The sequence below is a fragment of the Musca autumnalis genome, unplaced genomic scaffold (genome assembly GCF_047663935.1).
Source record: "Musca autumnalis isolate F117 unplaced genomic scaffold, ASM4766393v1 scaffold_2, whole genome shotgun sequence".
In the NCBI taxonomy this organism is placed as follows: Eukaryota; Metazoa; Arthropoda; class Insecta; order Diptera; family Muscidae; genus Musca; species Musca autumnalis.
Window position 1 is genome coordinate 128,800,055 of NW_027411755.1, and position 61,366 is coordinate 128,861,420.

The 61,366-nt window shown below is 37.9% G+C and overlaps 3 protein-coding genes across 3 annotated transcripts; 1 reads left to right on the plus strand and 2 right to left on the minus strand.

The window, feature by feature from the left end:
• Window positions 1-4,762: 4,762 nt before the first annotated feature.
• On the plus strand, window positions 4,763-6,823 carry LOC141394585 (uncharacterized). Its single transcript, XM_073969214.1, has 2 exons — window positions 4,763-5,951; window positions 6,302-6,823. The coding sequence occupies exons 1-2, from the start codon at window positions 5,763-5,765 to the stop codon at window positions 6,503-6,505; spliced, it is 393 nt and encodes a 130-aa protein (XP_073825315.1). The 5' UTR covers window positions 4,763-5,762; the 3' UTR covers window positions 6,506-6,823.
• A 21,049-nt stretch (window positions 6,824-27,872) lies between these two features.
• Window positions 27,873-29,199, minus strand: LOC141393086 (uncharacterized). The gene is made up of 2 exons (XM_073966036.1): window positions 29,070-29,199; window positions 27,873-28,597 (listed from the first exon to the last, which is right to left on the minus strand). Exons 1-2 carry the CDS (start codon window positions 29,073-29,075, stop codon window positions 28,163-28,165), a joined length of 441 nt encoding a protein of 146 aa, XP_073822137.1. The 5' UTR covers window positions 29,076-29,199; the 3' UTR covers window positions 27,873-28,162.
• An 18,369-nt stretch (window positions 29,200-47,568) lies between these two features.
• LOC141393087 (uncharacterized) lies at window positions 47,569-48,550 on the minus strand. Its single transcript, XM_073966037.1, has 2 exons — window positions 48,436-48,550; window positions 47,569-48,353 (listed from the first exon to the last, which is right to left on the minus strand). The coding sequence occupies exons 1-2, from the start codon at window positions 48,439-48,441 to the stop codon at window positions 47,985-47,987; spliced, it is 375 nt and encodes a 124-aa protein (XP_073822138.1). The 5' UTR covers window positions 48,442-48,550; the 3' UTR covers window positions 47,569-47,984.
• Between the last annotated feature and the right edge of the window lie 12,816 nt (window positions 48,551-61,366).

Consider the following 61,366-nt stretch of genomic DNA (forward strand, 5'->3'; position numbering starts at 1 on the left):
CCTACGATCGTCTACTCCCATCGCTGCTAACTACCTTGGAGGGGAATGCTTTGAAGTGGTACCGAGTGAAGCGGGACGAGATCACAACCTGGATCGAATTCCGTACCGAAGCCGAGAAGTTCTTCCTATCCAAACGCCACCTAAGCATAATTGAGCACTCGTTTTACAATCGTCGGCAGCAGAACAAAGAAAGGGCCAAGGATTACATCTTAACCATGCTAACGACCGCACGACGTCATCCGCAGTTGAAAGTTATGAATCATCTCGATCGGATCTATGACGGCCTCAGACCGGAATACAGACATTACGTGCGCCGACGCGATTTCAAAACGCTGGATGAACTAATAAGCCTAACAGATGATTATGAGTTGATTAAGCGAGATGAGGCCCGTCTGGATAGAGTACACACGTCACACATGCTGAAGGTCGTAGATATCCCCTATTCCCGAGATACCCACTGCTGGCGCTGTAAACGTCCTGGGCATATACGACGGCAGTGTAGAGAACCGCCAATCTTGTTTTGCTCTCGGTGTGGTACAGACGACATTCTCTCAAGGGACTGTGGTTGTACTCGCCACGATTCAAGAGGTTCGGACTCCTTAACCCACAACCGAGTCAGTAGATATTTTATACCCGTGTCCATAGAAGGAATCAATGTAAATGCTCTGATTGATACCGGGGCTTCTATCAGTTACATCGATGAAACGATGCGAGAAAAGCTGCACTCGAAAGGGATATCACCCGGTAAAACGAGGAGAACAATCCAGATGGCCGATCAGAGGGTGACAAACTGCGAATCAGATCTTCGGTTGAATGTGCTATACATGGGAAGGATAACCAGTCTATCCGTTACAGTAGTCCCAACACTAGCCGAATCTCTAATATTGGGAATGGATTTCCTGGTCAAAAGGAATTGCCAATTGAGCTTAGATGGAGAGATAGTGCCACGAACTAGAACCGAGTCAGGAGTCTCATATGCACATGCGATAACCCCTCGTGATTTTATCACAGATGATCAGGAAGCTGAGCTGAATGCTATGATCTTACGGCATACGGAGAGATTCTCGCAGACAGGGGGTCTATGCACGGTAGCCAAGCACACGATTAATCTCAAACACCATAAGCCAATCAAACAGCGCTACATGCCCCGAAATCCTGCGATGATGGCGGTGATAAATGCGGAAATCGATAATTTACTGTCCCAAGATAAAATTGAACCTTCCCACAGCCCCTATAGTGCCCCCATTGTCCTGGCTCGAAAGAAGCAGGGGGGGTGGCGGATGTGTATTGACTATCGGCAATTAAATGAAGCTAGCGAGCCTGATGCATACCCTTTGCCCCAAATTAATGCCATATTGGATCAGCTAAGAGAAGCAAAGTTCATTTCGACATTGGATTTGAAAAATGGATACTGGCAGATCCCATTGGATGAAGCTTCGAGACCCTGTACAGCATTCACTGTACCCGGACGAGGGTTATTTCACTGGAAAGTTATGCCCTTCGGCCTACATTCGGCTCCGGCAACTTTTCAGCGGACGCTTGACCAGATAATCGGCCCCGATCTTCACCCCCTGGTATTCGTATATCTGGACGATATTATCGTTCTCGGACGGAGCTTCCCTGAGCATTTGAATATACTGGAGATCGTCTTTGAGAGGCTACAGAACGCCGGAATGCAAATTAACGTCGAAAAATGTGAGTTTGTCCGGAAATCAATAAAATATCTAGGCCATATAGTAACACCAGAAGGCATTCGCACCGATCCCGACAAAGTGGAGGCGGTACAAAAACTTCCTCCCCCAACTAATCTGAAGGAGCTACGACGCATTTTGGGAATGGCATCGTGGTATAGACGGTTTGTACCAAACTTCGCAAAGGTCACGAGTCCACTCAACCAGCTCCAGAAGAAATCGGCCAAATGGGAATGGGGCCCAACGCAAGCGGAAGCCTTTGACAATTTAAAGCGTATCCTGACCGAAGCCCCAGTGCTAGGCTGTCCCGACTTTTCTCGTCAATTTTTCCTACAAACTGACGCCAGCTTGGATGGGCTGGGAGTCGTGCTGTTTCAACGCCACTCGGAACACGAGTCGGTAATTGCGTATGCTAGTCGCTCCCTCACCGAACTCGAAAAAAAAATATTCTACAACCGAACAGGAATGCCTGGCCATCCTCTGGGGCATAAGGAAGATGAGACCGTATGTGGAGGGTTATAGGTTCACCGTTATAACCGATCATCATTCGCTAAAATGGCTCCACTCGCTACAAAATCCCTCTGGTCGTCTAGCTCGATGGGCATTAGAACTCCAGCAGTACGACTTCGAGATCGAGTATAGGAAGGGGAGTTTGAATGTGGTAGCCGATACTCTGTCCCGAGCCCCCCTACCGGACACCGAGGAATGTTTCGCACTCTCCACCATGCCTACGGATTGGTATGAACGAATGATGAAAAGGATAGCTATAGAGGGCCATAAACACCCAGACTTCCAAGTCATAGAAGGACATTTATACAAACACATACCACGCCAGAGCGCATTCGACCCTCGTTCCGAATGGAAACGGTGTGTACCAGCAAGGATACAAGCGGATGTACTCCATGACCATCACAACTCTCTGCATGCCGGCCACTTTGGCGTTTTCAAAACTTTGAAACGCATTCAAGAGAATTTCTACTGGCCTGGTATGTCTAGAGATGTACGGAACTACGTCCGAAGCTGCGAAACATGTGCACGGTACAAAGTCGAACAGAAAGCTCCGTGTGGGCTTATGCATACAATGCAATGTTCGGCACCTTGGCAACTCGTATGCGCGGATTTCATTGGCCCGCTCCCAAGATCCAAGAAGGGCAACACTTCGTTGTTGGTTATCATTGACAGATTCAGCCGATGGGTGGAATTGGTTGCAACAAGAAGAGCCACCGCTCAGGACGTCGTGAAGGCACTCAGAGAACGAATCATCTATAGGTTCGGTTGTCCCGAGGTGTTTTTAACGGATAATGGCGTGCAGTTCACCAGCCGCCTTTTACAATCGTTTCTCAAGGACGTCCACATTGAGCATCGCACGACTGCCTATTACGCGCCCCACGAGAACCCTACCGAACGAACTAACCGGGTTGTGAAAACGATTATTGCCCAGAATACTGGAACCGACCATCGCAATTGGGATCAATACTTACCCGAGATTGCTTTCGCAATCAATACCGCCGTTAGCGAGTCAAGTAAATACTCGCCAGCCGAGATAATATTCGGACACAATCTTACTGCCCCGAACGCCCTTCCCCTGCCCACCATCGAAAAGCCGTGGACTAATGCAACCTACAAGGAATTGTGGGGAAAGGTAGAAGAGAATAATAAGAAAGCCAGTCGCAAGCAACAACAGTACTACAACCTTCGGCGAAGGAAGTGGTCCCCGGCAATCGGTGATCAGGTATGGGTGAAAGAAAGGCAATTATCATCAGCGGCAGAAAAGTTCAATGCTAAATTAGCGCCCAGGTACTCAGGCCCACTTACTGTCTCATCCGTCATACATCCCAATATCGTAGAAGTAGTAGACGAGAGCGGGAGGGTAAGGAAAGTGAATGTACAAGATCTCAAACAACACAATGCACATGACTCAACACATGTTACAACGCAGTGATCAATCCACGATCACCACATTCCACTCAAAATAGCCCCACTTCTCTCAGAGTAACCAAACCAATGAAACCAATAACACAACACACACCATACTTATTCTACCGCACCAATAATCGTCTCAGTCACTCAAGCGTACACTGGAAATGGAGAGAAAGAATAACCGCAACCCACTCTCGCTATGTCCACCATCAGTGTGGGGAGAAGTTAACCGGATCACTCAAAGAGAGATGTCGGTTGAGAGAAGAGTACATTTTAAAAGAGTAAGAATCCATAGATCAATGGTGGGCAAATTGCGAGAGACTCATGTATTTTTTACACTTTTGTGTATGAGGCCGAGCATTTCTGCCCAACAGTGCCATAGATTATGATGGATACGAGAGTAATATGTGTGGTGACAAAACAATTACACCACGCAAGATCAGGTGATGTAGAATTTGCAGGCATACGATTCGTTTGTGTGTGACAAAAACAACGAATAAATTATGTTGTACTCTCAAGGGAAAAAAACAACACATGTTTTCTTATTTCAACACGGCCTCCTGTGTACCCTTGACCCTCCCCCATATATCATCACATTTACACTTGTTTCCCCGAATCTCTCATTGTGTTGTCACGATGAATAAAGCACTCAAATAGTTTAAAACATTCACCAACTTCTAAAAGGGGTATTGCATGAAGGTTTTAAAAACCCTTAATCATTTTCAATCCAACAGCCAAGAAAATAATATGGAAAGAAAAGCCACAAATCCACGTCGCGTGATCGCACCACCTCAAGCTCCTACGCCTTTTGTACCACCGATGGAAGCAAGACCGAGGATCGTCTCCAATGAATTGTTGGCTCCGAGAAAAGTACGGTTTCAGCCGTCGGGACCTCCACCACTGGCCCCCATACGACGTGTGCATGAAGTTATAGAGCCTCCGGCCAATACATCGCCCTCTACACCAGCAGTCGTTTCCAGGGGAATGCCTGTGCTAGACGATCTACCATCAAACACTGGCAATCTAACATTGATCACGATACAGAATCGATCGCCGGCCGACACTAACAGTATACAACAAACACGTACTCCGGCAACCTGTTCCACTTCAACGGCATTACCTCCTGCCACATCAAATGTCGAGGAGAAAGGGGCATCGCCAAACAAATCCCCGTTTCCGGCACCCATATCGACTAGTTCACAAACAGCAGTCGGCCAAGTGCCCTCCATAAACAGCCCACCTACGATGTCCACGATAGCTGGCGAACCACCTACGACAATTGTGAACCAGGAGCTAGAGTCAGTGACGAATCAACGATCGGTACAGCGGACAGTTAGACGACAGCGATATTCGGGCCAGGAACTTGTTCAATGGATGAGAACGTTAAGGATCACCAGACCTCTGGGATATCGTCGCCAGACAGTACTACATTATCCCTACCGACCGAAAGTGAAGGTGACCTTTCTTATTTCAGGGTGTGCAAGATTGCAGTGTTGCGGTGTCTCCGTCGTAGTTCCATTGGCGACTCAACACGACCAACCCCAATCGCAGCAGTACAACTCATCTTAGACTATTTTCTTATGTTTACGGGATGTTTCAAGCTGTAGGACAGCAAACAATACTGGAATAATTTGAATTATACATACTCATTATGAAGCTGTAGAGCAGCATTTATACATAACTGATTTAAGGTTTAAGATTTTATAATTTATTTAGTTTTTATACATAATAAAGCTGTAGGGCAGCAACAACCAGTTGTACGTACTTTTATTGCTATTTTTTGTAATCCAATATTTATGAAGAAATAAAGAGTTCGTGTTGACATGAGCTTGCCACTTGGTGAGTAAAATACACCTATTATAATAGGTGGTGCGGGCCTTCGGCCAAAACTCGGTCAACGACGAAAAGACGGCCAGAGAATATGGACTCACAGGATAGTAGCTAATCGCCCTTTACAATTAACGAGGGATTTTCTTGATTTTTCCTTTTTCCCTAAGTGAGGAGGGAGATGTAACGTGACCGTTTCATACCATTCTTACATCTCCGCCGACCCACATTAATATGCATTACACCTTAAGGTATTTATTATAACGACAGTATAAACTTATAAAGTTACTCTACACATAATATTGCCTTATCGTCGTATATCATATGTTGAATTCAATGCTGTCAACGACAACACCGTTTTATAATAATTCTCATTCACTTCGTGTAACTACCCGAATATATATTCTGGGTTTATTCACCGAGGTTGTCGATCACCAGCCGACAAAGTACGACAAGACGTGTGGCTCGTCCGCAGTCTCGTTACTCGTTAGCTACGATTCGAACACGCTCCTAGTAAGCTCCAAGTCTCTTAGCAAGCTCCAGTCTCTAAGCAAGCTCCAAGTCTCTTAGCAAGCTCCAGTCTCTTAGCAAGCTCCAAGCTCTTAGCAAGCTCCATGCTCTTAGTAAGCTCCACGTCTCTTAGCAAGCTCCAGACTCTTAGCAAGCTCCAAGCTCTTAGTAAAGCTCCAAGCTCTTAGCAAGCTCCAAGTCTCTTAGCAAGCTCCAGACTCTTAGCAAGCTCAACGCTCTTAGCAAGCTCAACGCTCATAGCCAGCTCGACGCTCATAGCCAGCTCAACGCTCATAGCCAGCTCAATGCTCATAGCCAGCTCCTAAATATTTACCGACCTCTTTCCCCCACAGCAACCCGAATGCTATCGAGTCGAGTCATACACCCGACGACCGCCGAGCCGACAACCACCCGAAAGCATTACCGAACCACAACCGACAACTGCCGAGCTGACAGCCGCCCGATTGCCCAGAGCCGAGTCGTGTAGAGCCGAGCCCACCATTGCCGAGCCGAACGGTACCGATTGCCCCGAGCCGACAGCAACCCGAGTCTTGTAGAGCCGAGTCCGCCACTGCCGAGCCGAAAGTTACCGATTGCCCAGAGCCGACAGCAACCCGAGTCTTGTAGAGCCGAGCCACATCCGACAACTGCCGAGCCGAAAGCCACCCGATTGCCCCGAGCCGACAGCAACCCGAGTCTTGTAGAGCCGAGCCGAACGATTACCGAGCCACTTCCAATAATAATAACAAATCTTGCATCCACCCTCCACACACATATATTATTCGTTCATCAAACACCAAGAGTTCACAATAAAGATTAAACTTGTACACACTCGTGTTTTACTTAAGGTTTGTGGGACCTTAGGCCGACCCTGGCAGCGACTGAGCCTACCTCAGCCCTAGATAAAACTACTCGTTATAATTTACATAATTTAACTGTTCTTCACTTGAAAATGCGTTGACTGGTGAAGCATCAAAAATTCTTAATAACATCCAAACGACATGATTCTAGAATTTTCATCAAATCCAATATATAAACTGATAATTATTACAATTTTGGTGTAGGGTATACTTACTCATGTTAACTTCATTGTGTAGGATGAACAACACTCCAAGTGTATAGTTATTGATTGTGTTTCTTGGCTTCTATCATGACGCAAAATCTGGGGATTTTTTGCGGATATGTTTTGCAAGTGCCATATGAATCGCTCGACCCTATCAACAATCTGCAAAAAAATGTCAAACTGAATTTTAAATAGCCGGATTTGCAACTTATAATGAATGGTGTTTTAATTAATCATTCTTTTGAAAAACCACACACGTTGCGATTTTTGGATTTCGTTGATTTTTTCTTGGAATGTCATTTTATGATATGTATTTTATTCATTGCAGGTGTTAATAAACACATAAATATCAATAATTCATAATATATAATGAATGAGTACAGCGACAATAATATAGTGTATAAGAAGTGATTTTTAACACTTATCCTTATCACACAATTCGTACATTAAATTTTCAACCACATATCACAACAGAATTTGATTCGGATTTGAAACTAAACTCAAACTTCTCTTATGATTTGTTCTAAGTTTTACTTAAGAGTTTAACAAGATTTTCTTCGAATCTTCGGTACGGAATCACGGTGACCGGACATATGAATTTAACTCGCAAAATGATTTTCTTGTTTTTGTTGCTTACGAGGGCGGTTCGGAAACTTCTTAGCCTATCAATGAAAGACAATAGTTAGTTTTTCAAAAATATTTTTATTTTTCAATATAATCTCCTGAAACTTCAATACACTTAGTCCAACACTTTTCTAGCAATTCTATCCCTTGATTAAAATAGTTTTCCTCAAGGTCTTCAAAATAGTGGTTTACAACTGTAATTGCATCTTCATTTGAGGTAAAACGCTTGCCAGCAAGGAATTTTTTAGATTTGGGAACAAGTAAAAGTCACTGGGAGCTAAATCAGGAGAATAATGTGGGTGGTCAAGCAACTCGCACTTTAATTTGTTGATTTTAGCCATTGTTAAAACATTCTTGTGCGCTGGTGCGTTGTCTTGATGAAAAATTATTTTTTTTGTGTTGTAAGCCAGGACGTTTTTCTCGAATTTGTACATTTAATTGATCCAAATTATTGCAAATACTCTGAATTTATTGTTTTACCCTTTGGCAGATAGTCAATCGATAAAATACCTTTGAAGTCCCAAAAACCCGTTGCCATAACCTTACCAGCGGATTGAATTGTTTTTGCCTTCTTTGGGGCACTTCCTCCAGCTTCAGTCCATTGTTTGGATTGTTCTTTTGCCTCTGGAATATAGTGGTGGATCCATGTCTCATCAACAGTTGTGAAACGACGCTTACAATCCAAACAAGCTTGAGAAATGTTCATTCTTATGCGTTTTTGATCGACTGTTGACAAAAGCGGCACCCATCTTGCAGAAAGCTTTTTCATCTGTAGTTCTTCATGCAAAATTAAATGGACTCGATCATTTGAGATGCCCATGATATTAGCAATTTCACGCACTTTTATTCGTCGATCATTTAATACCATATCATGAACTTTGGCTACAATTTCTGTTGTTGTTGCTGTTTTTGGACGTCCACTACGTGGTTCATCTTCAATGCTTGTACGACCACGTTTAAATTCAGCAACCCAATTTTTTACTGTTGCATATGAAGGAGCACTTTCACCTAACACATTCACCACATCATTATGAATTTCTTGTCCCGATAAACCTTTTTTATGTAAATATTTAATGACAGCACGCATTTCTAATTTTTCCATTGTAAACAATTGCGGATGCGTCTTTTTTGAACACCTGTTTCTATTTGAAGGAGTTGCCAGATCGAAACAAAATTTAACATGTGTTCATAACAGAGATGGAAGTTTCCAAAACACTTAACTTTTTCTGTTTATACCGCGCTTTTTGTGCTAGGCTAAGAAGTTTCCGAACTGCCCTCGTAGTTACGAAATTTACAAACATTTTCTAATGATCTGGCAAAAAAACTATTATAAATTTCAGAAAATAAGTTAGAACTTAAGAAGTATTATACATTTGAGAAGGCTTAAGAGCCAACATGACATTGTTTAAAAACGAAATTATGTCCGATAGTGTGCTCAGGATATGGAAAGAACCTGTTTTAAATCCGTTGGTATCTAATAGCAGCGAAGACGACGAAGATTCCACAGATCCAATCCCAGAAGATGGTATTGAATGTATATCGCCCAGCCAAGATGAGGTAAAGCCAGCAATAAACCGGATGAAGAATAATAAGGCCGCAGGAGCCGATGGCTTACCAGCCGAGCTGTTCAAAACCGGAGGCGACACGATGATAAGATGGGAGGAAGAACGAGTACCCGACGATTGGAACCTGAGTACTCTGAGCCCCGTCCACAAGAAAGGGGATAAGACTGTATGCTATAACTATAGGGGCATAAGTCTACTCCCGATTGCCTACAAAATCGTGTCAGGGATATTGTGCGAACGACTAAAGCCTATGGTCAACGAGATAATTGGGCCATACCAATGCAGCTTTAGACCTGGGAAGTCCACCATTAACCAGATATCTACCCTGCTGAAAGCCTTGGAGAAGACCCAAGAGATGCAAATCGACACGTACCACCTTTTTGTCGATTATAAAGCAGCCTTCGACAGCCCCCTACGTTCAAAATTATTCCAAGCCATGTCTGAATTTGGTATCCCCGCAAAGCTCATTCGGCTTTGTAAAATGACTTTAACTGACACGAGAACCTCAGTTAAAATAGGAAAGAACCTCTCCGAAGAGTTTTGTAGCAAAAGAGGTTTCAGGCAAGGAGACAGCCTTTCGTATGATCTTTTCAATATCCTGCTGGAAAAGGTTATACGAGAGGCAAACGTCAAAAGAAGTGGCACAATCTGCATCAATAGCCACATGTTACTTGCTTATGCTGATGACATAGACATCATGGGACGATCAGTAAAAGAAGTAACTGATACCTTTACGAAGGTCGAAGGAGAATCTGCTGAAGTGGGTCTGGCGGTAAACGGCGGGAAGACCAAGTTTATGGTGTCGACGCGCGTCCATTGAGCACGGACCAACTGTTGAAGTGGGTTCCTATAAATTTAAGTTAGTAAAAGGTTTCGTCTACCTTAGCACCGCCGTAAACATAACAAACGACATCAGTTGTGAAATAAAAAGAATAATTGTATTGGCCAACATATCCTACTTTGGCTTAAGTAAGTATTTTAAAAACAAAGCCTCATCTCGTCAAACAAAAATAACGCTTTACAAAACACTGATACTACCCGTGCTGACATATGTTTCCGAAGCCTGGGTACTTGCGCAAGCAGACAAGGCAGTGCTTGGTGTGTTTGAGAAAAAATTCTTCGAAATATCTACGGACCAATCTGCCTCGACGGTGAATATCGACGTTGCATGAACCACGAGCTTTATCTGCTATACAACGACATCAGTGTAGATAAACTTATCTAGATGCAACTATTGCGTTGGCTAGACCACATTATAAGAATGAGTAGAGATGGTATTTACCGGGTATTTATTTGGGTTTTTACTATATTGAATTGCCAATACAACATCTTACACCCAATTTCTGGGTTTATGATGTGAAATCTTTTTAAAATGGATAATTTAGCAATACTTTAAACAAGTGGGTAAATACATACTTGGGTAAATACCCGAGTATTTACCCAAATATAGGGTAAAAACTCTTTATCTGCCGAACCACTTGACGTAGGCTGACAAAATTTGGCTCAAAACTTTCTTATATCAATAGTATTGAAAATGGAGTCCATGGGTCCATGTTTTGGTATAGCCCCCATATAGCCGTACCTCCCGATTTAACGTATTTTTCACCTATTAGCCACATTATACAACCAAATTGGCTGTAATTTGGCGCAGTGAGTCCTCAATGAGTATAATATATCCCTGCAAAAATTTGTCAACGTAGGTCCACGTTTTCTTGTAGCCCCCATATAAGGGTACCCCGATTTCGAGTATTTACCCAAAAGTGGGTAAAACTCGTTAACTGTCGAACCTCTTGACGTCGGCTGACAAAATTTGGCTCAAATCTTACTTATTTCAAGAGAACATCTGATATTGAAAATAGAGTCTCTGGGTCCATGTTTTGATTTAAGGAATTTTTCACCAATTAGCCACATTTTACAACCAAATTGGCTGCAATTTGGCGCAGTCCTCAATGAGTATAATATATCCTTACAAAATTTGTCAGCGTAGGTCCACGTTTTCTTGTAGCCCCCATATAAGGGTGCCCCGATTTCGAGTATTTACCCAAAAGTGGGTAAAACTCTTTAACTGTCGAACCACTTGACGTAGGCTGACGAAATTTTGCTCAAAACAAGTTGATGAAGAGATGAAAAGGCGCGGTATTCCATAAAGCGAAGCAACAAAGAGAGAAAAAATGGAGATATTTTCTTAGTTCTGCCTATGGAACAAATGTTCTGTAATGGGCCAGCTAAGTAAGTTAGTAAGTTCGGAGAAGTTTTACCAGACTACGTGGTGGACGAGGACATTTCCTACATTTTCTATACGAGGGCAGTTCGGAAACTTCTTAGTCTAGCACAAAAAGCGCGGTATAAACAGAAAAAAAATAAGTGTTTTGGAAACTTCCATCTCTGTTATGAACACATGTTAAATTTTGTTTCGATCTGGCAACTCCTTCATATGGAAACAGGTGTTCAAAAAGACGCATACGCAATTTTTTTACAATGGAAAAATTAGAAATGCGTGCTGTCATTAAATATTTACATAAAAAAGGTTTATCGGGACAAGAAATTCATAATGATATGGTGAATGTGTTAGGTGAAATTGATCCATCATATGCAACAGTAAAAAATTGGGTTGCTGAATTTAAACGTGGTCGTACAAGCATTGAAGATGAACCACGTAGTGGACGTCCAAAAACAGCAACAACAACAGAAATTGTAGCCAAAGTTCATGATATGGTATTAAATGATCGACGAATAAAAGTGCGTGAAATTGCTAATATCATGGGCATCTCAAATGATCAAGTCCATTTAATTATGCATGAAGAACTACAGATGGAAAAGCTTTCTGCAAGATGGGTGCCGCATTTGTTAACAGTCGATCAAAAACGCATAAGAATGAACATTTCTCAAGCTTGTTTGGATCGTTTTAAGGGAAATAAAATGGATTTTAAGCGTCGTTTCATAACTGTTGATGAGACATGGATCCACCACTATACTCCAGAGACAAAAGAACAATCCAAACAATGGACTGAAGCTGGAGGAAATGCCCCAAAGAAGGCAAAAACAATTCAATCGGGTGATAAGGTTATGGCAACGGTTTTTTTGGGGACTTCAAAGGTATTTTATTGATTGACTATCTGCAAAAGGGTAAAACAATAAATTCAGAGTACTATTGCAACCTTTTGGATCAATTAAATGTACAAATTCGAGAAAAACGTCCTGGCTTACAACACAAAAAAATTATTTTTCATCAAGACAACGCACCAGCGCACAATAGTGTTTTAACAATGGCTAAAATCAACGAATTAAAGTACGAGTTGCATGACCACCCTGATTTAGCTCCCAGTGACTTTTACTTGTTCCCAAATCTAAAAAAATTCCTTGCTGGCAAGCGTACATATTAATTATTTAAATTTCTCAATGTAGACATATAAATACAATTTTTTCCTTGGTAACTCATTGAAATAATCATTTGCGACCCTATATATATATAAAGTATATAATCTTGATCAAGGTAAAATTCTGAGTCGATCAATGCATGTCAGTCCGTCCGTCTGTTGTAATCACGCTATGGGCTATATCGGTCCACGTTGTCGGGCTATATCGGCCAACGTATTGGTATAGCCCCCATATAACGGTACCGCCCGATTTGATGTGTTATGACGTTTTTAGGCATATATTCAGACTGAATTAGCTATAATTTGGTATTTAGGGTTCCTAGTGGGCACTAAACATATCTACCAAAAATTATGGACATAGATCCATGTTTTAGTATAGCCCCCATATAACGGTTATAGGTATTTTTACGTTTTGGCATTTGGGGGTCCTACTGACCAACAAATTTATGTTGTAAAAATTAAGGACATAGGTCCATGTTTTCATATAGCCCCCATACAGTGGTAAAACCGCATTTTAGGGATAGCCCCATATCTCTACCGATTTCAGGTTTTTTATAAACTTTTTATCTACATTTACGGCAAGATTGGACGTCATTTGGTATTTGTTGTTCCCAGTGGTTAAAAATGTCTCCATCAACAATTGAAGACATAGGTCTGCGTTGTGGTATAGCTCCGATAAAATTGTACCCTCCGATTTTAGCTATTTTCCAGTTTTTCCTGTAGTCAAAAAACGTCTCCAACTTAAAGTATGGGCATTATTATTTTCGTAACAGAATATTTCATGGTGTAGGGAATAAGAAGTTAGATCCGGCCGAACTTAACGCTTTTTCACATGTTGTTTTACTCTCCACAATACTATGGAGGGTATAATTAAATTTGTCATTCCGCTTGTTACACATCGAAATATTCGATGGAGACCCAATAAAGTATATATATTCTGATCACCATAAAATTCTAAGTCGAAATAGCCGTGTTCGTTTATTGAAATCAAGATACGGCTCGCAATTTTTAAAATAGAGCTTTATAATTTGGTATAGAAATTTCAATTACTCGTAGGATGTTTAGTATTGAAAATGGGCATATTCCATCAGGAACATAAGCTATTTACATAGAACCTCCATCTCTGTCTATCAGATGCGATATATCTTAATTCATTAAAAGTTTTTCCGGTTTCTGTAAAAATTGTACGTCTCCACGTTTTCCTCGGCCTTCCGCGGCCTCTGTATCCTTGGGGATTCCATTCGAAATTTGCGTGTGATATTTCGTTGTATGGTCTTCTCAGAGTATGCCCCAGCCAGCAGTATTTTCTTCTTTATACCCTCAGCCTTTAGGCTAAGGAGGGTATATACACTTTGATACAATGAAAATGTGCCTCATCGAAATAATGGTTTTAGACCCCAAGTATGTTTGGACGAAATGTGTTTCAGACAATTTGGAGTCGATCTAGCCATGTCCGTCCGTCAGTCCGTCTGCCTGTCTGTCCTGCTGGCTGGAGCGCACGATAACTCTCGAACGGATGAACCGATTCGGTTCAAATTTTGGCTTTAGTAATATTTTGCCCAAACTTAGTTTAAGTTCGAAGATGAGATACATCGGTCCACTCCTTCCGGTACCTCCCCCACAAAAGTTCGAAAATGTTCGGAAAGTTTGTGCGCACGATAACTCTTGAAGGGAGTTATAGCGTAAACTTTCTACCAGAGTAATATGGGGTTCCAATATGGTCTCAATAGGTCCACTCCTTCGGGTACCTCCCACACAAAATTTCGGAAAAGTTCAGTTTAGGGCCATCTCTCGAATCGCTTTGATTTTTGTTCTAGCAACTTGTATTCACTGCCCTCCATACGACGGTACAAGTTTCATCAGGGGGCAAGTCCATACTTCCTGGGAAAATAGCATGAAAGTTGCAAAAAACCCCTATGACACCGTGTGAGGTGGTTGGAGCGCAAGATAACTCTCGAACGGATCTGCCGATTCGGTCCAAAATATGGCCTTAGTAATATTTTGACCAAACATAGTTTAAGTTTGAAGATAAGCCATATCTGTCCACTCCTTCAGGTACCTCCCCCCAAAAGTTCAAAAATGTTCGGAAAAATTGTTCGTACGGTAACTCTTGAAGGGAGTGGCCGAATTGGTCTATACTTTACACATCCTAATATATCTACCAGATATAGATCAGGTTCAAATATGGACTATATTTGTCCACTCCATCCGGTACCACCCACACAAAATTTCGGATAAGTTCACTTTAAGACCTAATACTGAATCACTTTGATTTTTGTTGAAGCAACTTGCATTCGCTGCCTCAATTACGACGGTAAAAGTTTTTTATGGGCAAGTCCATACTTCTTGAGCAAACAGCCCGAAGAGTGTAAAAATCCCCTATGGCACCATATGTTGTGGCTGGAGATCCACTTCCATAACGATCAATGTCGATCCATTCCTTTTAGTATGTCCTCCGCAAAACGTTTGATCTTTAATCATAATCACCATATTTGTAGGTTCAAACGCCCAAAATTTTAAAAACCCCCTAAATACACACGTATTTTGGGAACAAATTGTTTCAATATACACAGGCTGAGGGTATATCTCTGTTACTGATACTTTTTTACTTGTTTGATCTGCAGATTGATATCTTCTTGTTCCGCTATTTCTAATAGGTTTTTATTCGATATGGTTCTAGGCCACCATATTCTGAGGATGTTTCGCAGGCATCTATTTGTGAAGGTTTGCGTTTTATTTCTTCGTTTACAGTCCACGTTTCTGACCCGTAAAGTAATACGGATTTGATGCAGGCATTGTATATGTGTATCTTTGTTTTTGGTGATATAGCACTGGATTTCCATATATTCTTTAGGTTGAAATAAGCTACTCTCGCCTTAGCTACGCGAGATGATACGTCGTTTATTGCGCCTCCGTCGCTAGTTATGATGCTTCCAACGTAGCTAAACTCGCTGATATTTTGGATTGGGAGGTTGTTGAGATGGAATGCGGTTTGATTGGCATTCCCTTTTATGACCATAGATTTGGTCTTGTCTGCGTTGATTCGGAGTCCGCATTCTGCAGCCCGCTTAGAAAGTTCATTGATTTTATGTTGCATGTTTTCTTTTGTCGTGGCTAGTAACACAATATCGTCTGCGTATTCTAGATCCTCGAGCTGTTGGTTAATTCTCCACTGGATGCCTTTGTTTTGATTGTTGGTGTATGCTAGTATTTCGTCCAAGGTACAGATGAAAAGTAGTGGTGAAAGCAAACATTCTTGTTTTACCCCGCTGTGGGTTATAAAGGGATCGCTAGTTTTACCGAGGTGAGACACTCTCATTGTTGCGTCCGTGTATTGTGCTTTAATAAGATTAATTATTTTTGTTGGCACACCTTTTCTTTCTAGAGCTCTCCATATTACGACTCGGTTAATTGCGTCAAAGGCCTTTTCGAAATCGACAAATGTAAGGTACAAAGTTGAATTGAATTCATTGCATTGTTCGATTATTAATCTTAAGCTGTTGATCTGGTCTACGCAGGATCGGTTTAGTCGGAATCCAGCTTGTTCTTTTCGAAGGCACTGGTCAAGTGGTTCAAGGATTCGGTTTAGGATAATTTTCTTGAATATTTTGCATGCAGCAGGGGTTAATGCAATACCCCTCCAGGTACTGTAGTTTTTTAAATCGCCTTTTTTTGGTATTTTTACAATGATGCTTTCTTTCCAATCTGTCGGTATATTCTCTGTAGTCCATATATGTGTAAGCAGAGGTAAAATTATTTTAGCTACCGTCGAAGGATTAGTTTTATAAAATTCAGCTGGTAAATCATCTATGCCTGCGGCTTTTCCGTTTTTCAGTTGAGTAATTGCAGTCGAAACTTCTATCAGTGCAGGGGGATTTATGTTTACGGTGCCCACAGGGATTGGAGTAGTGTAATTTGAGCTTTGGTATGAATGAGATGACTGTTCTGATTGACACGTGTGATTTAAAACTTCTTCAAAATGTTCTTTCCACCTATTAAGTTGCTCTTCGTCGCTCGTTAGAATATTTCCGTGTTTATCTTTGATGGGAATTCTCGTATTTGTCTTCTTTCCTGAAAGTTTTCTTATTACATCGAAAACAGTTTTGAGGTCACGGCGTCGCTAGCCATTGTATTGATGAAGCTTCGTTTGTCATGTCTTGCTCTTCTTTTTACATCTTTGATTAGCTGAGAGATCGTTGCTTGGAGTTCAGCTTTTCGTACAGGGTTATGTTCTTGCATCGTATCTTCCCTTCTCCAAAATTCAGGAGATAGCCATTCCTTGTTTTCCTTTTGTGCAATGCCAACGATGGTTTTGCTGTCTCTTTGAACGAGTTTTTAATTTTGTTCCATTCTTCGTCCACGTCTGAATTTCTGGGGAGAGGTATTGGTGGGGGGTTATATTTAGTGTTAATGCTGTTAATGAAACGCTCTTTAACCCCATCCGATTTTAATTTGAGTCGGTTATAGAAGTGGCGTTTAGGCTTAACTAAATCATCGTTTCTTCTATATTTTTTAAGTGTGAGTTTGAGCTCGGCGATCAAAAGATAATGATCGGATGCGATGTCTGCGCTCCGTAGCACTCTCACGTCTTGCATCAATTTAAATCGCTTCTTGTTGATACAGAAATGATCTATCAGGCTTTGGGTGGAGAATCTTGGATCACGTGACTGCCAAGTAATTTTATTGTGAATTTTATGGGGGAAGTATGATCCTCCGACTACAAGATCGTAATTTGAGCACGTTTCCAGGAAAAGTGCTCCGTTTTCGTTTTTCTCTCCAGGGCTTTGCTTTCCCATGACTTTTTCGAACCCGGTGTTATCGCATCCAATGCGTGCGTTCATGTCGCCCATTAATATAAGGATGTCGTTTTTGTCGACACTAGTCAAGGTGCGATTTAATTCGTCGTAGAACTTTTCTTTAGTTTCTAACTCAGTTACCTCAGTTGGCGCGTAACATTGTACTATTGTGATTTTACCTATGCTGCTTTTATGTTGTGCTCTTATAATTCGTTCGGAGATTGCTGACCAGGAGATTAGGGAGTTTCGGAATTTCCTGTTTATAAATATTCCAACTCCGTGGATATGCGGACTTCCTTCATTCCGACCTGAGTATAAAAATGCGGTCGCCTTTAGAGTTTGTGAAATCACCGCTGCCGTTCCATCTCATTTCGCTTATGCCTATTATTGCGATGTTGAGTCGGGTGCATTCTGCTGATAGCTGGGCTAGTTTTCCGGTTTGATACAACGAGTTAACGTTCCATGTAGCAAATCTTATCCGTGGGCATGCGAGTGTCATCATCAGGGTATCGGTTTGTTTCGTTTTTCTGGTTTTCGTTTGATTGTTTGTAATCTGTAGAATTCAGCTGCACTAGGTGATTGGCCTAGTAATTTCATTTGAGAGGTGTGGCCTCCAAACTTGCCAACGTCTCCTTAATTTTGTGGTGTCGACCATTTCCTGCTGAGAACCGGTAGTTTAAAGGTTATTCCGCCTATGTTCGGTCGCCATTTCCCCATCTGTGGCAACGGGAGCCGCCGCGTGAAGCCTGGGGTTGACATTTGCTTTGGAGAGGCTGTGTTTGACGCATCACAAAGCCTTGGCCCCCAAAAACGGTATAGAACGGTACCTCCCGATTTTCGGTATTTTTAAGGTTTCAGCCTCATTATCCCAACGTAATGGCTAAAATTTGGTCTTAGACTTCACTTCGTTGGGGATATAAAGCTTTCCACCTGAAATTTGTTGGTGTAGGTCGACGTCTTAATATTTTGATGGTTGTGGCCTCGAAATGGCTGATTTTAACTATAATTGTAACCAAACTAGCTGCTTTGGTATAGCGCTCACATATTAGCTACATTTTTCTACTGAACTACCTGTAATTGGTCACTTAAGGTTCCCAGTGGTCTAAAATTGTCCACCCAGTTTTCGGTATTTTTAGGGTACATTTGAGACATGGATCCACCACTATACTCCAGAGACAAAAGAACAATCCAAACAATGGACTGAAGCTGGAGGAAGTGCCCCAAAGAAGGCAAAAACAATTCAATCGGGTGATAAGGTTATGGCAACGGTTTTTTTGGGGACTTCAAAGGTATTTTATTGATTGACTATCTGCAAAAGGGTAAAACAATAAATTCAGAGTACTATTGCAACCTTTTGGATCAATTAAATGTACAAATTCGAGAAAAACGTCCTGGCTTACAACACAAAAAAATTATTTTTCATCAAGACAACGCACCAGCGCACAATAGTGTTTTAACAATGGCTAAAATCAACGAATTAAAGTACGAGTTGCATGACCACCCTGATTTAGCTCCCAGTGACTTTTACTTGTTCCCAAATCTAAAAAAATTCCTTGCTGGCAAGCGTACATATTAATTATTTAAATTTCTCAATGTAGACATATAAATACAATTTTTTCCTTGGTAACTCATTGAAATAATCATTTGCGACCCTATATATATATAAAGTATATAATCTTGATCAAGGTAAAATTCTGAGTCGATCAATGCATGTCAGTCCGTCCGTCTGTTGTAATCACGCTATGGGCTATATCGGTCCACGTTGTCGGGCTATATCGGCCAACGTATTGGTATAGCCCCCATATAACGGTACCGCCCGATTTGATGTGTTATGACGTTTTTAGGCATATATTCAGACTGAATTAGCTATAATTTGGTATTTAGGGTTCCTAGTGGGCACTAAACATATCTACCAAAAATTAATTGTCCACCCAGTTTTCGGTATTTTTAGGGTACATTTGAGGTTCCCTGCAGATTTTTGGTGACGATCCGATCAAAATTGCGACCTGTAGCGTGATTACAATGTTTAGATGGACCGACGAATGGATGGAGGGACGGACACACATAGCCAGATCGACTCAGCTCGTCGAGACATTAATTTTGGTGTATATAAGTATGAGTCTACAACCATTATATGCGTTACAAACTTTGTGGCCAAAACCAACATATAATACCCTCCCTACATAGTAGTGTAGGGCAGAGACGTAGTTAGAAATGCATCTCGACAGCAATTCGGGGGGACCCAGGGCACAAAATTGTATGTTTCGTGAGTAAAATATACAAAAAATGTCTAAAAAACATACTTCGATAACCTGTTAATCTTTCCCAAACATACTGCAATCCATAGGAAGGGACTTTGAAAACTTAATATAATGCTTTTCTCGCTGTCCTTGGATATTCCTAATGACGAGTGTGTATCATCGTCATTAGGAGAGATGGATTCTGTTAGTGCAGCTATTTAATTTTTTTGTTTACTCGACAGTGTCTGCTTGCAAGCCATTTGTCCACGTGTCCCAGCCATCATGATCCATCCATTTCACACATACGGATGAACTTCAAGCTGTACAGTCCAACGATATAGTCTAACTGTGGTATCATATTTTCATTGCTTGGGTTCAGGAAAAGGTTTCAGGACTAATTGATGGGCGTTACTCTCTATTCTATACTTTCAACGCGGAGATGGTAAAAGCTTGTATTGTAGCTAAGAAAAGTCTAAATCTTATTCAACTCTACAGTTACAGTGACGACGATATGACAGTAGCCTCGAGAAGAGCCTTAATGCCAGGCTCGGTCTACATGTCCTATGAAGTACCAGACCTGCCAAGCCAATTGTAGCACAAAGTAGTGGACGAAACATCGAGCAGTTGCAGTTTGATAATGGGCTGTGATGCAAATGCGCATCACTTCCACTGGGGAAGCAATGACGCCATTGTGAGAGGCGAATCCATGTTCGATTTTATTTTGGCTAATAATCTGCGAGTTTACAATAGGGGAAACACGGCTACCTTCTAGAATAGAGCAAGAGAGGAGGTAATAGACCACACACTTACAAATATAAAGCATACGTCTATATAGGACTGGAGGGTACAGGCTCGGATCACAGGGCGGCACACTTTCGAGTTTCTTATAGGTGTAAAAAGAAACCGTGTCATAGGAACCCCAGAAGCATCATTTACGAATAATTCAACTCTTTAGCTTTTGCAGGATTGTGTGAAATTCCAGAGATCTCACGAATTGGTCACTGATACAGGTAGGATAACTCAACCAGTTTGATGGAATATCTGGATGTGGCCAACCTCAAGAAAACCAGCAGGGAGCATACAACAAGGCTAGCAGGCCAAATTTAGTGCAGACTGGGACCTATACAAGGATAATTTCAATAGGTATAAGAGTGAGGTCAGCTCATCTAAGACACATTCATGGATAAACTAAAGTGAAGCAATAGATGGAGTTAATGCAGCGGCAAGATTTCGTAAGGTGATCTCAAAGGATTCAAAACCTATTGCGAGCGTCAAACGTAATGATGGTACATAGAAAACCTCCGCCCTGTAGATGGGATACTCAAGAAATTTAAAAGACTAGGGACTAGACTAGTGGCAAATTGTTGTCAACGCTGTCTGAACTGATGCACTGGTAAAACTCTGACGGTGGGCTCACCATAATGACCTTGGTGTGAATCCTGCAAAGATGAAGTTGGTACTATTCACCAGGAAAAGGAATATCGCTGGTTTTGTGCGACCAATATTTAATGGAATGATGGAATTGAATCTCTTTACAGAGGCGAAACACCCGGGAGTGGCCCTTGAACATCGGCTAAGATAGAAGAGGTGTGAAACTGACTATATTTCGCCAATCCTGGACTTTGACATTGCGGACGTAATAATCCTTGATAGGAGTGAGTGGGAGCTGGGCAGACCACTTTCCGATAGTCTATCCATTTTCACCGATGGGACGAAGATTGAAGATGGCGTGGGATCTGTTGTGTATTCTGAAGAACATCAGACGGTCGTTCACTTAACGAAAACTGCAGCGTTTTCAAGGCAGAAGTCTTTGAAGTGCTGACAGCTCTAGAACTACTAGTAAGAATGACAGGCTTTGCAGATAGGTTAGTCACGGTTTACACGAACAGCCAGGCTGCTCTAAATGCGTTAGGATCCTCCACTTTTACATCTAAGACTGTTCAAAGTTGCAGGTCTATCTTAAAAACTTGTAATATAGACGTTAATTGAGGGAAATAGGACAATTTATGAACTGGCAACACGAGGCATCCAGTCCTCTGTTCTTTAAATGGAGGACTATGTCAAGCCACCACTTAGCTTCTTCTTCAACAAACTTACTAAGCTCTACACAGAGAAAAAGAAGACGTATCTGATTGTAAAATAACGAATTTAATTTGGGCGGCAATCTCAGGGCGTAGAACTGCGTCCCCTCTCACACTAAGAGGTCACTACGGGATCAGATCAATGACCAGCAAGTGGTGGGACAACAACATTGAGTATTACAGGCTATGTACAGTGGATGCGCCCAACGACAAAAATCAAAAAATGAATGTCACCATTCTAAAACAAGATGCAAACCGCTTCTAAAGATATCACATTTTTCGAAACATAATTTACTTTTGCCGTTTTTTGCGGTTCTTACAAACATGACTAATTTTGAAGAAAAAAAATTATACATCTTTGTGTTTATTTCAGCTTGAGTCCATATTTTGTTGTAATTCAATTGTTTGAATAACAACAAAATATTTTAAAGTGGATATGAAATTGATTAGTTGCGGGCGAAGGGTAGGGAATACTATAGTTTCAGTTGTCACCAAACAACTTCATCAGTTCCCTTTTTCGCCGACTCTGTATCGATAAACAGGTCAATAAAGCCATCTAGCAAATTAAATAAAATGAGAAATTTGCTGTATGGCCCTAAAGCTGTTTACCCTACAATTTGAGTCGAACTAAATAATTTCATATCCACCACTGTTTATACTATACTATACTCAGCCTTTAGGCTAAAGAGGGTATTTACACTTTGATACGGCCAAAAATGTGCCTCATCGAAATAATGGTTTTAGACCCCAAGTATGTTTGTACGATATCCGTTTCAGACAATTTTGAGTAGATCTAGCAATGTCCGTCCGTCTGTCTGTCTGTCCGTCTGTCTGTCTGTCTGGCTGGCTGGTGCGCACGATAACTCTCGAACGGATCAATCGATTCGGTTCAAATTTTGGGTATCGAAATATTTTGTCCAGATTCGATTTAAGTTCGAAGATGGGCCATATAGGTCGACTCCTTCAGGTACCTCCCCCACAAATGTTCAAAAATTGTCGCAAAACTTGTGCGCACGATAACTCTTGTAGGGAATAACCGATTTGGTCCATACTTTGCATATCGTGTAATTTCTACCAAACTTAGATGAGGTTTCAATATGGACTCAATCGGTCCACTCCTTCGGGTACCTCCCACACAAAATTTCGGAAAAGTTCAGTTTAGGACCTGGTCTCGAATCGCTTTGATTTTTGTTTACGCGAGTTGTATTCGCTGTCCTCTATACGACGCTGTAAGTTATATTAGGGGCATGTCCATACTTCCTGAGAAAATAGCCTGAAAGTTACAAAAAACCCTATGACACCGTGTGCAGTGGTTGGAGCGCAAGATAACTCTCGAACGGATCTGACGATTCGGTCCAAAATTTGGCTTCCGTAATATTTTGTCCAAACTTAGTTCAAGTTCAAATATGGATTATATCGGTCCACTCCTTCCGGTACCTCCCCCACAAAAGTTCAAAAATGTTCGGAAAATTTGTGAGCACGGTAACTATCGAAGAAAGTAACCGATTTGATCCATACTTTTCACATCGTGAAATTTCTACTAGACCTAGATGAGGTTCTAATATGGACTCAATCGATCCACTCCTTCGGGTACCTCCCACACAAAATTTCGGATAAGTTCAGATTAGGACGAGCTCTCGAATCGCTTTGATTTTTATTGCAACAACTTGTATTCATCGCCCCCCATACGACGGTACAAGTTTCATCAGGGGCAAGTCCATACTTTCTGAGAAAATAGCCTGAAAGATGCAAAAAGCCCCTATGACACCGTGTGTAGTGGATGGAGCGCAATATAACTCTCGAACGGATCTGCCGATTCTGTTCAAATTTGGCCTTCGAAATATTTTGTCCAAACATAGTTTAAGTTAGAAGATAAACCATGTCGGTCCACTCCTTCAGGTACCTCCCTCACAAAAATTCAAAAATCTTCGGAAAAAATATGCGCACGATAACTCTTGAAGGGAGTGACAGATGTAATCCATACTCTGAACATCCCAATATATCTACCAGATATAGATCAGGTTCGAATTTGGACTATATTTGTGCTCTCCTTTGGGTACCACCCACACAAAATTTCGGATAAGTTCACTTTAAGGCCTGCTCTCGAATCACTTTGATTTTTGTTGAAGCGATTTGCATTCGCTACCTCCATTACGACGGTAAAAGTTGTTTCAGGAGCAGGTCCATATTTCTTGGGAAAACATCCCGAAAGGTGTAAAAAGCCCTATGTCACCATATGTGGCTCTCGAACTGTTCTACCGATTTGGTGCAACATTTGGTCTTCGTCATATTTTATCCAAACTTAGTTTCATGGGCAATACCGGTCCCCAACTTCCGGTACTTCTCCCCTATATTTAAAAAATGTCACTAAAATGTTAGGACGATATCACTTGAATGGTTCAACTAATTTGGTCCAAACTTTGGATCTCCTAATATTTTGTCAAAATTTATTTTAACTTCTAAAATGGCCCATATCGGTCCTCCCTAAGGGTACTTCCCCCACAAAAGTTCAACATTTGTGTTAATTCCTAATCCACATTTTTGTCGGCAAGTTCAAATGTTGAAAAAGGGCCACAAAATTCTGAAGATACGCTAAATACATTCTATATGTCCGTAGATGAAAGTTTCAATTCACATTGGCAGAGGGTATACATCTGTCGGCAAACCCGACTGACACTTTTTCACTTGTTTTATGTCGTCTTTGCTTCGCAAAGAATACGAACATAGGAGTGTTGCTTCAATAAGCGGGGGTAAAACAACAAGAAAGTTGTTTTCGCATTACGCATTGGTCAACAAGGCCGTGCTGATGCCTATTATTGTTGTTGGCGTTTTTTTATTGTTGGACTGCAGAATTTTACATCTTTGTGTTTATTTCAGCTTGAGTCCATATTTTGTTGTAATTCAATTGTTTGAATAACAACAAAATATTTTAAAGTGGATATGAAATTGATTAGTTGCGGGCGAAGGGTAGGGAATACTATAGTTTCAGTTGTCACCAAACAACTTCATCAGTTCCCTTTTTCGCCGACTCTGTATCGATAAACAGGTCAATAAAGCCATCTAGCAAATTAAATAAAATGAGAAATTTGCTGTATGGCCCTAAAGCTGTTTACCCTACAATTTGAGTCGAACTAAATAATTTCATATCCACCACTGTTTTTATGTCGTCTTTGCTTCGCAAAGAATACGAACATAGGAGTGTTGCTTCAATAAGCGGGGGTAAAAACAACAAGAAAGTTGTTTTTGCATTACGCATTGGTCAACAAGGCAGTGCTGATGCCTATTATTGTTGTTGGCGTTTTTTTATTGTTGGACTGCAGAATTTTACATCTTTGTGTTTATTTCAGCTTGAGTCCATATTTTGTTGTAATTCAATTGTTTGAATAACATCAAAATATTTTAAAGTGGATATGAAATTGATTAGTTGCGGGCGAAGGGTAGGGAATACTATAGTTTCAGTTGTCACCAAACAACTTCATCAGTTCCCTTTTTCGCCGACTCTGTATCGATAAACAGGTCAATAAAGCCATCTAGCAAATTAAATAAAATGAGAAATTTATTACAATTTGCAAGGGTTACAAAATATTTTCATACCCTCCACCATAATATGGAGGGTATAATTAAATTTGTCATTCCGTTTGTAACACATCGAAATATTCATCGGAGACCCCATAAAGCATGTATATTCTTGATCAGGGTAAAATTCTAAGTCGATATAACCACGTCCGTCTGTTGAAATCAAGATACAACTCGCAATTTTTAAGATAGAGCTTTGTAATTTGGCATTGAAGTTTCTATTACTCCTAACATGTTTGGTATTGCAAATGGGCTATATCGGTCTACGTTTTGATATAGCTCCCATAACGCGGTACCAACCGAGTTTCGGTATTTTGAAGGTTTTAGCTTCATTATCACACCGAATTGGCTGAAATTTGGTAGTTAGTCTTCGTTGGGGGTATAAAACATTCTCCCGAGAATTTTGTCGGTATAGGTACACACCTTCATATAGCCCCCATAGGACGGTACTTCCCGATTTTTGTTTTTTGAAGTTTGTGGCATCATTATTCTACCGAAATTTTTGGTATATGTTATTAATTTGGGGTATAAAACTTTTCATATGAAATTTGTCGGTATAGGTCCACGCTTTCATATAGCCCCCATAGAACTATACCTCTCGATTCTCGGTATTTTGAAGGCTGTGGCATCAATATTTCTCCGGAATGGCTAAAATTTGGTATTTAGTCTTCGTTGGGAACATAAAACTTTCTCCATGAAATTTGTCTGTATAGGTCCATGTCTTCACATAGCCCCCATAGAACGGTACCTGCGGATTTCCGGTATTTTGAAGTTTGTGGCATAAATATTCCACCGAACTTGTTGAAATTTCGTATTTCGTCTTCGTTAGGGGTATTCAACTTGCCCCTCTAAATTTGTCGGTATAGGTCCTAGCCTACATATAGCCCCATAGATCCCAGCTTTCGATATTTTGAAGGTTGTGGCCTTAATATTCCAACGAAATTGCTGAAATTTGGTATTTAGTCTTCGTTGTGGGTGCAAATCTTTCCACTTGAAATTTTTAGGTATTGCCCTTAAACAAAACTTCAAAATACCGAGAATAAGCCACCGAAATGGTTTAAATTTGGTATTTGTAAAAATTGAGGTAAAAACCTTTCCGACTAAAAAAGCTTTCATCGGTTTCGATATATCCCACGTAGAACGGTACCTTCCGATTTTCGTAATTCTGAGGTTTATGACGTCAATATCCCACCAAAATGGCTGAAATTTGTTATTTAGTCTTCCATAGAGTTATAAAATATTCCAGAAGAGAATTATCGGTATAGGTCCACGTCTTGCAATATCCCCCAAAGAAGCATACCTGTTGATTTTCGGTATTTTGAAGGTTTTACTCACATTATCTTACCGAAATCTTCTTGAGCCTAAAAAACTTTTGTCGGTATAGGTCTTTTCAAATTGCATTTGAAAGAGGAAAAAAGTTAGATGATAGCGAAGCCGTCCCACAATCGATGTGTCTGAGGAGCCTTCTTAAACCAAAGGCGAAACATGTCATGTCACACAGTGGTGGTTGTGTGGGTTCGTTTCGTCGGCTTTCCTTTTTCAAAAAGCATCTTGGTCAGTAAGCTCGTCTCTAACGAGAAATTAATTAAAAAAATGCTTATAATTTCAGCAATTAACGATATTATTAGGTAAGTTTGCGACCAATAAAAAGTAGTCGTAAATCTCTACCGATAGCAGCAGTGTTGTCAACTTTTATTTACATTTTTCATTCATAATTTTGCGTTTTAATGTTACCGATTTTTGTCGGTAAATCAAAAAATGAGTTAGAGAATCGCACTACTGGTACCGGATTACAGCAAATTGTATTGAACAATGTGTAGATAACAGTAAAATACCTAAATTCAGGACGATTCGTTACATGGGAACCACGAGAAAACTTGGACACAGGACTATAATATTTTGTTAGAGCGTTTTTAGGCCACTAGGACCCATTGGAAAAAAATTTCAGTTCGATATATTATCTAGAAGTATTTTTGTCACATCTTCCCATGTAAGTGCCACCACTGTGCTATGTTAGGACATGGAAAAGACTGAAACAATCCATCACCTTCTCTGCCGGTGCTCTAAACTATTAGTCAAAATACCTAGGCTGTTTGGTGTACGTGAGATGGTATCTCTCTCTTGTTATTCCTCCATTGACCCTAAAGCTCTTTTAACCTATTGCGCGAGTCTTAAGTGGCTATGGGGCGGGTCATCCTAGACTAAACAAATACAACTAACTACCTTCTCTTCCCACCACTCTGTTATATCTACTCTCATTCTAACTATTTCCGATCTTTCTGCTTTCTTTTCCCTTCCTACCCTCCATTCTATCTTTTTTGTCAGGATGATCCCAATGGAAAACTGGTTTCCTAGTGAAGTGGCTGTTAACAATCAACGGCAGCTGCGCATCGTATAAACTAATCTAGTCAGGTCATCATATCGTGGTTTAACTTTCCATGTATATCTAGCAATAGGTAAACTGCACCTTATCTTTTAAGTATTCTTGCATTCCAGCTGCACACCATTGTCATTAAAACGTTTGCATATATATCCAACATTATTCATTGGAATGTGGTGCAAAAGTTTAAACTATCCCATAATTCCCACTTGAAAATATATGTTTTTCGGTAGATATTTTTTATTTTATTTTTTGACTTTTCACAATTTGCAGTAAAGGATAAATGGGTATAATTAGCATATCGGGTGATTTTCCCAAACCGCCAGTGATGTACTTCGAAGCGATTATGGTAATATGCTTTGGAAATTGTGTGTGTGCTAATTTATTTTGGTTATTTGCTGTTGGAAGGATAGTTCGTTGGACTTCTTATAAGTATAGCAAGATGAAAATGTTGCATTAGTTTTGTTTTCTCAACTTTAAATTTTGGAGGGGCCTAGTATCGTCTTCAAAATTTAATGAGTTCCAGGAGCAGGAGCTACATTCACAGAAGTAGCAGAATTAATGTGACCAGCTAAAGGAGCGGTGTGAACAGCACCACGAGTCTTGGCAACATAAACACCATGTCCATGAGCACCATGTCCCAAACCAGGTCCTTGACTCAATGAAATTCCGGGATAGCCACCCCAGCCATAGCCATGGCCTCCCCAGGCACCAACATCGACGGCAGCGTGGCCACCCCATGGTCCAGCCCAGGCACCATGATGACCATCCCAAGCACCATGATCAGCCCAAGCACCATGACCGGCCCAAGGTCCACCCCAAGCGCCGTGACCAGCCCATCCACCGGCCCATGGTCCACCCCAGGCGGAAGCATCATGGGTACCGGCCAACAACAATGATGATTGGGCACCAACTGCAAGGGCCAACACGACTAAAGCACAAACCAACTGAAATTAAAAAAAAATAAATAAATAAATAAATATTATGTTTAAGTGAATTGTTGTTGGACTTTTAAAATATATTTTTTAACACTAATATCTGCCTTATTTTCGTCCAAAACAAACTCGAAAACTTGATTTTTTAAAATTTTGCCATGGAGTTATATATGTCAACGCGCATATCTCAGCCAATTTTGTTCCGATTGACTTGACATTTTTATCACTTTTGCAAATGTTGCAAGCTCTCGTAGTTCCTTAATGGGATTTATTTTTTTTTAGTTCAATTATGGCATTATTATTTACGTTTCTACCACAATTTATAGCAGAATGTCCAGTCACATTTATGCAGTTATATTTTGGTTTGATATTATGAATAATTCTTTAGATTTTTTCAATAACTTTGCACAATGAGTTATTCAATTTTTATATTTTTCTCAATAATATCCATGTCCTTTGTCTATAACTTTGTGTTTTAATATACCTTCATGTTTCTTTTTTAAAAAGGATTGCACAAATCGAAGTATTAACTGAATGATATTTCTATTGTTTCTGATTTGTCTAAGAAAATACTACCAACTTTTATACTAAAAAAAATTGCTGCTAATTGTGGCATTAGATTCTACACTGGATGTTAGTTTTAAATGCCACGCCAAAAACCGAAACGAAGAACAAAAGCAAACAATTTAATAATAATAACAATGTTGCAAATCAACAAACAGTCCAATTTGTAAAAGTGAGCGTAGCTATCAAATTAACTCATAACCAGAGCACAAAGAAAAGCACAAACTTATTTGCAATGTTAACACCAGCGCCTCAATTATCATTTTTTTGCAAGTGTAACTTTCTGCCACCGTAAAGGAGGGGTGCCACAAATTAGAAGCTCGCCTAAACGAATAACAGTCATCGAGAGTAGCATTGAAATAACTTGTAATAGACCGTATGTGTGCATGTACATATGTATGGCATGGCAGCTTGACCACTTGTGATCTTCGACCTTGCATTCTTGGAAAATTGTTGCAATGTAAAAAACAGTAATAACACAAGAACTTCAGATTATCCATTGACCTTAGAAATATTTTATACTCAAGGAAATTGACCGTGTGCTGCACGTTATTTTAGTTGAATAGATCGAATAATGTAGATATCAGTGTCAACCCACCCTGAAAGAAAATAAGCTTTTCCTTTAAAAGCAAAACAAATTAAATTTCAATATATGGTTAAAACCAAAAATGTTTTACAATCGATGAATCCGATTTTCACCCACTCTCAATTCGCGAACTGTTAACATATGACTGGAATTCTTTAAAATGAAGTTTTTAAGGAGGGATCCCACAATGTCGACCATTAAAATTAATTTACGTGGCAGCTGTGTTAGCATCAATGCAGAAAAATGGTTAAAAATGGATTGAAGCCAACATGTTTTTTTATGTTCCCTTCCGATTTCTGGCTTAACCTTACATTTTATAGACCTATGCCCAAAAAAAGACTCAAAGAATTCTCCATGGGCAACATAATACTAGTGTATGATTTTTCGATATATCCACTCCATCCACTTAAAATTGATGCTGACATTTTGAAGCCGGAATTTCGGGGTTTTTTGAATTTTTTAATAATCCGGAGTCCAAAGGCCATAATTTGATGAGTAAATTGTCTTAAAAACCATATTTTTTCGGTGTAATATTTACAAGTGTCGTTCAATTTCCTTTGAGCCCCGCGTGTATTTAGGTTTTTTTTATGCGACGGATCTAATGAGCCCTTCCGCGTTCAAATCCATCCACCAAAAAGCTGGATATAGATACCTTGAAAATAGAAAAATTGCAAAATTATATTTTCACAAATCCGCGTACTAAACCGCGATTTTCTATGAAAAGTTTTACATACAGTTTGTCAAGTAATTGCTTTCAAACTGAGAAAACGAACACTTTTCATGCATAATTAGTAAAAAACAAGTAAGAAAAGTCTATAGTCGGACGGAGCCGACCATGGGATACCCTATACCACTATCCCTGGACAATCGCTCTCCACGGATCTTCTTTTCAATGATTGTGAAAATTTAATTATCAAATATCAGAGATGTAATGTATAATAATTATGACCAAAACCAAAAAGTTATCTAGCATGACAAAGACATTTTTGTAGCAGGAAAGGAAAATTTAGTTCACACAAACTAAAATGTAATGAAACCCACTTATGTAGTACTACTACTTCCGTTGTTTAACAGCTACGGTATTGAAATTTTTACCAATTTCACACAAAAGTTTCAGTCCATTTAACCCGCTAAGTATTATCTAATCTTCACGTTGGTTTGTACGCTTCTTCTTCATCATAAACTCAAATTTTGTTTAAAATTTTGCGAGTTATTATTTTGACCTCCAGAGTCGCTACAAAATTGGTTAAAATTTTGTTTTTGGTCCATTTCATCCCCTGAACATTTCACGATCATCACCAAAAACTAATCATTTCTATTCTGGCCCGAACCCAACCTCCTTAAAAAATTCGTTACAATGGTCCATAATTGCGGCCTTAAGCTTGTTTACAATTTTTAATGGACGGACACACATCGCTAAATCGCTTTATCTCGTCGAGATATGAATTTTGGCATACCAAATAAGGGGTTTAGGACGAATATTTCGTGGTGTTACATAAACTTTTGGAGAGCCAATATGTAGCATGGGATAAAAATGTGGTTCTCTACACAGAACCCATTATATATTAGGCAGTAGGCCCGTTATCTAGCAAATACTTTATTGCAATTTACATCAGAGGAAAGGTCAGTAGTTTTTTCCCATATGTAGGCTACTTTGCGAAATATATATGTCCTCAAGGAATTAAAATATCGACCAAAAATAAAATTTTTTTATTTTTCATACAAAAGTAATTGTCCATTTCACCCGCTAAAGAATATCAGATCATCATTCAAAATTGGAGGCATCTTTTTCGACCTATACTCTTACCCGGTGCAAAATTTCGTGCCTATTGATGTATAATTGCGACTTCTAGCGAGTTTATTATTACACTACTGACTGAAAGGTCAAGCGTTCCACTTTCAAGTATATCTCACTTGTTCGGAATGTCACTTCCAGGAATTAAGAGATAAGCTGTATATTAAAAATTTTCACAATTTTCAAACAAAAGTTTTGGTCCATTTAACCCTCTAAATATTATCCGATCGCCATCTCAAATTGCAAGCTTCTCCTTTGTCATATACTCTTACCTTATTTAAAATTACGCGTTGATCGGACTATTATTGAGACCTACAGAGCCGCTAGAAAATTGGATAAATATTATGTTTTTGGTCCATTTCACCCGCTAAATATTTCACGATCATCACCAATAAGAATAAGGATCTATTCTGATCTGAACCCGACCTCCATACAAATTTCGTGACGATCGGTCCATAATTGCGGCCTAGAGCGTGTTTACAATTTATAATGGAGAGACGGACGGACGGACGGACACACATCTCAAAATCGCTTTATCTCGTCGAGATATGAAGATTGGTATACCACATTGGGGGTCTAAGACGAATATTTCGCGGTATTACATGAATTTTTACCAAAACAAACTTATAATACCCTTTTCCACATTGTGGTATAGGGTATAATGACAAATAGTTGTGATAAAAATGTCAGGTATTTTTTGCATTTACGAAATCTACTCGATTTCAAGTGTCAATTCCATTGCTCAAACGTCAAATGAAATCCAATCGATTTCAGATGAGTTTTCATTTGACTTATACGCAACGGAATTGACAGTTGAAATCAAGCGAATTTCGTAAATGTAAACATAGTATAAGACCAAATTGAATGGATAAATAAAAATTTATCCAACTTAGTTCAACAATTATAACCAAAAGAACAATCAACATGTGGTGCCAAGAAAATGTTTTCAAAATGTAATTAAGGTTCCAAAATACCCCATATTTTCGGTAAATGCTTAAAAATCATGACATTTTATGAATTTTATTCTTAACAAGTATCAACAATATTAGGCATAGAATATCCCTACTAAGAGGGTTACCATATGGACGAAGGGGGTACCTGATCATATTACATGTAAACAATGTCCTTTGGGTCTCAAACCAGGAATATATGAAAACTACGACGTTTTATGAGTTTTTTTTTTACCAGGATAGGCTGCTATCAATAACAATAAATTTTACCTACAGCGGTACTCGATCAGGAGGGGTGCTAGATCTACTAAAAGGGTACTAGACCATACTAACAGTAAACGAGACCACCTAGGTCCATAAGAGGGGCCTAAAAGTGGTGTATTTAACTGAAATTGGATTAAGGGATAAGGGAAATTCCTTAAACAAACCAAAATATGACCAAAAAGTACAAAAATCGCTTAGAAATGCATACACACAGAAAAAAAGGCCTCTCTAACATATGTCCCAAACATATTTTGCAGCAAACATATATTTGTTTGCAAGCAGTCCCAAACATAACAACCCCTTTCATAAAGCAAAAAAAATACTGGATTTTCTGAGAGATTAAAAAAAACAATTTTGGCGAGTTTTTGTTTTTGTTGACTAACAACCACCACACACCACCAAACAAAGCAGAGTCAAATTTTGCTGCTTTTTATTTATTAATGCTTTTATTTTGTATTGTAATTTACCGTGTCTTCGTTTTTTCTTATGGTTTTTCACTGTGGTAACTACAGTGTAGTTTATCCTCTTGTGGGCATAGCAGAACAATATGAATCATATGTTCATACATGTTGAGTCAGCACTAGGTTGAGATATTAGATGTTGCCTTTTTATTGAAGAAATTACAAATTTGTAGTTGCGAAGTATTTGACTAGGGTAAGTGCACCAGTAGTCGGCACTTTAAGGATTCTCGTATCTTCAGCCGTGTGTCATTCCGAGTCTAAATATCCAATCAAATTAAATATAAGTTGTTATGATTCGTTATTTTGTGTAGTTTTAGATTATATAAACAATTTTTTTGATTATTTCTGTTCAACATGCAAAAAATACAATTTTAGTGAAATACTGCTTTTTCACCAGTAGTCGGCACCATTCCCCAATAGTCGGCATGATATGATCCAGTAGTCGGCATGTTATATTTAAATAAAGAAAAAATGCATACTTTACAGTTTTTCTTAAATATTTGAAAGAACTATAGCTTAAGCTTTAGTTATTTATACATTTCTAGTTTATTTGTATACATTTCTATTGATTTTACTTCAAAAAATAAGGGAATTTAAACATATTGTTTAAATAAATTAGTTCGTACCAGTAGTCGGCATCTATTACCCAGTTGTCGGCACCCCACAACGTACGTACTTCAAATCATGGCTGATATTGCTTAAAATCGCTAAAGTTCCTTTCAAATTGAAACTATTTTTTTATTAATTAGCCTTTAAAGTATTTCTTTAGTATTTTTTATAATTTTTTGCTAAAAGTAATCGATAAAAATCAATGTTTATAACCCCATGCCGACTTCAGGCAAATTTTATATTTTTTGTCCCTAAAGTCGGCATCAGCAAAAATTGCACAATTATAAATATTTTTAAAAATTTCTTTTTCTGAAGTGTTCTTTTAACTGTTCTCTACCTATATAACAAAAATGTTGTGGAAAATTTCTTCATTTTAAAATAATTACAGAGCTTATAAGGTTAACATCTCCACAATTTTTTTCTTAAGAAACATGCATTTTCGGTTGTGGTGAAAAACACTCACTGACAAAAACTTAAATTTCGATATAATAATTGGTCCTAGCTCAATGAAATTTTATATAAAGTTAGCTGACAATATTGTTGAAGAATTTTTAAGATTATTTTCCTATTTTGTTTTCTTAATTTTTAGTTATTTGAGTTCAAATTCAAAAGGTGCCGACTACTGGTACATGCCGACATTAGGTGCACTTACCCTATATGAACTTTGTTTTTTCGACACCAAACGCACTGTAGTTGTTTGGTTTGTCAGTTAACTAACAACAATTGTTGCGACAGCGGTAGTTGTTGTGTGTGTGGTGTGTTGATAAAGTCTCAATGTGCTGGTGAGACGATGCTGGGGGTTGTGTTGTGGTTTGTTGATACATTGTCAATGTGTTGGTGAGACGATGAGACCGATGAAAATTTAGGGAAAAACAGCCCAGCAAACCAATCGTAGCGACATCGTAACGAAATCGGAACAACAGCCACCATATAACCGTACATCCCGATTTAAGGTATTTTTTACCTTTCAGTCACATTTTACAATCATATTGGCTGTAATTTGGCACAGGGAGTTCTCAATGTGTAGAAAATATCCTTGCTAAAATTTTTCAACATAGGTCTATGTTTTCTTGTAGCCCCCATATATGGGTACCCCGATTTAGAGTATTTACCCAAATGTCGGGTAAAAACTCTTTAACTGCCAAACCACTTGACGTAGGCTGACAAAATTTGGCTCAAATCTTTCTTATGTCAACTGAACTTCTGGTACTGAAAATTGGGTCTCCGGGTCCATGTTTTGATATACCTTCGATTTCAGGTGTTATATGGAGGCTATATCAAAACATGGTCGTTTCCTCATTTTGAGAATAATTAGTTGACAAACTCTATATGGAATCCATTATGCGCGATTATAATATCAGCGAAAAAACATGTCATAAATTACAGACATACGCGTGTAAAATGGGTCTTTTACCAGAAATAGAATGTGGAGGCCGATCCGCGGTTCTTGAAGAATCTATTTGAAATAGGTTTATATTGACGTATTTTTGATAGGTGCTACTGAAATCTCATGCGCATCAAAATCGTATGCACATTGCTCGACTTTTACCCACTTTAAGGTTTTTGGCATTGTATAATGCAACTGACGGCACACTTTGACCGCTGAGTGAAACATCGAAATATGCATAGATATTGAAAGAAATTGATTCGCTGTACCCAAAATCGGATACGCATCAACCGAATGACCGGCTTTTTATACCCTCCACCATAGGATGGGGGTATATTAAGTTTGTCACTACGTTTGTAACTACTCGAAATAATCATTGTAGACCCCACAAAGTATATATATTCTTGATCAGCGTGCAATTCTACATCGATATAGCCATGTCCGTCCGTCTGTCCGTCTGTGGAAATCACTCTAGCGTCCGAACGGATTGACGTAGGTCGATGAAATTTTGGGAAAATATGTTATATTTACGTAGGACTTTTGGTATTGAAAGCGGGCTATGTAGGTCTACGCTTTCGTATAGCCCCCATACAAAATGACGCGTGACGCGTCGTCGTTTTAAGGAATTTTTAAGATATTTAGCCCATTTTACCACCGAATTGGTTGTAATTTGGTATTTTGTGTCTTCAGAGGCCAGAAAACATTCCTACCAAAGTTGGGTTATATAGGTCCACGTTTTGATATAGCCCCCACATAAGGCCCCTTAAAAGTACGTGTCATTTTAATATATTTTGAATGTATTAGACCCATTTGACCAAAGAATCGGTTGTAACTTTGTATTTTGTGTTTCCAGAGGCTAAGAAACATTTCTACCATAAAATGTTTATATAGGTCCACGTGTTGATATAGCCCCCATAATACAATATCTCCCGATTTTCGATATTTTGAACGTTTTAGCCTCATTATCACACCGAGATGGCTGAAATTTGGTATTTAGTCTTCGTTGGGGGTATAAAACATTCCCCCAGAAATTTTTAGGTATAGGTCCACGCCATCATATAGCCCCCACAGAACGGTACCTTCCGAATTTCGGTATTTTGAAGGTTGTGGCCACATTAATCCACCGAAATGGCTGAAATTTGTGGTGGAGGGTATAAAAAGTTCGGCCCGACCGAACTTAACGCTTTTCTTACTTGTTAATTTTCATATTTTTTGAATGATTGTAATTTCAATATTATTCTTAACTACCTATCCTTATGACTTATGACAGTAAGCAACTAAGCTTTCGTGATTGTAAACCATATTTCTTGATAACGATTTAGCAGAGTAAATTAATTTTTGTATGGGATTTTAGCGAAATTGTAGGAGAACTCCCAAATTTTTTTTCGCATTTTTCTAATCAAACCAAAAAATATATTTGGAACAATATTCCAACAATATTTTTATACCCTACACCACTATGTGGTAAGGGGTATTATGTGTTAGTGCATTTGTATGTAACATACAAAAGGAAGCGAGATAGACCCATAGTTCCTTCTAGGGATATACATAGAATCACTTTCTGAGTCGATTTATGCATGTCCGTCCGTCTGTCCGTTCGCAACATACAGGTCGCATTTGTTGACCGATTTCGCTGAAAATTGGGGAATACCATTTTTTTAGCCGTCGGAAGATCAAGTTCGAAGATGGGCTATATCGGTCCAAGTTTTGGTATAGCCCCCATATAACGGTACATCCCGATTTAAGGTATTTTAAGGATCTTAGCCGCATTTGTTGCCCAAACCAGCTGAAATTTTACATTTGTGGTTCCCAATGGCCGCGAAATTGCTCCACTAAAAATTGTCAAGATAGGTCCACTGTTCGGTATAGTCCCCATATAACGATACCTCCCGATTTAAGGTATTTTATGGATCTTAGCCACATTTTTTGCCCAAACTAGCTGAAATTTTACATTTGAGGTTCTCAGTGGCCGCGAAATTGCTCCACTAAAAATTGTCAAGATAGGTCCACGGTTCGGTATAGTCCCCATATAACGATACCTCCCGATTTAAGGAATTTTAGGGATCTTCCCAGTGGCCACGAAATTTCGCCACTTAAAATTGTTAAGATAGGTCCATGTTTTTTTGTAGCCCCCATATAACGGTACCTCCCGATTTTAGGTATTTTAACGATTTTCCCCAAATATGGCTCCAATTTGCCATTTGGAGTTTAATGAGTTCAAAAAATTTACTTTAATGTTTGTTTTGGGTTATTAAAAAACTTCTCCACCAAGAATTATGGACATACATATGTCCACGTTTTGATATTTACATATTTCGACTGGTGTAGGGTATTACATAGTCGGCCCCGCCCGACTTTGGTCTTTTCCTACTGGTTTTTTCTTTTGTTGTTGCTATAATATGCAATTTATATAACCAATCTCTAGAAATTTGATTTCATATTTTTACTTTACTTTATAATTTACTTTCAAGATGTTTGTACGGAATCTGGGGCAGTATAATTTGGATTTACTTGAAGATTTTTTTATTAATTGACGATTTTTCGCGAAAATAAAAAAATAGTAACTATTTAAAAATCTGCGAATTAATATGGAATACCGTTGGCGATTTATGCATAGGTTTTCTTGCAAGAACAAATGAGACAGTTTTAAATATTTTTTCTTTGTATGAGAATAAAAACCGCTACAACTTTTGCTCGCATCGGTCAATTTTGTGAACGCGAACGTATTTGAAACCAAAATTTTTCCCTTAACCTCTTTAACAAAAATCGTAGATGTGCAGCAAAAAAAAATATTGTTTTCTAATGGAATTGCAAAAATATTTGGTTTTTACTATATACGAACGAGCTGTAAAAATTGGACGGACTTTAATCAAAGAACAAATTGCAACCAGAGTATTCAGATTCACTATTGTTGTGTGTGGGATTTTGTATACTCTGGAATGGTATATAAAGCAAACTGTTGTTGAGAAGAAAATTTAGAAATTCCTGTGAGGGAGATAATAATAAATAAAATAAATCAATTTTTCGGCATTAAAAATATAATTTTCACAGTAAAATTTAATGCAAGAAGGTCCTTCTTGAAATTTAATGATCACTTTTAACTTTAAGTCAACCGGAACCCTATAAATAGATTTGGCAAACCATCGATGGAAATATCGATATAATCGATACTTATTTTTTACACCAATATCGATAAATATTTTTTAAAAATTATTTTAGTATGGAACTCGATCTAGGGACGCTTAATTTCATGAAATTTGTTCAATGAAGTCACTCTAGTGTGGACCGGGAATTAACATATGCGATTGATTACATAAGATTTTTGTGTAAACGAATAAAGCTTTTTACAAGCTTAAAGAGAATGGCGTGTATGGGATCGGTAAAGATGTGACCAACACTTTCAGGTGGCTATGGGGCTTAGTGCGAGCTGGGTCGCCACCACCAACATCAGCCCAAACACCAAGCAGGTTGATGAAGAATTTACCTTGGAATTTAACCGTAAACATTTGTGTATGCATTTGATTGAGGTGTAGAACAATTTGGTGGCGTTGAACGCAATAACGGGCAGATTTAATAGGCAAATCACCACGGAAACCTTGGTAACCTAGATGACAACGACAAAGACGAGAACGGTGGTCAAAATTTGGGCAAGTTTTGACGGTAGAAGGCTTCACACAAAGCACGAACCTTATCGTTACGTGTGCCCATCAAGTAGAACAATGCAACAACGTCACCTTCGTATTCAGTACCACGCCAAGTTGTAACGGTGGTGGGTGAGAAGGCCTTCTGTACAATGGTTTCGCAAATTCTGGTTGCAATGGTACCGGCCAACAATTGCATAATAAACCCAGATGGATATCCAATTCCATAAGGATATCACGATTTGAGACCAAAATCACATGAATCCAGTATCAGCCGAGTCGGAACTCATTATACCGAACAGAGGGATTTGACAGCATACCAAGAAGATGAAGAGCGTTATGGCGGTCCATAGCACTTTATCTCTGAGTTGGATCTTGCGTTCGGGTTTGGCCATTTCTGGATGTATACTGCAGAAGGGATTTATGACTTGGAGGAATTTAATACCGACGATTAATTTTTGTTTTATATTAAAACAAGTAAGAAAGTATCGTTCAGCTGAGCCGACAGAGATATACCCTCAGCCACGTACCCGAAGAAAAAAAGTTAACACAATACTTCTGTAGGTTTTTAGCTGTTGGGAAAATTTTCCAGGATGGAAAGGGCCGCAAAAACTACATGTTGCAACAAAATTCAGAATGATCCAAGACGAGTGCATTTTTTCCAAACTTTGGGTAGGGTGTACCCATAGGAGTGATCCGATGTAGTACATATTCGGACCTTATACAAATCTGTAGGAAATATTTTTTTTCTTTATTAGTCTATGGATATTTTCCTTACAGACTTTATAATTAAATATAATAATTGTTCCACAAACATCTCATAAGGGACAAGGGAGACTTCTCTCATATCAATGAGTGCACCCCGATTCATATTAGCTCAATGATATGGGACCTACAGTTTATCGCCGAGTCCGAACGGCGTGTCTAAGACACTACTTTTGTAGAGAAGTTTTACATGGCTGAAATACTCAGGAAATGTCGCCAACATTACTGAGGGGTATTTTGCCACCGTTGAAAAGTGTTTTGATGTTGCCTGGCCGGGGAATCGAACCCACGACCTTATGTGTGCAAGGCGGGTCTGCATACCATTGCACCACGGTGGCACCCATATAATTAAATATGTTGTACTTAATTTTCTGAATTTAAATATATTACAATTTTACTTTTCAATTTACAAAGATTGAGCTAAATCGATTTCTCTCTTAAAGGGTTATTTTACACATTAGCCAGTTTAGGTGGTGCCGGTAGGATTTTCTGGACCTTTTTGGGTCATTATCTCAGGAAGTATGGACTTTCCCACGAAAAAAAATTACAACGTCGTAACAGGGGCCGCAAGTGCAACCTGCTGCGTCACAAATTAATAAGATCAGAGAGGAGTTGTTAAACTATACTTTTTCCAAATTTTGTGTGGGAGGTACTGAAATGAGTGGACCGATATAGTCCATATTAGATCTCGATCAATGCCTGAAAGTAATATTACCAATAGCAAAGTTTGGCTCAATTCGGTTATTCCCTCCTAGAGTTATCATGCCCACAATCTTAGCGAAAAATGTTGAACCTTTGTGGGGGAGGTACCGGAAGGAGTGAACCGATATGGTCTATCTTCGAATTTAAACTAAGTTTGGACAAAATATTGAAAGACACAAAATTTTAACCAAATATGTTGATCCGTTCGAGAGTTATCGTCCACTCCAACTACGACAAATGGTATTATATGGGCTATTGGCAGTTTTCGTGCTGATTTCTGAGGATATATGGACTTGCTCCTGAAAAAAATTATATCGTCGTAATGGGGGTAGTGAATACAAGTGGCTGCAACAAAAATCAAAGCGATTCGAGAGCAGGCCTTAAACTGCACTTAAGCAAAATTTTGTGTGGGAGGTACCCGAAAGAGTGAACCAATAGGGTCCATATTGGAACCTCATCTATGTCTGGTAGAAATGTCACGATGTGCAAAGTATGGACTAATTCGGTTACTCCCTTCAAGAGTTATCGTGCGGACAATTTTTCCGAACATTTTTGAACTTTTGTGGGGGAGGTACCTGAAGGAGTGGACCGACATGGCCCATCTTCGAACTTAAATCAAATCTGGACAAAATATTTCGATACCCAAAATTTAAACCGAATCGATTGATCCGTTCGAGAGTTATCGTGCGCACCAGCCAGCCAGACAGACGGACAGACAGACGGACGGACATTGCTAGATCTACTCAAAATTGTCTGAAACGGATATCGTACAAACATACTTGGGGTCTAAAACCATTATTTCGATGAGGCACATTTTTGGTCGTATCAAAGTGTAAATACCCTCTTTAGCCTAAAGGCTGAGGGTATAATTATTCTCCTAATTTGTTAACTATTCTGTGCATTCAACCGACCGGTCAGTAACAATAGAAAGTGAAAAATGTAATACTAGTCTCCAAAATGATTTCGACATATTAAGATGGAACAAATCTCCTCAAACTCCAACTCGATAGCACGCAGATTTAAAGTGCTGACGCACAGTGGTTCAGGAATCGATTTTCCTGGCCAAAATAATTTTTTTGTCGTTACCGATTGTTAATTTCTATATGGGATTCGATAGTAAACATGTTAAAACAAAGAAAACCAAAAAATTAGGTCAAAATACATATTGGAAGGTGTGGGCTTGGCGTGCTCCTAAAGTCGTTCATTTTTTGCAAGTTTGGAAATACACCATTTTAGCAAATTTCTGGAGAAAGAAATAGCTATCTCTCGAACACAGATTTTGTGTTCGTTGTTTTTTCTTGTTAGGTAGATAGGACTGTTATCTTTAAGAATCATTTCAACAAAATTACCGTAACGTTTGCACGAACAAAATTCCGTTTTCACAGAATGATGCCCTAGAGCGTCCTCTTTCTGTCCATATATACTTTTGTACCCGTTCCGTCCGTTTAACACTTTTTTTTAAATTTTTTGAAATTATATGGGTAAAAATATGTTTTTTCCACTTTCCCATATAAATTATAGCTTTTTACACAAATGGACATTTTTAATATATGCCTTTTTAGAAGAGTTATATGAATTTTATGAAAATCCAAGGAGTATTTTTTAATATGGGAAAAAACTTAAATTTTTGATTTTTTTTTCGTTTTCGTTTCGTTTCCGAGATAGTATCGATTTTAACGCTATTTTAAAACGGAAATATCGAAAAATCGAATGGGACCGATATTGATAGTTTTCCAGCTCTAATTGATGACACTATCGATAATATCGATTATTTTTTAAGAATTCAATATCGATAGATAATTTTGAATATCGATATTATCGGATTAAAAGCCCCTAACGTTAAATTCATTGACATAAAAAGAAATTTCGCGGATTTTCGTTTTTGTGGATGTGAGAAAGTAAGTCACGCGTACAAATTTATCGGAAAAGTAAAATGTATTGAGTGTATTTTTATTAAATAAAGGCAATTGTTTTTTCTTCTTTATATTTCTGTGAACTACTTGTGCAAAATGACAGCAAAAGCATAGACGTTTCCGCCATTTTCATTCCCAAATTAATGGTGATGACAAATTAACGATAATATCGATAGCAATCAATTTCTTTTATTTTTATTTTATTATTTATTATTATTTATTGAGACTTCTTTCATTTCATTAAAGATTTAATTATTACAATAACTATCAGAAACACTTAAAACTATTACGTATTATTTTAATAACATCCCAGCAAAATGTTCGATGCCAAAGATGCTATTCAAGAATGGGTGCAAGTGAAATGGAATGTCATTTTTTCAGCATCTTCACTCATTCTTTTTACAAGAGGGTGACCCCCAAAAGATGCAATTCATTTTCAGATCCTAAGCATGTCATCTTTACTAACTCGATGGAATGGCATCTTCAACAATTCTTTGGCATGTCATCTATACCAATCCTTTGGCATGGCATCTATACCAATCCCTTGGCATGCCATCTTAACCAATTCCCAAGAATAGCACTTTCACTAATCTTTGGCATGTCATTTTCACCAAACCTTTGGCATGTAATGCTATTGATCGGCAACTGGAAAGTTATCTCTGATGCTGGAAGAACTATAGCCACAAGGGTCCTTGCTACGGGCGACAAAAGCGAAATCGGTTTGTAAGATTCACCTTTGCTGGCATCCTTTTCGGGCTTCAGTAGCTGGCCTATTTTCCAGACTTCGGGAACGATGTGTTTGAGCGACAGGTTGTAAATTTAAGTGAGAAACTCGACTTCCGGCCGTCCCAGCTGTTGCAGTCTAAACACCGCCGCTGCACGCAACAGAGTTTACTTCCTCCGCAACAGGTTTTGATTCATCTTACAAAAGGATTTTACTTCCCATCAGTGCATTGCAGATTTCGACATTGACTCCAACTGCAGATTACTATTACGTGAATTTTATTTTACAACGTTTTGGAAATGTTTGTTGTTTTGTAGGGATCTACAAATGGACTTGTTGAGCAGGGTTCTCTAGAGCAGGCAAGGAAACTTTTATAATTGGTATGTTCCTTTACTTTTAAAAATGGTAATTGTTGCAAAAATGGTAAAAGTGGTGAACTGCTCTCATATAAATTGTATGCTTTTAAAAGTAAGGAAACACTTTGCGGGTAAAAACTGGTAACCTCAGGCACGTAAAGGAACACGACTAATACCAAAGAGTGCAGTCCGACTCTACTTTTAGCCCAGTGATTGGGACTTCCTAGCATAATAAATCTTACATTGCTTTAAATTTACATATTTAGATAAATAAAAGAATATATACATACATGTGTAAAAATAAAAACACAAAATTCATCTCTATTGGATCGATGGAATGGGTTCAAATGCTAAGGAAAAGATCGGATCTTTCACGACTTCCTTCGAATGGGTTCAAATGCTGATGAAAAGATCGGATCTTTCACGACTTCATTTGAACCAATGCAAAAGATCCAGTGAAATCATGGCATCTCATGGAACCACTTCCATAAAATTTTGCTGGGATTACAAAATTTGAGGATGCTACATGCATATACAGTTTTTGGTTATTTAATTGTTTTTAATAAATTATCGATAAGTATATGAAAATAGTGTTTGCTCCCGACACTTACAATAGCGAATAGGGTTTTATCTATATTTTTGTGAAATTATAGTTAGGACTTACAACTAAAAAAAAAAAAAACAAAACAAAAAACAAAGCTTAATCTAAAAATAAAAAACTACACCCCAGCAAAAATTTGGTAGGCACATGTCATTACTTTCTGCATTACCAGGTAATGCGTACTCATTACCCTCCGCATTATCAGACAGTACATATATAACAGGTAACATATAACTAGTTACATCCTTACTTACTACTTACCTACAAAGGAATAAGTACGGTGGCACAGGGCTAGTGTGTCTGACTACAAATCCTAGGTTTGTGTGTTCAAAGCTCACCGTCAGCATGGGAGTTTTTTGTTGACAAAATTACGAAAAAATGTTGATGTACATGGATGTTTTTAAACAACCCTTACTATTTGTACGAGTGGCCTAGTGTGTAGTGTGTTTGGCTAGAAATCAGAAGTTCATGTGTTCGACACCGGCAGGAAGCGGAATAAAAGAAAAAGAAGAAATAAAAACAAAAAATAATTGGAATGTTGAATTTGAATATAATTTCACCACATTTGTTCTAAAAATAGAACATATGCTTTTTAGCTTTTTTTTTTTTTTTGACTACTGGTAAGTGGTTAAATATGTACTTAAAAAACACATTTAAGGAAGTACTTACTCCCTATGACATCCCCATGTTAAAATAATGACTTTTACGGACATTTAGTAAGTAGTTACAACTGCAAAAATTTATTGAATAAAGTCATTATTTGGTAATGACTTTTTTTGCTGGGACCCTATGTGTGTCAGGTGTAGAGCAAGAATAAAAAGTTTCCCTAGAAGTGTTTGGCCACTCCTGAAGTATTCCAAAGGCGGAAAGATAATTCGTGTTCCTCCAATTAAATTCATTTTCAATATTAATAATATCATAGAAAATAGACCCATCGAAATCAGCTAGTCTATCTATGAAGCGCTTCATCAAATCGAGTGCATATGATGAAAGCCGATTAAGTTTGCTCTCATTATAAATGAATTCATTTGAAAATCTCTTATTACGTGACTGATAAATTTGCCCTATACATTTCCGAATAATGTCCCTTTCAAAAACTTCTAATTTTTCATTGTGGTTGGATAGATGTTAAACCATATAGTAAAGGCATATAATAGAGGAATAACTTAGAGGAATAACTTAGATTTAACTGATAAAAATTTGTTGTTCAATAAATTTGAAAAAGCAACTTCAATCCAAAATATAATCAGCATGTCTGTTGAATTTTAAAAGTTTATTAAATAAACTCCTAAGTACTTTAAACTATCTACGAAATCAATTTTGTCATCGCCTAGCTGCAGATCTGGTTGCTTGCTTTCCGGCACTACTGTATATTTGCATTTGCCGAATGCAAATTGCTTTACTTTTAGAGGCATTAATATGAACTCCCCATTGCGAATAGAAATATTTTAGCCGGTTCAGATGCGACGAGACATGTTGAAGAGCAACTAACAGAGATTCGTCGTGGGCGTAGAGCAGAGAGTCGTCGGCATACAGTATACCCTTGGATCCATCCAGTACATGGGGAAAGTCGTATATAGAGATGTTATATAAATGAGGTGCCAATATAGATCCTTGCGGCACGCCGCAAGTGACATAACATATAGATGACATAGTATTTCTATTGGAATACAGAATTTTCTTTCATCGAAAAAGCTTTTAAAAGGCTTTACTGTCCCCGGTTGGAAACCAACCTCAATCATTTTGAACAAAATGCCATTGTGATAGGCCTTGTCAAAGGCTTTTTCAACGTCTACTGACACAGTCACAGTACAGCGACGCTCCCTAAGATTCTGGATAATATCATTAATGGGAAAATTCCAAAAGTGCATGATCCGTTGAGTTTCCCTTCTTGAAACCAAAGTTATTAATATCACTGTCACCAGGTTTTTTTCGTATTTATATGATTTTTGCGATTTTCCAAGTCCTCGGAAAATAACCGTTATTTATACAGTTATTAAATAAAATTGTCATATACTCTAAAGCTTTCCTTGGAAATTTTTTGATTAAGTAATTAGATATATATCCACGCCGCACGACTTTTTATTATCAATCAATTTTTTGAAATGAAATATCGAAAATATCTAATATTGGGAATATCAATAGTTTGCCAGCCATAGTTAGAGCGCTATATTTTGCACCCGATTGCCATTTCCATAGGCATGTCAAGTGCGAAGATGTCCCATATCGGCCTACGTTTTGGTATAGCCTCCATATAACGGTACTTCCAGATTTTCGGTATTTTGGGGATTTTAGGTACAATTTATGACCGAACTACCTGCAATTTTTTATTTGAAGTTCCCAGTGGTCACAAAACATCTCCACCTAAAACTGTCAAAATAGCCCCCATATAACGGTACCTCCCAATTTTCGGTATTATAAGGATTTTGGCTACATTTTTGACCGAATTACCTGGAATTTAACATTTGATGTTCCTAATGGCCACAAAACATCTCCACCAAAAATTGTCAACATAATTCCAGGTTCACGTATATCGCCCATGTAACGGTACCTCCCGATTTTCCGTATTTTTATTATTTCAAGTATAGGTCCCTGTTTTGTTATAGCCCCTATATAACGGCTCCTCCTAATTTTTGGGGATTTTAGTCTCAATTTTTAAACGAACCAGCGGTAATTTGCCGTTTTAGGTTCCTAGCGGTCATAACACCTATCCACTGAAAATTGTCAATACAGGTCTATGTTTTGGTATAAACCCCATATTTAGGTAACTTCCGATATTAGGTGTTTTGGGATTCTATCCATATTTTTTGGCCGATAACCTACACCACTACCCCTGGGAATTAGCTTTCAGCAAATCAAAATTCCTTTTTGGAAGAAATAAACTTATTGTAAAAAATAACTATGTGGATTCTGCCACCTTATCACATCAAGCTTAAATAATAATATAATAATTGTTCCACAAAAATCCCAGAGGGAACAGGGACCTACTGTTTATCGCCGAGTCCGAACGGCGTGTCCTAGGACACCACCTGTACAGAAGTTTTACATGGCTAATATACTCATTAAATGTCGCCAACATTACTGAGGGGTATTTTGCCACCGTTGAAAATTTGATGTGGCCTGACCTGGATTTTCTACACATCAAATATTCAACGGTGGCAAAATACCTACCCATCAGTAATGTTGGCGACATTCTCTATAGGTGGTGTCTTAGGACACGCCGTTCGGACTCGGCGATACACAGTAGGTCCCTGTCCCTTCTGGGATGTTTGTGGAACTATTATTATATTATTATTTTAGCTTGATGTGATAAGGTGGCAGAATCCACATAGTTATTTATTTTTTTACAATAAGTTTATTTGTTCCAAAAAAGAACTTTAATTTGCTGAAAGCTCATTCCCAGGGGTAGTGGTGTAGGGTATCACATGGTCGGCCCCGTCCACCTATAGCCTTAGCTTACTTGTTTTTACTTGTTTACATTAGGAATAATTATAATTAAATCTGTTCATAGGAAATTTAGGTCCACCACTCCTTTTATTGTTTTTTTTTTTTCTACAGTCATGGCCCAGGGTATTTAGATGTAGGTAAAGCAAACTAATTCTGGTATACTTGTTTATTATGTATTTGGCACTATTAGCACCTTCGAAAAAAAGCAAAAGAATAACTTCTTTAAGTTTTTAATAACTTTATTTTATTACATTTTGTTTCAGATAAGTTGTATGTATGTTGTGGGCGGTGTGCTTACAATAAAAAAGTATGAGAAACAATAAACGAACGATGTTTTTGTTGTAGACTATAACAAGGTTCTCTTACATGTAAAAGATCAAAGACAAATTCATGAAATTATAGATCCAGTTTTATGTACATTTTTTTATGATTTTTTCTCTTGTTGCAGTATTCTAGTAGATAAAGAGGGGGCAGGTGGAAAGGATACAGAAAGCGGAGGCAAAGATTGAAGATAGAAAAGAGTAATTTATCAGTACAAAGTTCATTTTAGAACGAAGACAGAGGTGGTAGATGGAAACGTAAAACTAGTTTGGTGTCCTGTGTCAGCTGCTAGAGTCTTCCAATGAGTTGTCGTTTAATGTGTTCCTGGAGCAGGGGCTACATTCACAGAAGTAGCAGAATTAATATGACCAGCCAATGGAGCGGTGTGTACAGCACCACGAGTCTTAGCAACATAAACACCAGGTCCATGGGCACCATGAGCGGCACCAGGCCCTTGGCTCAGAGAAATTCCGGGATAACCACCCCAGGCACCATGACCCCAAGGACCAGCAGCGGCATGACCAGCCCATGGTCCAGCCCAAGGTCCACCCCAGGCACCGGCATGACCACCCCAGGCACTGTGATCAGCCCATGAACCTCCCCATGGGCCGCCCCAGGGACCACCCCATCCGGATGATTGGACACCAACAGCAAGGGCCAACAAGACTACGGCAAATGCGAACTGGAAGGAGGAGAATAGTTGGTATATTAATTTATATGTAACATATTCGGAAAAGGTTATTCCCTTTTTAAGTAATTTGTACCTTCATGTTGTTGAAAGGATACTAAAGAATTGAAAGCGACAGCGGGAGAATTGTGTTCAGCGAACGCCTTAAGATTTGATTCTGATTTTCATAAGCAAATTAAGCCAACTTTTATACTAAAATAATTTGTATGGTTTTGAGTATGGATGTGAGTGTCTGTCTCTCTGTGTATATGCATGCCTCAGTGTGTGGCATTAGACGTTTCCAGTGTTATTTCTGCTGAATGCCACACCAAAAATTTACAACAAAAAAATTAACGAATACCAACAACAAAAACTATAAATGAAAAATCTCTAATAAAAAAGTTTTCATAGCTTAGCTATTTTAAAGTGAGCGTTAAAATATATAATAATCGGAGCACAAGAGCACCTTACAATTGTAACAACTGCCCCCACCTCCACTAACAACAATAGGTTGCTGTAAGTGTTTTAGTTATTTATGCCGCCAGCTTAGCTGAGGCAGCATAACAAAACTTGCTGCTGCTGCTGCCATAGAAGAAAAATAAAACCTGCAACATTTGACAATTAAATGGTTACTGCTGGTCATCTTGATGTGGAATTGCAGTTTCTATTTTCGACAAGAACACTTGTCTAATAACTTATTTCGTTCGTTTGCTGGTTATGGCATTTTAGGACGGAGCCTGAACAATTGTTTTGAAGTTAGAAATTGGGCGTTGGTTGAAACGAGTTCAATTGGATTAATTTGCTTTTTGTTTTGTTCGTCTGTTCAATAGAGATATGAAAATAATTTATTGCCGCAGGAACTTTATGAATATGAAAATTGCGAAACTGTTATTATTTCAGCCATAGAACTACTTCTGTACGGACATGTGGTGACCGATAAGCTAGTATCATACCTGCAGAAAATTAGATTCCTATCAGAAATGTTTCGAAACAAAACTGGGAAAAATACTTTAATCATACATTTATAATCATAGGTAAATATCCAAAAAGCAGGTGGTGGCCGAATTCTTTGGTCCGAAAGACGTAGAGGGTTTTGACCAAAATTTTGAAAGTTCGGTTTAGCGAAAATGTGTTATTTAGCAAAGATGTAAACCTTATTTTAGACTTATTATACTGATGAAATAATTTCATTACTATTTTTAATTCAAATGGCGTAAGACTTCTTGGCCAATTTTATCTTGTTTTTAGAAATTTTTTGACAACATGTCACAGTTAATATATATGGCCAAAACAATGAATATATTAATAATCCCATATATTTTTGGGCGTATCATTTATCAAATAATTCACAACTATAGTAAATATTATGAAATTCAGTGATATCACTTCGGTAAGACCAAAAAAGCGAATACAATCGGAAAACCATAGAAATATCATAACATTTAATTTTCAAATCTCTTAACATTACAATTTTCAAATATATGCAAAAATCCGATGTCTACTTATCACAAAGAATTTCTGTCCATCAAGCACATAATCGCGGTTATATAAATGAAGAATTCTGTTGCCAAAACATGCATCTGTCAATAGATTAATTTTGGCGTCCAATCGTCGGACTTCACTTATAGAAATTCTGGTTTCCTATCCTGGATCTTCTCATAAATTGATCAGGAACAAGGGAAACTCTGGAATCCAATCTTAAAATGAAATTATGTCGCCCAATCCAAGATCTATACCTGTATACATTCTTTTAGCAAAAATCCATAAACACAATTTTTCCCAATCTACATTTTTTTATACTCTCAGCCTTTAGCCAAAATGTTCCTCATCAAAAAAATGGTTTTAGGGCCAAAGTGTGTTTGGAAGAAATCTGTTTCAGAAAACTTGGAGTCGGCTTAGCTATGTCCGTTCGTCTGGGTAGCTGCCTGGAGAGCACGATAATTCTCAAACAGATCAACCGATTCTGTCCAAAATTTGGCCTTCGTATACTTTGATCAACTTCGAAGATGGGCAATATCGATCTATTTTTTCTGCAAACTTCCGCAGAAAAATTCAGCGAAGTGCAGTTTAAGACCTCCCTGGATAAGCTTAAGACCTCAATGGTCATGGCTTCACTTCCTTAATGCTTATAATTTAGTTATAAGTAAAAATATGAAATAAATAAAAAGGACTCTCCAGAAACGCTTTGCTTTTTTGCAACAAGTGTTCTCGGGGCCCCTATTACTACAATACACGTTTTTCGGAGGCAAGTCTATACTTCCAGAGAAAATGGCCGGAAAGCTGTAAAGAACACCTAAGGCAATCATGTGTAGTCGCTAGTGCGCACGACAACTTTCGAACCGGATACTGCGTTGCACGATGGGGCCAATAGCAGGTTTTCGAGGCAAAAAGTCAATTTTTGAAGTGAACAATTTGAAAAAAATAATAACGGATTTCGATTGCCAACACTCTGAATCACTAAAAATAAAAAATAAATCAATCTGGTAACATCACATAGCGACATACTGATCTGGCAATGGTGACATATTTTCTTATGCATCATTTTCCGACATTCATTATAAATAAGTAGTGAAAGCATTTTAGGCGCCAAAAAGAACATTTCAACATTTTTATATTTTTTAAACATGGAAAGCTCTTCAATGGGTATGTAAAATAAGATAGTGTTAACAAATAATAAAAATGTTATGTGTGGTAAATGTATTTTTGAGTTAAGACGTTATGCCTATTTTGGAGTATTTTGCTTTGTTATCCATGTGTTCTCTGGAGTATAACTTTTGAGATCTAGGTAGATCTAGGATATTATATATATGTGGTGAAAGGTATTAATGTGTACTATCATTTTGTGAAAAAATTAGCTGCGCCTATCTGCGCCTTTTCATAAAAATCTGATTTCATATGTCGTAATACTTAAAAATATGGACATTTTTATGTTTTGGTTGGCGAATAATCGGAAACCCATTAATGTTACCAATTGGATTTCGGAAAAATTTAATAGACGTATATAATAATAATATATAATTTCAAAGATATCGCAAACTTTGGCTTTTGTGGCGGAATCTTAGCCGATTTTTACTAAATTTGGAACCTTTTTTATTAACTTATAACAAACCACAGACAAAACCATGAAATTTGAACATATGTATATAGGGGAGCTATTTCTATATCTGAACCGATTTCAATATAACTTGACAAACTTATTTGTAGTCCGAATTCCGTAACGTTTTCCAAATTTTATTGTAATTTGATGGAATTTGCATGCTTGGTCAATCATTTTCCTGAAATCGGGCGAACATATATATGGGAGCTATATCCAATTCTGAACCGATTTCAATATGATTTGCCAAAAATGTTTCTAGACCAAAATCCGTCACACATTTCAAATTTCATCAAGATTGGACATACATAGCGGGATTGGTGCACCAAATACCTAAAATCGGGCGAAAATATATAGGGAGCAATATCAAAATCTGAACCGATTTCAATATAACTTGGCAAACTTATTTGTAGGCCTAATTCCGTGGTATTTTCCAAATCGCATAAAAATTGGGCAGAATTTGCGTGTTTGGTCCATCAATTGCTTGAAATCGGGCGAACATATATACGGCAGCTATATGTATATATGAACCGATATGAACCAAATTTGGCACATTAGTTTCTAAGCCCATTATAAACATCTGTACAAAATTTGGAAGGTCTAGCTTGCCCTATTGATTTGTTGCCTCGAAAACCTGTCATTGGCCCCATCGTGCGTTGGTCCAAACTTTATTTATCGCAATCATTCAGCGAGCCTTATATATACAAAATTAGAAGATGGTGCTTTGCGGTCTACTTCTTCCGGTATTTTCCCCCCAAATTGCAAGAATTTTAGCTAAAGTGGTATGCGCAAGCTTTCTTGAACGGAGCAACAGATTTGGTCCAAACTTTGGATTTAGTAATATTTTTTCCAAACTTAGTTTTTGCTCGAAAATGGGCCATACTGGGGTACCTTCATCACAAACCTTCAAGTAGTTGTTTAAGTGCAGTTTAAGGTCTATTTGAGGATCTTTAGACATTTTTACTGAAGGTATTCCTTGTGTTTAGAGCGGTATTATATTTTTCGTGGGCAAGTCCATATTTCCTGACATAAGGGTCAAAAGGTGAAAATTATACTGTGGCGAACTGAAATGACTGGTGGGAGCAATATCTTTTAAAAGGAATGACTCCCAAAATAAGATCTACTCCCAATCTGAACTATGTCGGTCCCGTCCATTTCTGCATACCTCCTCCGCAACACTTGTGATCAATGATACAAATCCATATTTTGTTTGCAAGTTCATACGTACGAAAATGGCTACAAATTTCTGAAAATCTCCTAATACATAGTTTTTGGGTTTAAGGATTTTGGCTGTGTAGCCGCTATTCGATCTTCTATAGATGAAAGTTTCAATTCACACGTGCTCAGGATATATTCCTGCCGCAAAGTCGAGTGGTACTTGTTGAGATTTTGACGAAAAAGAGCCTGTTTCCGATCAGTTTTTAGATTTCGTTTGTCGTCAAAAAGTCCTTTACCGAAGGAGGAAATATTAACATTTCTAGAAATGTGCATCCATTGAAAGTACTTTCCAAAATACAATTGCTGTGGATTTCTATGACGTTTTCTTCTGGTTTTATTCAAAGAGTAATCGACAGAAAAATCCCTGAAGAAGAAATTCATTGTAATTTTGAAATATTGCAAACAATATGTAATAAATCAATCAATATATATATAAAGTAGAAAAATGTTTGTACGTTTGTTTGTTTGAAGTTTATGGACTCAAAAACCGCTGAACTTGTCTTCCTGAAATTTTAAGAGTATATCACTACATGGCCTGAAAGTAAAATAGGTCATTAAAAATTCTGAAATTCCGCGTTGATCCGGAGATATAGGATCAGAATCGGAGGTACCTCCAAACAATTTAGATTTTTTATGCAAATATCTATAGAATGGTAACAGATGTGTGCAGGAATTTGGTCTAGAAATAAATTTTCCAAATTATATTAAAATCGGTTCAGATTTTGATATAGCTCCTATATATATTTTCGTCCGATTTCATGTATTTGATGCACCAAACACGCTTTATATACCCGATTTTAATGAAAGTTGGAATGAATGACGAAAATTGGCCTACAAATAAATTTGTCAAAATATATTTTACCTTATTCGGGGTTGCGAAGCGCACCGGGTTCAGCTAGTAAAATATAAACATTGACCTCAAGCTCAATAATCTTGATTTTAATAATATTCGAAAAGTCGAACAAAACATAAAAATTTTACAGAAAAATCCTTTTGTCCAATAGACATTTACGACACTGCGGTGGAACAGAAATTATATCATAAAAATTGGTTGATATAGTTTTTTTTTATTGCAAATTTCAAACATAATAAAGAATTTGTAATTGTTATGAATTTCAAAATAGTTCATTATAAAAACGTGTTAGAGAAAATATACAAACACTTAAAACCACAAAGATTAAGCAACAGTTTTATACTTTATTGTTGAATTGCTCTCATTAAAATTTTCAAAAACAAAATATCGCAAAAATGTTTTTTCTGGATGTTGTTTATAAGCCAAAGTCATGAACGTAATATGTTATAAACTTTCAATAAACACGGTGCTCTTGAATCAAATTTAAATGGAAGGTGCTTACACCTGGGAAGTTTTTGCGGATTCTGAAACTACAATGCTCATAGATAAGAAAAATCAAAAAACAAAAAAAAAAATCGCCGGAGCGCTTTTTAAATAAATCGCGATTCAAGTTCAAATTTTTAGTGGTTGTTTATGTTTTTGCGATTTTGCTTGGAAACTGCAAGTCCTATCAAAATGGGAATAACGAATATAATGTAGCTCTCAAAATTCTCTACAAGATTGACCTTAATGATATTTTCGTAGGTTTTACAACTGGAGATATAGAAGTTGAAATTGGGACAATTCAAATTCAATTCAATTCTGTATCGTCTCCTTATAAAACAATGTCATGACTGCAATTTCCCAACTTAAACTTATATATCTAAAAAAATGGTACAACCTACGAAAAATTAAATAAGCCAGTCTTGTAGAGAATTTTCACAGCTATAAGATTTTCTCAGGTCCCATGTCGATAAGACTTGCCGTATTCAAGCAAAATCGCGAAACCCTAACAAAAAAAAACTAAAAATGTAAACTGAGCTTCTTTATCTCAAAAATGGTACAGCCTGAGAACAAATCATAAACGTCAATACTGTAGAGAATTTTCACAGCTACAACATTTTCTTTTGCTCCATTTCGATTGGACTTGAAAACCTAAAAATGTGAATTTTGACCGCGATTTATTTAAACAAAAAAATGGTACAACCTACGAAAAATTAAATAAGCCAGTCTTGTAGAGAATTTTCACAGCTATAAGATTTTCTCAGGTCCCATGTCGATAAGACTTGCCGTATTCAAGCAAAATCGCGAAACCCTAACAAAAAAAAACTAAAAATGTAAACTGAGCTTCTTTATCTCAAAAATGGTACAGCCTGAGAACAAATCATAAACGTCAATACTGTAGAGAATTTTCACAGCTACAACATTTTCTTTTGCTCCATTTCGATTGGACTTGCGGTTTCCAAGCAAAATCGTGAAAACCTAAAAATGTGAATTTTGACCGCGATTTATTTAAAAATCCCTACAGCGATTTTTTCTTGTTTTTGGATTTTTCTCATCTATGAACATTGTAGTTTCAGAATTCACAAAAACTTCAACTGGGTAAGCTGTTTTCATTAAATGTTAGTTAAGGCGCACCCTTCATGACATTGCTTTACAAGGGGGCGATACAGTCAGTGCATTGTCCCAATTTGAACTTCAATATCTCAAAAATGGTAAAACCTACAAAAATACCGTAAAGAGCAATCGTGTAGAGAATTTTCATAGCTACAACAGTTTCTTCAGTCTCATTTTGATAGGACTTGTGGTTTCGAAACAAAATCTTGAAAACCTAAACAACCCCTGAAAATGTCAACTTGAGTCGCGATTTATTTAAAAAGCGTTCCTGCGATTTTTTTTGTTTTTTTGATTTTTCTCATCTATGAACATTGTAGTTTCAGAATCCGCAAAAACTTCCCAGGTGTAAGCAATTCAATATAAATTTGATTCAAGAGCACCGTGTAAATACAAATAAACATTTTCTTGTGAACTCAGTAACACATACAGTCAGCCTAAAATTCTGATTAAACGCTTAAACAGCACCTTAAAACTTAACAAGAACTATGCATAAAATTGCTCAAAAAGCCTAACTTGTTCATTATTTTTATATTTTCAAATATGTTGGACAATAAGTATACCAATGTAGTTAAATAATTCTCTGTAATACTTCCAACTACTTTACATATTTCTTGAAAAATTTAAAACAGATTAAAATTTTACTCAAAAATTAAAAAATGTGTAACATAAGCTAATATCCTATGGGAACTAAAATCATTTCGTGGGGGGGGGGGGGGTTCCCGAGGGGCCCTGGCTACGACGGTGTAAGCCATAATTTTTCTGACCGACGATGTAAGTTAGTTAGGATTAATATAAGAGTGATGAGGAAATGATCCCTAGGGGGAAATCTGTAACCACTATAGGGCGCGTCCCCAGGTGGCGGATAGGGGAAAGCTTCCCAGATATGGGTGGTAGGACGGAAATCAAATACGTCCCGCGGACCAACAGGTAGCTGCGTCTGCCTTAAATTAAGCGGCAGCAAACGGCGTCTGTACTCCATTGGAGCGGCTGAGTATGTAGACGGAAAACTATAAACCCATCAGAAGGCAAGGGGAAACCACTGATGTATTCCCTCCCTAGAAAACCATACAATTATGAACAATGAATCAAATACACGTCTCCGGCAATACAAGGGTGCTAAGAATCCCCGGAGGTAAAACAAAAAGAAAGCTAAATATCGGTATCTGGAATGTAAGATGTCTCTACGAACCAGGAAAACTAGCCAACACAATAAACGAAATGAACCATTTCAACATAGACATATTGGGTGTAAGTGAAACATGGTGGCCTGATAATGGCGAGTTTACATCTAACAATACAAAGGTATACCACTCTGGCAATCAAAATAACAACCACCGGAATGGAGTTGGAATCATAGTAAAAAAAGAATATTGCGAATTCTGTAATTTGATTTATACCAAAATCAGATAGAACAATGCTCATAAAAATAGAAACAAAGCCTATGAATATAAACATAATACAAGCATACGCGCCAACTGCAGATAAAAGTGATGAAGAAATTGAAGCATTCTATGACGAAATCACATATTTATTGAAAACTACAAAATCCCATGAGATAAATATTATCCAAGGTGACTTTAACGCAAAAAATAAAGAATGGATGACAAACGACATACTCAAACTGAAGGAAGAGCGCCGAAAACATAAACACACAAAGAGCTTAAAAGAGAAATTCAATCGGCAATACGGACCGCAAAAATTGAGCATTTAAACAAGCAATGTCAGGAAATTGAACGTCTGCAGGAGCTTCATGACGACTTCAATTTACATAAACGACTTAAAGAAGCAATACCGAAAATACTATATACTAACAACAAAGCTGTTTTTGACACAAATGAAAAAATAATAATATGGAGTGAATACATAAAACAAACATTTACTGACAGTAACCATTCAAACAACGTTTCGGCTAACCAACAACCACAGGGAACCCAATATCTAAAACTGAGGTGGAATCTCCAATAAAATTATTACGTAATAAAAAATCTTGTGGGCCAGACGAAATTCCTTCCGAATTACTAAAATTAATAGACGACGAAAACATAAAGCTTTTAGTATTGCTTTTTAACTACATCTACGACTCAGGCAGATACCCCAAGAGTGGCTGAAATCTACTTTCATCACGATTCCGAAGAGAAACCACCCTTGACAATGTACCGATTACAGACTAATAAGTTTGATGAGCCACGCTCTCAAAATATTTCTAAGAATTATACATTCCAGAGTATATAAAAAATGTGAAGAATACATGGGGCTATCGCAATTTGGTTTAAAGAAGGCATGGGTACGAGAGAAGCCCTACTCTCTATACAAGTTTTAATACAGAAATTTAGAAATGTACAAAAGGACGTATACATTTGTTTTGTGGATTATGAAAAGGCCTTCGATACCGTACAGCATGACAAAATGGTGGAAATCCTCATTTCTATTGGCATCCAAGGAAAGGAATTACAATGCATCAAGGAACTATATTGGAACCAAACAGCACAAGTCGACATTAATGGAGAACTTACCGACTCCATTGCAATATCGAGAGAAGTTAGACAGGGCTGCATACTATCACCATTACTATTTAATATTTACGCCGAAAGAATTTTTCAAGAATCAGTCTCTAACGTCCGTAAAGGCATATATATTGGTGGAACACTCGTCAACAACATCAGATATGCAGATGATACAACGTTAATTGCAAGTAGCCTGTCAGAATTACAATTCCTTCTGAATCGTCTAAATATCTGTAGCGAAAAGTATGGGTTAAAGATCAACATCCCAAAAACTAAATATATGGTTATATCCAAGTCCAGAAACCAAGAAACAACCGAATTACGAATAAATAATGTACATATAGATAAAGTACAGACCTTTAAATATCTCGGTGTCAAAATAAATGAAAACTGGGATAACACAAAAGAAATACGATGCAGAATAGAAATGGCAAGAGCTACATTTTTCAAATACAAAAATGTCTTATGTAGTCATAACATAAACATGGAAACAAAAATTCGATTTGTTAAAACTTATCTCTGGTCGGTCTTGCTGTACGCCTCAGAAGTATGGACGTTAAAAGCCGTTGACATAAAGAAACTGGAATCTTTTGAAACGTGGATTTCTCGACGTATCCTAAAAATCCCATGGACTCATTTGATACCCAATTCAGTAGTTCTGACAAGGGTTAATCGAGAACGTGAACTCATTACGACAATAAAAAGAAGAAAAGTGTCATATCTTGGACATATAATGAGGAACCGAAAATACAAGCTGCTCCAAACCATAATCGGTGGAACGATAGAAGGGAAACCATCCAGAGGACGAAAATAAACATCATGGATTGACAATATACTGAAATGGACCGGCATTGGAAATCTCTCAATCCTACTGAGTGAAGCCAGAAATAGAGAAGCATTTATGGAGATCACTAATAATATATGAATATACCTTAAAATTTATAACAAATAATGATATATAATTGTATTGGTCGCTTCTGTTCGAGATCGAATATGCAAATAAAGAAGAAGGAAATGATAAGATACCCCAGGTGATCTTAACAAGCTCTATCATCCCGTTCCACAGGGCCCACTTGTATGGAAAGGAGTGCCAAAAATAGTTCTACCGCCTCCAAATTGTAAACATAGGTTTATATCGAGACAAACAGATAGACAAAATTAATTAAATTTTAGTGGATGTAGGGGCACATTTAGGTATAGCCCCCCTATAAAGGTACCGCCCGATTTGTGGTTTTTTTGAAGAATTTAGACAAATTTTCCAACCAATTTGGTTGAAATTTTGCATTTTAAGTCCTGAGTGAACAAAACACCTCCTCGAAAAAAATGTCCAATATAGGCCCGCGTTTAGGTATAGCCCCCATATTAAGGTACCTCCCGATTTTCGGTATTTTGACGATATTAGGCAAACTTTCCAACCGATTTAGTTGTAATTTTGCATTTTGAGCCCTGAGTGAACAACAGACATACCTCCTCGCAAAAAATGTTCAATATAGGTCTACGTTTAGGTATAGCCCCCATATAAAGTTACCGCCCGATTTTCGTTCTTTTAAACTATGTTTGCTAAATTTTCCAACCGAATCTCTAATTTTGCATTTTGAGTTCTCAGTACATTAAATACCTCCTTGCAAAAAATGTTCAACATAGGTGCAAGTTTAGGTATGGCTCCCACATAAACTTACTTCCCGATTTTCGGAATTTTGACGATTTTAAAGGTGTGATATAAGGGGAATGAATTGGCGGGTGGCGGATGGGAACAGCTGGATTTTTTTCATCGTAAGCTAGAGACTTTCCCCTGTATTACAAAAAAAATATCAAGACTCACAAATACTCACAACATTAGTAAAACTCAACATCAAATAATAGGATTGATATTAAAAATACCAGAAAAAGTCATTTACAAAGAATTTAGTTTTAGGGAAGTTAGAAAACGAATTGTGAATATGTTTTTTCGTAAAAACATTGCCAATACCATCGACTATCATTTTAATGGAAACTGTACATTTACCTCTTACATTTTTTATAATTTCGCACCTACCATACGAATGCTTTGCGGATGTATTTTACTTTTTCAAGGCACCACATACAAAGCACAACTTCTTCGACTTAACTTAGCATATTGCCGCTGTAAATTGACAAAAATAATACTGGATATTAAAAATTTGATTTGTTCAGAGAATATTTATTTCATTTACAATCAAATTTGTCGCCATCAATTTTTTGATTTTTGTCCACGGGCGGAACCACTGTGGAGGCACTTACATTGGAAGGTGTGACAAAAATACTTCTAGATAATATATTCAATTGAAATTTTTATCAATGGGTCCTCGTGGCCTGAAAACTCTAAGAAAAATATTGGAGTCCTAGGTCCACGTTTTCGCGTGGTTCCCATATAACGAATCATCCTGAATTGTGGTTTTTACTGTTACGGACACATTGTTCAACCGAATTCGCTGTAATCCGGTATTAGGTGTTCTTATAGCATAGTAAAACATCCCAAGAAAAACTGTCAATATTGGTCCATGATTTGTTATACTGTTTATATGATTTGTATCTCACTTTAATAGTGAACTCAGAGTTTAAAACATCACTTATAATGAAATGTGATATCGGTCCACTTTTGGCCACAGCCTCCATATAGGGTTGTCATCCACCTTCTGTACTTTATAGGATTAAATCACTTTTTGGTTCTCAGTGCGGGGAAAATTTCCACTTTTTGGCGTGTTGCAACATTAGGTTGTCCCATACAAGAAAAAATATTTATTAAAGTGTAGTCATTGCAGCTCCAAGTTACCAAGAAATCACTAATAGCACATCAAATATTTTATTGAACGTACACATAAGAAAAGGAAATAAAATTAGTTAAAAATATTCCAAAAAATATTAATTCAGCACCTAAACTTTTGGTCATAGCTGCCAAAACTGTAAATTTCCGCAAAAAGTCTAAACTCTTTTGAAATCTACAGACCCTTGGCTTCAATTTGGTAGTAGTGGCGATTCTTGCATATGCTTGGAAAGTAACTAAAACTTTAAGGAAATCCATACATCTATATAAAATATTTCCATTTTGCCCAATATATAACCAAAATATTTGGCAACCTTTGTAATTTTGAGGAATTCTGATAAGAAGACAAACGAAGCTTAGGCACTCTACTAACTGAGTAGAAAAAAAATAAATAGAGTATTCTCTATTTTTCTTCGTCACTCGCGAAGAATATTTCCGATTTGCTTGATTTTACTCGCGAGTGAAACGTAGTAGCGAGTAAGAGTACAGGGGGAGTACGAGTTTTGGAAGAAAATACAAGTGGGGATTTTCACCCCGAAATAGGGTAAGAAAGAGTTTACTCTAAATGTAAAATCGAGTAGGAACAAGTAAAAACGTCGTTATGTTCGGGCCGGCCGAACTTGTTATACCCTCCTCCACGAGTTGTATTGAAGTAAAATGGAACAATTAGTTTCCTTTCGTTTATAAAGAAGACTAAATACCAAATTTGAGCAAGTTCGGTAAAACAATGTGGCTAACCTTCAAAATACCGAAATTCGCTAGATACCGTTCCATAGGGGCTATATTAAAACGTCGATCTTACTTACTTACTTAGCTGGCCCATTACAGAACATTTGTTCTATAGGCCGAACTAAGAAAAGATCTCCAATTTTCTCTATTTGTTGCTTCGCTTTCTGGAATACCGCGCCTTTTCATCTCATCATCCACTTGTTTGCGCCATCTATTCTTTGGCCTGCCAATTCTGCGTGCACAGCCAAGCGG

Excerpts from the sequence above, each read along its gene's own strand:
- LOC141394585 (XM_073969214.1), top strand. The coding sequence starts at position 5,763 with ATGTTGAATTCAATGCTGTCAACGACAACACCGTTTTATAATAATTCT. Across the intron at positions 5,952-6,301 it reads ACGATTCGAACACGCTCCTA|CAACCCGAATGCTATCGAGT; the intron begins GTAAGCTCCAAG and ends TTTCCCCCACAG.